This window comes from Vicia villosa, linkage group LG3 (assembly GCF_029867415.1).
Source record: "Vicia villosa cultivar HV-30 ecotype Madison, WI linkage group LG3, Vvil1.0, whole genome shotgun sequence".
Taxonomy (NCBI): domain Eukaryota; kingdom Viridiplantae; phylum Streptophyta; class Magnoliopsida; order Fabales; family Fabaceae; genus Vicia; species Vicia villosa.
In genome coordinates, this window is record NC_081182.1 from 54,699,213 (window position 1) to 54,771,301 (window position 72,089).

The 72,089-nt window shown below is 34.9% G+C and overlaps 6 protein-coding genes and 1 non-coding gene across 10 annotated transcripts; 4 read left to right on the forward strand and 3 right to left on the reverse strand.

Annotated features, from left to right (window-relative positions):
- The first annotated feature begins 22,769 nt into the window (after positions 1 to 22,769).
- On the forward strand, positions 22,770 to 28,989 carry LOC131661477 (ATP-dependent RNA helicase DEAH12, chloroplastic-like). The gene is made up of 3 exons (XM_058931031.1): positions 22,770 to 23,776; positions 24,101 to 27,236; positions 27,591 to 28,989. Exons 1-3 carry the CDS (start codon positions 22,934 to 22,936, stop codon positions 28,802 to 28,804), a joined length of 5,193 nt encoding a protein of 1,730 aa, XP_058787014.1. The 5' UTR covers positions 22,770 to 22,933; the 3' UTR covers positions 28,805 to 28,989.
- A 4-nt stretch (positions 28,990 to 28,993) lies between these two features.
- LOC131661478 (uncharacterized) lies at positions 28,994 to 29,951 on the reverse strand. The gene has a single exon (XM_058931032.1). The coding sequence runs from the start codon at positions 29,718 to 29,720 to the stop codon at positions 29,139 to 29,141; it is 582 nt and encodes a 193-aa protein (XP_058787015.1). The 5' UTR covers positions 29,721 to 29,951; the 3' UTR covers positions 28,994 to 29,138.
- A 593-nt stretch (positions 29,952 to 30,544) lies between these two features.
- Positions 30,545 to 30,956, forward strand: LOC131658077 (uncharacterized protein At4g04775-like). The gene is made up of 2 exons (XM_058927411.1): positions 30,545 to 30,691; positions 30,774 to 30,956. The coding sequence occupies exons 1-2, from the start codon at positions 30,545 to 30,547 to the stop codon at positions 30,954 to 30,956; spliced, it is 330 nt and encodes a 109-aa protein (XP_058783394.1).
- A 12,065-nt stretch (positions 30,957 to 43,021) lies between these two features.
- On the forward strand, positions 43,022 to 43,800 carry LOC131655768 (germin-like protein). Its single transcript, XM_058925572.1, has one exon. It carries the CDS (start codon positions 43,022 to 43,024, stop codon positions 43,670 to 43,672), a length of 651 nt encoding a protein of 216 aa, XP_058781555.1. The 3' UTR covers positions 43,673 to 43,800.
- A 7,884-nt stretch (positions 43,801 to 51,684) lies between these two features.
- Positions 51,685 to 56,363, reverse strand: LOC131655769 (uncharacterized). 4 transcript variants are annotated; one of them, XM_058925576.1, is made up of 8 exons: positions 56,177 to 56,363; positions 55,979 to 56,064; positions 55,764 to 55,885; positions 55,488 to 55,620; positions 55,339 to 55,394; positions 55,056 to 55,251; positions 54,744 to 54,867; positions 51,685 to 52,218 (listed from the first exon to the last, which is right to left on the reverse strand). In XM_058925576.1, coding segments are annotated over exons 2-8 (693 nt in total). In that variant the 5' UTR covers positions 56,040 to 56,064; positions 56,177 to 56,363; the 3' UTR covers positions 51,685 to 52,217. The 4 variants fall into 4 exon arrangements, with proteins under 4 accessions (XP_058781559.1, XP_058781557.1, XP_058781560.1 ...); XM_058925574.1 differs by having other exon boundaries at positions 51,685 to 52,231; positions 54,711 to 54,867; XM_058925577.1 differs by having other exon boundaries at positions 54,711 to 54,867; positions 55,979 to 56,067.
- Positions 56,364 to 56,411: 48 nt separating this feature from the next.
- TRNAR-UCU (transfer RNA arginine (anticodon UCU)) lies at positions 56,412 to 56,484 on the reverse strand. Its single transcript has one exon. It is a non-coding gene; the product is annotated as a tRNA-Arg (tRNA).
- Positions 56,485 to 67,271: 10,787 nt separating this feature from the next.
- Positions 67,272 to 72,042, forward strand: LOC131655770 (probable glucan 1,3-beta-glucosidase A). Its single transcript, XM_058925578.1, has 10 exons — positions 67,272 to 67,622; positions 67,703 to 67,818; positions 68,764 to 68,883; positions 69,228 to 69,413; positions 69,642 to 69,800; positions 69,921 to 70,090; positions 70,185 to 70,340; positions 70,456 to 70,808; positions 70,949 to 71,128; positions 71,200 to 72,042. The coding sequence occupies exons 1-10, from the start codon at positions 67,547 to 67,549 to the stop codon at positions 71,280 to 71,282; spliced, it is 1,599 nt and encodes a 532-aa protein (XP_058781561.1). The 5' UTR covers positions 67,272 to 67,546; the 3' UTR covers positions 71,283 to 72,042.
- Positions 72,043 to 72,089: the final 47 nt, after the last annotated feature.

The window sequence follows — 72,089 nt, forward strand, 5'->3', positions numbered from 1 at the left end:
GCTTTGCTTTTCTTTTTTCGTTTCCCTAACTTTTGCCTGGACAAATTCTTTTGAATTTTGATTTGGATGTCCAGCGGGATGCCCTAATTTTTGCCTAAGTCACATGTTTTCAAGTTGTTGACCTAGCGGGCTTTTTTTTTTCTTTTCTTTTTGATTTATTCTTTTTTTTTTGAACAAGTCGTGTGATCCTGAGTCTCTGATTTGTTGGAAGTGCATAGTGACTTCCTGAGTCATTGATTGATGAATAATTACCATTGAGGTATCGTCATATTTTGACCTCCTGATGTGAGGGGTAAACCACAGCGGCTTTGATATTGGTCTCGACCTCCTGATATGAGGGATAAATTTGATGTCTCGACCTCCTGAGGTGAGGGATAATCAATGTGGATTTGACATTCCTCAATCTGTTGAAAGATAGCCATTGTTGTATCTTTAGATGTATGCTCCTGATGAATTTTGAATGCTCGATCAGGTCAACTGAATACTACCCTGCCCCTGGGTTAAAATAAGGGTTTTTTCGTATAGAAAAGAAACTCCTACTTCGAAGGCTCAGAGGGGTTAACAAAGGTTTCACTCCCTTATATCTCCAGTGTTTGGGAATTTGAAACAATGCCTGTACATCATCAACAGGGTTCTACTCAAAAGCATACCATTTGAGGTTCTTGGTATTATGTTCATCATTCTCCCTACGGAGTTATCATGCTTTGTTAACGAGAGTTAGGTATCACAAAAAGCATAGAAAAACATATAAGAGCAAAAGCGAATGGATTTTCAAGACAAACATATCCAATGCATTATGATTATAGTTCAAAAATAAACAAGTTTTACATACAAACAGTATTGAACAAAACAAGAAAGCTTAAACATGAACATGCATGATGAATTAGGAATTGCCAATGTTGAGGAGATCCTCTCCGTATGGACTTATTGCTTCAGAAGATCCAGTTGAATCAAAGGAGAACTTCAATTTTGGCCCTCAAGTGCGAATGTGATAGCTTTTGAGTCAATCAGATCTTAAACCTTTTCTCTAAATGGTTGACAACCTTCAATCAGATAACCAAGTGCCCCAAAGTGGAAAGCACACCAAGCATTAGGACAAAACACTTTAGATCATTTCCTGGAAGAAGATTTCGGAAAAGTCATACAGAAGTTGCAAGTGCTCAGCTTTAGGGATTTGAGTTGTGCCAGTGGTGCACAAACTCAAGATACAAGGCGTCTTGCTTATCCCTCGGTCGGGAGCCCCAAATATATCGACTGGAGTTTGTGAATGCTTTAGGGATTTGAGCTGCCAATGATGCAAACTCAAGAACACGGAGTCTTGCTTATCCCTCGGTCGGGAGCCCTAAGTATAGTTGTTGAAATAGAAAACACCATCATTAATGGAGGAAACTTGTATTACTATCAGCGAACAACAATAACCTCTGACGCTTGGTCATCACAGTCATTACTTGGAACACACAAGAGTTGTTGGGAAGGAAGCCTCTGGCAGTACAAGTTGCAAGTGATTCTTATGAGTTACCCCTTGAGGAAGAACAAACATTCTACTTGCAGCAGATGAAATAGGATTGACCAGTAGAAACCATTACGAATAAACTCAAACATCTCTATATCGAGCAAGTCCTGGAATCTTCGTACCTTAACACCTTGTAAGACTTGACATTATGATCAGGTTCCCCGAGAATGGAAGACATCAAGTATTGTCATCGAAATCAAGAGAGTTATCTGTGGTGAGAAACACCCAAAGCACGAATCTTAACCAACTGAAATTCCATCAAGCAAGGAAGCAACTGAACACCAGGCATGTGGATTATGTCAACTTGCTTCTTACTTTCTTTTTCGTCTTTGTTGACAAGCAAAAGTTACTGAAAAGAAAACTCCAGGAAGAGGTGACTCAGGATGTTGAGCAGAACCTTGAGAATGAGAGGCGTCTTTGTAGAACACTTTTGATTACTGTCTGGCAGGAGATTAAGTTGAAGTCACACGGAATTTGTAATGCTTTAGGGATTCGAGCAATGCAAATGATGCAATGCTCAAGATAGACAACGTCTTGCTTATCCCTCGTGCGGGAGCCCCAAACAATTTCAAAGACTTGTAGATCTTGCATCACGACCAGGTGCCCCAGAATAGAACTCACACCTAGTATCATAATCATCCAGTAAAGAATTTGTAGACATCCACACAACACGGAGCTTAACCAGTTGCAAATAAAGCAAGCATGGAAGCAAATGAGCATAAGGCAAGTCTTTAAAAAGAACCCCAACTGAGCTTTCTTCTTGTTCACTCCACAAAGTTCCATGACTGATGTTTGAGCACACAACAATGGCAAGTCAAGTGTGCGAGTCTGAAGAGAGCACCAAGTCTGAATAAGAGATCCTCAATTCCTAAACACCTGTTTTGCATGAGATGTATGAGATGCATGATATGAATGCAATGCCATGTTCATTCGATTTCCAAGGAGTCCTCATGTTTTGATTTTTTTAGAAAGCAAGAGATGGAAAAGCTCAACACGCAACTTAAAGATATGATTCCTTGGAAATGAAAGGAACATGTATGCTAGTTATTTTTTGTACATCATTTTTTGGAAAGTAAATATGCAATGATGCAAAGTGGTGGGGCTTGTTGCCGCCCACCAGGCATTCTGCACTGCCGGTAACACACATAGTACAAAGCCAAAGGTTCGGCCCCAAATGATATACCACACGGAACATAGAATGTCAATCCACGGAACCAAAGCCCATAGTCAATAACACACTGGAATAGAACACAGATTACCACCCGAACAAGAACCATAGTACCCCACGAACAGGAACCAATAGTAACCCACGAACAAGAACAGCGGTAACCCACGAACGAGAACAGCGGTAACCCACGAACAAGAACAGCGGTCACCAACAATGTACCTGTTATATAATCATTGATTCCCGCCCCACTCACGGGTAAAATCTAGGCCAAGGTAAGGTCATGAAACGCAGTATACGGTCCGCCCGAAGGTAAGCATCATCACAGCGCGGATGCGGGTGACGATAATACCTCCGTTTGAAACCACTACTCTGCTCGTGGTCACATAATTCATCCCGAGACGTACACCTCGAGACAAACCATGCTCCCACTCTATCCTAGGGTTCCTATGGTTCACACATAGCCTGGGTATTGGGTCTTTTACCTCTTGAAACACCCACCCAACAGACAGATATCCAGCCAGTCCAGAATATGATGCAGAAAAGTAAAAGCGCACAAAGAATGCAATGCAAACAGGTAAATATGCAAAGCAGTAAAAACACCCAATGATAAACACACAAGCGCTAGGATCGACTCGCTAGGTCCGGACCAGCAACAGGTCAAGACGTCCCCAGCAGAGTCGCCAGCTGTCGCTACCGCGAAAATTAACAGAGTCGCCACTAACATATTTATCCTGAAAAGGAAGGGAATGCCAGCAAACCACAAAAACAAATCAACGGTCTCACGACCAGAGAGAAGGGTAAGGGAGTCGGTTACGCGAGGGGAAGGTGTTAGCACCCCTCGCGCCCATCGTACTCGATGGTATCCACGCCTGTGTCTAAAACTATGGGTGTGTAACAAATCTACGTCTAAACTGGACTAATATGCATGCAAAATGTAGGGAAAAGAAAGAGTTATGCTCGCACGGGCCCTACCCCGCTGCCTACGTATCTGTTTTGCAGAATCAGAGCTACCGTAGCTCGGCTAACTAGTTTCTGTTTGTTTTGTATTTTTTAGATGAACGAGTTACATTCACACTCCGCTGCTCGACCTTTGGAGACTTATGCTGGGAATGGAGCGGAAATAACAAGCTCTTAAGAAAAGAAAATCAAAGAGTGTGGTTTGTGTTTTAAAAGATGCATGAGGAAGACCTAAGCTAAGGGGGGAAAGCTTGCTACCTAATGTTATCATACAAAGGGTACCAGTCTAAACTAAACTAAACAACCTACGGGGGAAAAGCGAATGCAAACAATATAGCACACAAACGAGCATCCACTCGTGAAGCAAACAAACCAAAGGCACTGGCCAAGTGGTAGAAAGGCGGTCCCGCCATAGCCAAGGGGAGCAGCTCAACCCAAGTCAACCAAGCATTAGACCTCGTGAAAATGATCGGGCCATAGACAAGAGGGCGGACCCCTCTCAGCAACCAAGCCGTCACGGATCGTAAAGGAAAAAGGTGCGTGCGTACACCGAGCATCAACGTCGAGCGACGCGAGCTATAGGAAAGGCGGGGGTCCGGCTGCATGAACCCTTTTCCTGACATACTCGATAACAAGATCTTGTGCAGGTTCAGAAGCAAGCAACGCGTAGCGTGCGCATACTGAACAGACTCGATGAGACTAGGCGGGGGTTGATTGCTAACCCTTTCCGCATGCCTTCCATGAGGACTTAACGGAGTGCCATATAGGACTTATTACACCGTGACTCCCTGCCGCAAAGCACAAATGTAAACACACCAACAAAAACAGAGCCTCTTTCGAGGGCTTGGCCAGATGCATGTCTAGGTCCTACTTCTCATGTTAAAGGATGATGCGAGAAAGCGATAAGGTGCAAGAGAAATAAAATGAAACGGGGGACAATACCGAACGGATAGCAAATCCGCAATGAGTTAGCAAGCGTAAGCAGAGGAGTCCAAAATACTTCGCGTAAGCTAGTATCAAGCAAAGCAAGTCAGAAAGCGTCGTCGTGAAAATAGATCACAAGCGACATGTGGCACGCGTCGAGCATAACCACACGAGCAACCTGCAAGAGAACACAAGCCAGACAATGCAGGAATATACATCTCAATGAATGAGAGAACAGATGAATCCCGTCGGGAAAAAGTTCGTATCCCACAACTAAAGTGGAACACGACTCAAATCAATCGCATTGGAAGCGAATTCGTGTTCCACAAATAAAGTAGAACACGAAGCAAGTCGAATAGCAATCAAAGGCTCTCTCGAAGTACCTCGCCCATCTCAACAACCAAATCAGTAATAACAAGGAGGCACGCATCCGCCATAAAAAATAATAGAAATTAAATTCTAATTAAATCCTAAACAAAAGTCTAACAAGAGCAAATTGTTTTTATGACATTTTATCAAAGAATTAGAACTAGCTATGTAAGTAAACGTCTAAATTCTACAAGGAAAACATGTTTTTTATTATCTTTTTTATCATCTACAGCAAATATAGAAAACAAAAATCTAATAACTAGAAAAGAAAACATGTTTTTATTATTTTTATTATGCAAATAGCTAACAAAACTATCCGATTTTATGTCATTATCATGCCAAAATATAACAAAAATATCAAGTATTCACTATACTAAAAGAGATAGAAAATAAACTAAACTAAAATAAAAAAAAACTTATGCACACAAGGGGGTGAGAGTCTGAAACCAGGGGTATGGTTGTGAATTCAGGCGCAGGCCCATAGCTGAGGCCCAGGGTGGTTTTTATTCAGAAATTTATGCCAAAAAAAGGAGAGTGGCGCGTTGGGCTTGCCTAGGGGGGTACATCAACAGCAATTTGTGTGAGTGGCCCAATGTTGTATGATCCACATCCAGTACAATTATTCAGATTATCAGAATTTTAGACATCAACATTATTCCATTAAGATTCAATTGAAACCTAATTAAAACCAGATTATCCAATTAATGTCAATTAAGAGAAAAGATTAACAAAAGGGATTAGGGTTGAAATTACTTGTGGCTATTGGACTTTTGAAGATCAGACTCTTCCTCCTCTCTCACTCGCGGACGACGACGGATAGCTCCCTCTCTCCGGTGAACACTACGGCGGCGATTACCTCTCACTCTCCGACGATATTCTCACTCGATTCATGAAAACGGTGTCAAATCTCCTCTCCTCCGATCGGAACATCACGACGGCGCGGCGGAGGTTCTCTTCGTCTCACACTCTCATCTACTCTCATATTTATTTCTGCCGATTTGTTTTCAGACTCAACACAGAGATCAGTTACGCGTCTTCGTGTTCGTCGCTTCGTTTACTCTGATTCAACGCTTTCATTCTCGTTCTTTGCGTCTTATTCTCAATTTTCTGAAACCGTTCTCTCGATGTTGTTGTTGTTGTAGGTGAAAGCAAATCGAAGGTTTCACGATGTTGTTTGAAAATGATGAAGAACGTTGCGAGGTTTCGCGAAGATGATGACGATGCGTGGTGAATTGAAGATTCGGTGTTCGTCACGTTCAACGAAGGATAACTTCTTGATTGTTGCGCTTACGTGATGTTGATAGAATTAGCAGAAGAACTCCAAGGATTGCAAAGAGGTTACAGAGGTTTCAGAGATTCTCAGAAGATCGAAGGAGTGTTGAAGAAGATTCAGAGAGATTGAAGTTTGTTGAAGTGTGAATGGAGAGATTGAAGGAAAAACGGTTATGCTGTGATTGAGGTTTTTAAGAGAAGAAGATGAAGATTGTGAATGTTGAAGCTTTGATGAAGGAGCTCCAATTCTGTTATCAAGTTTTTGTTCAGTCTCCCCCCTGGTTTCTATTGTTGCCAGAGTTTTAGTAGTAGCCGCTTTAGAATATGGATGCCGGGCTGGGTTATCCGAAGCTGGTACAATTTGTTTGACTCAGAAATGCATATTGGGCCTGAATTTTTGTGATAAGTTTTGTATTGGACTGTATTGAATTGTATTGTAATAGAATGTGTACTTTTGGGTTCTTTGTTGTAATTTTTGTAATGAAGTGGACTCTTTTGTGTATTTTGGAATGAATATTGCAAGCAATTTGAATAAATTTGAACTTTGAGACTTGCATGTCAAAACATATGAAAGAACCTTCCACTTTTAACAAGTTTAAACAAACTCTTAGACAAATCATGGGCTTGAGAACTCGAATCCAATCAATTAATCTCGAACACAAAACTTGAATTCATGGAATCACTTAATCAACTTCAAACTCAAATCAAATCACATTATAAGCAACAAGTCATAAGCAACGGAGAGAACCAACAATCGCTTGATCGCCACTTTATTTCTTTATGCCATGATTTGCATTTGAACTTCAATTCAACATAACAATAACTCATTGAGGAATCCTCGAAGAAGAGAAAAGTTGAAACCTCTAAGAACCCCTTAACATGAAATCCAATGAATCTTAGTTGAATTAACGATCGTAGACACCACGTACAAATGGAACTCTTTATTATTTTTCTTGATTTTTGAATGACGAAATAAACGTCATTATTAACTTATAGCTCAAATAAAGAGGGCAAATTTTGGGGTGCAACACCAGTGAACTTTTTTAGACGAATTATGTTAGGCCATTGGCATTGCAATTGTGCCAGCCGTATGGGAATGGCACAAGAGTTATCCCTTAGTGTTTTGTTGTGACAGCCATTGCAAAGCTTGCTACGTATCACTGTGAATTACTACCAAGAGCACGTGTATCTTTGGCAAGGTATCTTTGTTTGTTTCAAAGAGCAAAGCATTAGAGGCATGCCCTTGCGCCAAATTATTAAACACAACTTACTCAATGTACAGAAGTAAACAGAAAGTAGAACTCAATGTAGAGCTAACAAAGTTGGCTCAAACTATTAAAGAATAATAAACTCTAATACGGGTTGTATCCCATTGTTTGATTAAATTAAGTTTTTTTATAAATGATCCAAAATAGCATATTATGTGTATAAGACCATGGTTTATGAATTTGAGACAAATTTAACTCTTTTGTATCTTAGTGAATTGTGTTTTTATTACATCATCCAAATATTTACCTTTATGACAGCATTGGTTGGAGAAAATCACTGTTAAATTGAAATTACTCCGGTTCTGCTCATTGTCATTAGGAAACAGTTTGTCCATTGTTTAATAAATTAACCTAAAATTATTAGACATAGATCTTTATTTCAATATTTTCTCTAAGCGTTTATTTCTCTGCGAGTGTTTGTAATCCGATTTATGTGTCACAGTAATGGAAAAATTGTTGGTGCATGGCTTGATCGAAATGGACTTCGACCTGCTAGGTAATAAACATACTTGATAAGTGCCAAAATGTTGCTATTTTGAGTATATAATTGTGGCACTTATCGATTCTATTCATTCCGTTTTTGTAATAAAATCCCCACTTTTGTGTATATATTCATATTATTTAGTTTCCATATGTTTTATATACCGTTTAATAGTTTTTCCTTTGTTTTTATAGGTATTCATGCTTATTGGAGCTTCGAGGAATAAAGTGTCGAAGACACGGCTCCGATTGCGCGATTTTGGATCAAATAAGCAAGATTTGTGCAGAGAGGTCCGCTTAGCGGCGTCTAAGCGCGCTTTCCAGTGGCGAACCAATTTTCCTGGCCGCTAAGCGAAGGTTCTGGCCGCTAAGCGGAGCCCTGTTTACTGTTCTAGATATTTTTGTAATACGTGTAGTCCGCTTAGCGAGGTTTGGCCGCTAAGCGACCGTAGCAAAAATTGTGTTTATATTTCTTCATTTGTAACATTTCTAGGGTATGGTTTTGGAGAGTTTTTGGTTCCAACTCCATCATTTTCATTCTTAGATCAAGATTAGCTTAGAAAACAACACCGGGTCATGCACTTGGAAGATCGGAGGTGGATTTCTCATCAATCGGAGCTAACAACCCACGAGATGTTTGGTTTATCTCTTATATTCTTTGTGTATTTCTTTGTGTTGGGTTTGTTTGTATAGTTACTTGAATCTTATGTATATTTACCGATTAGAATGTTATATTTAACTTGCTTTACATATCTGTGTTGATGTTATCCTGGATTTTTGCTCTATGCTGGGGATTTGGGGTGCTTTAGAGATAAACTTCTTGAATCCTTATCTAGGATGATTATCTGTTGGTTCTGAACTCTAGAGATAGATTTAGAGCTAGCATTCACTGTGGGTATTTGTACTTAATGCTTTCGTGTTTGAGCGGCACGCGAGAGATCACCGACGTGAGATTACGGATGTTCTCGCGACTTCGCGTTAGAGATAACCTTAGTTGTGAGATGATCTCGTTTGTGCTCCAGAGATGGACGCTTATGTGAGAGATATGTGATGACATAAATGAGTATCGTAGGTTGAGTATAACGGGTTGGTAAGTGTATGTTTGTGAAGAGTGAATATATTTACATTCCTGATAAGTTATTTCTCTTCTAAGAATGTGTTTATTCTTTTCCTGTCTATATCTTTGTTTACTTTTTGCTAATTCAAACCCAAGCTCGAAACCGTAGAAACTGTTGAATGGAATCTCTCCATCTCTGAGGACGATAATTCCCGGATCAATATTTCCAAATCAAATTTTTTCGTTGCTTGCCCTATACTGCATTCAACAAAATGGCGCCATTGTCGGGGATGGTTGTGATTGCATCGCAATAGTTTTCGTGGTTTTGAGCTTTGTATATAACGTATATATTGTATAGTTTCACTTGTATATTTTCACTTGTATATGTTTACTTGTTTTCATTCACAATTTTTTCCTTTTTATATAATAATAGTTGTTTGTGTTCCATACTTGTGCATATGTGTTTGTTTGTGTATATAGTTGTATATTTTCGTTTTTATGTTCGTATAATCGTTGTATATATTTGTACCCGTAACGTTTGTTGAGTGGTTGGTTAGGACACTTTCTTTAGGCTTGTGCGGTGAGACGTCACCATGACATAATTGGAGGAAGCTACTTTCCAAACACCGAAACAATAAAGGCATCGAGCTAACGACGTAAAACAAGCGCTTGTTGGGAGGCACCCCAACGATTGTAAAGGTTGTTTATATTTATGTTTAAGAGGTATTTAGGTGAAGTGGAAGAAAATTGTAACAACTATTTCTGTTCTGATTTTTTCTGGTTTTTCTGTCATCCGCTAAGCGAGCCTAGCTCCACTAAGCAATGACTGCAAAATTTTGTTTTCTTGCTTTGTATCAGTGGGGCTCTCATTCCACTTGGTTCACTCATTTTTTCCACTTTCACCAAGGCTAATTAGTAGTAGATACTAGTTTTATTTTTCTAATTCTTTTATTGGTTGTTTGTACTCGAATTTTGTCGGTAATTCGAAGATATTTGAGGTGATTTTCCAAAGCTTGAGTGTTTCAACTGCGGATGTATGGTAGGATATTGTTTTTGAAGTTGTATCATTCAAGGTACTCATTTATCGCTTTCTATAGCATAACATGTTTAGGAAACTTTTCATTTGTACAATTACCATACAATTCATTCTTTTGCATTACTTGCTTTTTGATTGAATCACTTTAGTTCCCAAACCATAAATGTGAGGAAGCTTTCCATTGTTCATATATGCTGGAGGCCACAATCTTTGTTTTAACTGGATTTTATTATGCTTAATCTTTTGTTTATGTTGATTTTATGAAAGCATGAAAAGGATCAAGGCATTTTATTTCATTTTGAGCACAACCACCATAACCAAATAGTCAATTCACCTTGTGAGTGTGTGATCATTTGTTAACCCTTTTGAGCCTTTTTGTCAATGTCCATGTTGTTTTTGCTAAATGCTTATCTTTGAGTGTTTAGTTCTCATTTTTGCATGGATGATTGATTCTTTGTTTTCTTGAACCCTCAACCATGATTTTTGGTATGATTTTTTTACCTTGCCTTAGAAAGTAGGGAGTATTCACATGATGATGTGGTTGAATTTAAGTTGGGGAGAAAAATGATTATGTACTTATTTGGTTGTTGCTATGAGGTTGAAAAGAAAAAGAAAAAGAAAAAAAAGGTGAAAAGAAAAGAAAAAGAAAGAAAAAAAGTGAAAAAGTTTTGAAAAGAAAAAGAAAAGAGAAGTGAATAATTGTGCTAATAAGTATTGTGATTGGTTTGAGAAACTTGTGGTTATTGAAGAAGTTTAATCGAGGTTTTGTTGTTTGAATCTTTGGTGGATTGATCACTTCCTTAGGTTTAGGCAAGTTTTTGTTTCGATTAGCCTTAGGACTTATCCCTTGTTTGTTAACCAAGCCACATTACAACCTTGAAAAGTCCTTGTGATTCTTGCTTTTGTATCTTCAATGTGATTTTTGGATGAATGCATAATTTAATCTTTTGTTTGCAAGATTGTTGGATGAGTGTTAAAAGTCCTTCACCTTTGTGTGTTCTTCATCCATTGATGAAATTTTTCTAGGTGTGATTCATGAGATAGCATGTATTATTTTAGAATATTTTGCATGATTTTTGTACTTAGGATTAGTTTCATTTACATGTTGTCGTTGTAGGATAGTGGTAAGTATTTACTTTGTTTATACGTTTTTGTGCTGAGCCATACATTTGTTTTTGGTTTTCAAAACTTGTTGGATTCTTTGGTTTATTGCTTTTGATTCTTTGATTTATTTGACATTGTTTAAGGACAAACAAAGTTTTAAGTTGGGGGGAGTTTGATAAGTGCCAAAATGTTGCTATTTTGAGTATATAATTGTGGCACTTATCGATTCTATTCATTCCGTTTTTGTAATAAAATCCCCACTTTTGTGTATATATTCACATTATTTAGTTTTCATATGTTTTATATACCGTTTAATAGTTTTTCCTTTGTTTTTATAGGTATTCATGCTTATTGGAGCTTCGGGGAATAAAGTGTCGAAGGCACGGCTCTGATTGCGCGATTTTGGATCAAATAAGCAAGATTTGTGCAGAGAGGTCCGCTTAGCGGCGTCTAAGCGCGCTTTCCAGTGGTGAACCAATTTTCCTGGCCGCTAAGCGGAGGTTCTGGCCGCTAAGCGGAGCCCTGTTTACTGTTCTAGATATTTTTGTAATACGTGTAGTCCGCTTAGCGAGGTTTGGCCGCTAAGCGACCGTAGCAGAAATTGTGTTTATATTTCTTCATTTGTAACATTTCTAGGGTATGGTTTTGGAGAGTTTTTGGTTCCAACTCCATCATTTTCATTCTTAGATCAAGATTAGCTTAGAAAACAACACCGGGTCATGCACTTGGAAGATCGGAGGTGGATTTCTCATCAATCGGAGCTGACAACCCGCGAGATGTTTGGTTTATCTCTTCTATTCTTTGTGTATTTCTTTGTGTTGGGTTTGTTTGTATAGTTACTTGAATCTTATGTATATTTACCGATTAGAATGTTATATTTAACTTGCTTTACATATCTGTGTTGATGTTATCTTGGATATTTGCTCTATGCTGGGGATTTGGGGTGCTTTAGAGATAAACTTATTGAATCCTTATCTAGGATGATTATTTGTTGGTTCTGAACTCTAGAGATAGATTTAGAGCTAGCATTCACTGTGGGTATTTGTACTTAATGCTTTCGTGTTTGAGCGGCGCGCGAGAGATCACCGACGTGAGAATACAGATGTTCTCGCGACTTCGCGTTAGAGATAACCTTAGTTGTGAGATGATCTCGTTTGTGCTCCAGAGATGGACGCTTATGTGAGAGATACGTGATGACATAGATGAGTATCGTAGGTTGAGTATAACGGGTTGGTAAGTGTATGTTTGTGAAGAGTGAATATATTTACATTCCTGATACGTTATTTCTCTTCTAAGAATGTGTTTATTCTTTTCCTGTCTATATCTTTGTTTACTTTTTGCTCATTCAAACTCAAGCTCGAAACTGTAGAAACTGTTGAATGGCATCTCTCCATCTCTGAGGACGATAATTCCCGGATCAATATTTCCAAATCAAATTTTCTCGTTGCTTGCCCTATACTGCATTCAACAATACTCAAGGACAAAATTTCAGTTTTCTGACATTTCTTCTGTCCTTTTCTCTATGCACATCTTGTTAGTGCATGTCTTTCTTTTTCCTTGCTTTTGATCTCTTTTTATATGTCTTAACTCAGAATATTTAAATCTAATTATTTAACCACCTCTGAAGCATGGGTGCTTCTAAAATGGTCACTTTAAAAAGTGATTTTGAAAGCTGCATCTTTGTTGCTAATATGTAGTAATGAGAGTCATTATTCTGAAGTCAATGATTTAGTTTGATGACTTTCAGTTACATGATTTAAGATATTATGTTTTTTTCATTCTCTTTTAGGTTGGTGTTGAACCAATGGATGAATCAAAGGTTATCTTGAAAGGCCGATTAGGTCCAGACATGATGATAACAGTTGATTTACTTGGTGGCCAGGTTCGGACTGCAATTTTTTCTTGTCTTGGTTATCACACTTTTGAACACTAACATATTTTACATTGTAATGGATATTTGTTCCGACATATGTGAGTATTATATATTTAGATATTTATCCAAGACAGCATTAATATGTTTATCTAAGATATCATTAATATGTTTCATCTGATGTCATTTTATTTCACATTGGATAATTATGTTTAGTTGATTGATAAATCATTTATATCATTTGCAAGATAGCATTAATATATGGTGCGTGTCACAATCTATTAGAGACAAGTTTCAGTCTTATATTACTCATTGTTGTATTTATTATAGTAGAACAATTATTTGTACTATGGGCATGTGATCGACGAAATCCACAACCCAGCATAGTGTCCCAGCTTTTTCATAATTCTTTTAGAGCTAGCTTATTATGGTACATATTTCTGTTATTCAATCTCAGTATAAATACTAAGATTTAGCTGTATCCCTCAGTTCAGTTCTAATGCATTCAAGGGGATAAAGTATTAAATGAGTTAAGGGGTTAAAGGTCCAGGGCTTGAATCCTGGCAAGGGAGAAAATACTAACATAATGATTAACATATTAACATTTGACATTAAAAAAGGCTCTAATGCATTCAATTTGCATTTTCTCTAACATTTTGATGACATGCAAATACATCAGAGCAGGTTCTTTATTACAGTCTTACTTTTATTTAATTGTTGTTTTCCTTGCACTCGCCTTAATTCATTTATTACCTTGCTTTCATTTATTTCCATCTCATTTACATGCTTTATTTTATTTAATCGCTTTGCCTTACATTGCTTTAATTACTTTATTTCCTGCCTCACTTTTATTTACCATGTTCAACCGCTTTTATATATTTATCTTTATTTCTATGTCTGGCTAAACTTTTAAAGGTTAGAATGTAAGGATCATTGTCATGATAGTATTCCAAATGTTGTATTAATAGAAACACTGTTGGGGATGTTTTAACTTTTAACTCAAGTTTTCTGTACTTGACTATTTTATGGATAAGATTGGAAGCCGTCCATTCTAAAGATTAAACTTGATTAGTTTTTAACCGAACAAAAAGGGCGAAAGCGTTTTGTTTAGTTAATTAGGGATCTTTAACATATTTTAGAAAACGATTTTAAAACTGTGTACGGACGCGTTTATAGGTTTGAAATCTGATTTTTGGCCTAAAGCCAAGAATCTCTTTAAGTTAATCTTTCCAAGTTAAAATCACTTTTTTACTAAGATAAGTAACTAATTTCTTAAAAATATTGCATATTTAAGGCGGCAGGCACCTTTTATAAGTGACAATAAAATGATTGGATTAAAGAGTAAAATCGGTTCTTAGTACGCGAAAGCGACAATTCCTTGTTAAATTTCCCTTTCTATAAGTAGATAATATTGCCTCACAAGTAGTTCTATCTAGATACAACTGGAACAATGTCTGATAAACGTGAATTACATTCGAGCCTGTCTTTTATCTGCATTTATTTTATCTCTTTATTTTCCTGCATTGCACACATCTCAACTAAATCGATCCACCTTAGATAAGCACCTTAACAAGAGAGTTGATAGATTGACGATTGGTCTCTGTGGAATCGATAATCTTTTATATTACTCTGACGCGATTCGTATACTTGCGAATATCATGCATCAAGTTTTCTCTCAATTTCTTCCCACTTAATTTCTAATTCAGTCTGAATGTATAATATATAATGTAAGTACTATATAATAATGAAATACTATTGATTCAAATATTTTTATATAAGGAAAAAATTTATAGACAACAATTTATTCACTTTTAAAATGGTAAACTCTTTTTCTTAAACAAGTTCATCTTTTATTTATTTCATTTTAATTATATTTAAGAGACAAATGCGTGTAACACACCAGTACTCGTGCGAACGCATGAGTATCCCACTAGTTATGTTCAATTATATATGTTTATATGCTTTCACATTTGCATGTCTACATGATAAAGAATATAAAGAGTTTATATTGATCTAACGTAAAAATAAATAGTATCAATAATCTAGTTAGTATTTTAGGATACTAATTTATTCTAGTTATTATTATATTCTAAAAGTTCATATTGATCTATTAGCTATTCAAAATGGACTACATTAGTCATTTCCATTCATTAATGACATATTTAGCGATTTGTTTTTGAATTTTTTGTCGCTAATTAGACGAAAAGGATTAACATGATATATTTCAAAGAGTTAGAGTCTCCAAAATGACTAATATTAGTCATTTCCATTTCTCGAAGTATGATTAAACATATATTGTCAGTTTAGTGTCTCCGTGCATCTCAATTCATCTATCACTTAGTATGAATTTTACTAGATGTGTAGTTCATACATTTGCATTATACATTTCCTTCGAAATATGAGTATTATACTTAAGGGAATTTTACTGTTTAAGTAAAATAAAATTGTTCATCAAATTTCCAGGTTGCTTTGCTTCATAAAAAAATAATTTTTTACAATATGATAAATATTATCATTAAAATAATTTGAATCATGCGAGACGAGAAAATTGAAACTTTAGTGTGTGATTCAGTTTGATATATAATGTTATTCAAATAATTAGTAGTAGATAATTTTCAAATGGAAAATTTTCAGTTCATGATTCTAATAAGTATATTATGTGATTTAAATTACCAATAAAGAGGGTAATAGTGAACTATGATTTTTTTGATGATGATTAAAATCATGCATATTAGATAATGACATAGATACATGTTTCATGAAAACATGACTTTAATGAATTGTATATGTTTTAAAATATCTACTTCGAAATTTTTACACGAGGGAATTATGGAAGGATGCAAATTATATAAAATCTAAACTAAATATAGTTTTAACATCAATTAAAACAAGCCTATTTCTAAAACTATACAAGCGTATCTACTAGAGATATCATTAAGGAAATTATCAACATAAAATTATCAAAGAGATATCATTAAGGAAATTATCAACATAAAATTATCAAAGAAGCTCAAGGCTACCATTAAGTTCACGCATAGTTATGGTAAAAATGAAAAAGAAACTTATTTTTGTAATGATGAGCAATAGTAAATTCCTTTCTCGAATGTCAAATAGAAGTCATTATGTCATTCATGATGAACACAAACCATTAAATTAGAAAAGATCTCATAATTTAATTGACAATAATTTACCAATAAGGAAGTGTTTTAGAATATCATTATTGAATTGTTTTGCCTCCCGCCTCCATGCAAACAACAACTCTACCTTCAAGTTCTGCAATAGTTTAAGCCTTTTATACTTTATAGACTAATTTTAGTATGGGAGATTCTTTTTATAATGTCCTCGTGTATACCAAAAAAGAAGAGAATGAGAGAGGGGGCCTAACCAAAACCCTCTCAAACACGAACTAATCTATAACTAGGCATGCCTAGTTTGTTATGATACAAGGAAATGAGGAATTGAGTCCCAACAAAGATGAGTAGAGCTTGATGTAGTCATTGAGACAAGTTTGTCTATGCATTGATTGCCTTCCAAGTAGATATGGGTGATTAAAAAAGCCATAGGCCTTGTTTTGACCATGGTATTAAGCCACCATTTTGATGTCCCAAGGCACAATTTTGGAACCTTACAAAGCAAGAATCACCATAGTTGAGTTTATTTCCAACCATAACTTCTTCCAACCAAAATGAACAGCTATGTCAATGGTCTGAATGACCCTAAAAAGCTCAGCATGAAAAGATGAATGACCATCTACTAGGTCAGAAAAACCAAAGAGGAAGTCACCTTAATCATCTCCAAACACCCCCCACAAGAAGCCATCGAGATTGAAAAAAAGATCCATATGTGTTACACTTTGTCCAAACCCAAGATGGAATGGGATATATGACTTCAATAATTTTTGGAGCATTATAGGATGCATGTTAACTTTAAAGCTTTTGATTTTTATGAAATCATGAATATAAGAATTGGCCACTTTTGTTTGAACCATGCTCAAAGCTTGCTTCCAATGTAAAGATTGTTGATCAAATATCTTTTGGTTTCGGGCAAAAAAAATGATATTGAAGATTGAAATAATTAAGGCTTGTATGATGACTTTGCATTGTTGGCTCCGATTTCTATCACATAAGTTAAAAGCTTCAAGAACATTTAATGGCCAAGAAACTTTTACCAAGCTTAAAAACCAATGCCATAACTTGTAGGAAAAATTACAAGAGAAGAAAAGATGGTTAAAAGACTATTGTTGCAAATTGTAGAGATTGCACCTAGATAGACCATAACAACCTCTTATGCACAAGTTATCATCGGTTTAGAGCTTATTGTGGCAAAACCTTCAGATTGTGAATGCTTTAGACAGAGGCATGTTAGCATTCCACAGATTGTTGCACCAAGTTTTAAGAGACATAACAACTGATTTATTGACAAAAGTATCTTTAAGTGGCAATTCCCCGTTTGTGGAGTGAGACCAAATATGAAAGTCATCCCTAAGACCCAAAGGAAGAGTGATTTGCAGGACTTGGGCTGATAGGTTAGGCATTACCTAGATGACGTATTATAGGAAATTCGAAGTACCTTAATGAAGAAAATTGGACACAATGATGATGGTGTTAATAGAAGTATGTTTGGGACACTATGGATAAGAGGTGGGCCAATCCAAGCATCTAGTAAAAAAATTGGTAGTAAGGCCATCACCAATGATGAATTTAGAGTTGTGAATCATAAACTCATACTCTCTCTTGGTGCTACTCCAGATGGAAGAGGAAATGTTATGAGATATTGGTTTATTATTCTTGAGAACTCTAGCTTTCAGCAACATGGCTCAAGGCTCTTTGGATATAAGAATGTCCCAACAAAACTTCAAATTTGAGGTTATATTGAAGGTTGAAATAAATCTCAGACTCAGACTAAGGCCACCTTGGCTTAAGGGACTACAAACCTTACCTCAAGAAACTGTGAATAGTTTCCTTTTCATGATATTCACTGACCAAATGAAGTTTCTAGTGCATTTTTCAAGGTCTTTAATTAAGGAAAGATGCCAAGAGTATATTGAGAAACCATTAACCAACATTGCTTGAATAATAGACTTCGCTAGTTGAACTCTGCCAGTAAAAGTGAGAAGAGATGACTTCCAACTAGCCATATTTGCCTTTATTCTATCCATAATAGGTTTAAGATAAGAAGCATTTGAAATGCCCTTGAAATTAGGGACCCTCAAATAAGAAAGAAAGAGATACTATCTTGAATCCAAGCATATTTGAGATATGATTTAGTCTAGACTCATACATGGAACTAGAGGATATAAAAGATTTTGATGGATTTATATGTTGACCTAAGGCTTTAGCATATCTAAGGAACAAGTCAATGAGGGCTTATATATAAGATTTGTCACCCTTGCAGAAAATCATAACATCATAAGCTTAAACTTTCTTTGAGCTACAAGGATTGAAATGCTTCTACTAAGGACTTCCTTAGCAATGCAAAAGACAGGTGAGAGAGGCATGATTGAAATCTTTTATGTCACACCTCTCTTTCTTCCATAAGCTTAAACTTTCTTTGCCTCACACCTCTCTCACAGTTGAAAAGACATTTGAGCTTTCCATTTAATGAAATTGAAATCTTAGTAGATTCAATAATGGCCAATATCCAAGTGTTAAAGTTGTCATTGAACCCAAAAGCCTTGAGTGCTTGCATAAAAAACCATTTAAGATAATCAAAGCTTTAGTGATGTCTACTTTCATAGCAGTATTGCATCCAAAAGATTTCTCGTGGAGCAAGTAAATGGCCTCAGAGGTAAGCCTAATACAGTCTTTGATGCATCTTCCCTTGACAAAAACCTTTTGCTCCTCAAAGATGATTAGAGGCATGATTGAGGCCATTCTATTAGCTAGAACCTTGAAAATAATTTTGAACTTGAAATTGGTAAGGGCTATGAGTCTGAATACCTCAATGGAGTATGCATTAGAAATTTTAGGAAGAAGGATGAAAATGTTTGCATTGTAACTAGGTGGAATCCTAGATGAGTTAAAGAAATGAACTAAAGCTTCAATGACGTCTAGGTGAATTATTTCCCAAATATGATGGAAGAAAGGAGGCACCAAAGCCATCAGGGTCAGGATCTCATTCCTTGATCTCCAAGTTACTTGTAATTCTAGTGAGCATGATGTTGGTTTCTTCATTAATGAGGCAAGGGATGCAGATATTAATTAGATTCTGATCATGCTCAATTGTATAAGGATCAATCAATACAGACTTGAAATAATAAACAACATGGTCTCCAGGCACTTCTTGGAAAGTGATGAGAGAACCTTCAATTTTGAGAGCAAAAATAGATCTGGTAGCCTGCTTAATCTTAGCCATCTTATGAAAGAACATGATGTTTCTATCATCATCTAAATGCCAATTGACTCTAGCCTTTTCCATGCAAAACAAGTTTTCCATGTGAAGGGTCATCCCCGAGTCAATCGTGCAACCTTTTTCTAGAGTTCTTAGCTATTTGGAGTGGATTTCATCCTGGATCTTTATCTGAACCTGGTTCAATTTGTATTCAAATTCTCTGACCCTTAAATGCATATTTCCAAAAATGTTATGATTTCAGCTTTTAAGATTACCCTTTAGGATTTTAAGTTTATCAGATAGGACAAACATAGGACAACCGTGAATCGTGACATTCTAACTACTTTTAATCACTTCCAAGCACATTGGATGCATGTTCTACATTTGTAAGAATTTGAAGTAGGCGGAGTACGCATCTTTGGAGAAGTTGAAGTCCATCCTTATATGGTGGTTGTCTGACCTTACTTTAGGCAAGGTGATGCAAGAAGTTTTTGTGCTAGAAGCTAGCTTGCCGATGTTGCTAATGGCCCTACTAGTCTTTTGAGGGTGTGAACTACACAAATTCTACCATTATACTAAGTGTTAAATGCTCCCATTGTTGGCAAATGAAAAAACTCATTTGAGTTTGACCAATATAAAAATTCTTTCTTAGGAGGCTTAGCAGGATTTAAGGATCCTTTATGCTCATGGGCTCTTAAGATCATATTATAGTCTTCTATGAGGCACCAATGAAATTTGTGTGTAATGAGGATGTTATTTAAATCTACCCACACATATCTTCCTCTTATGTTGTTGGTTGAAGCATATATGGCTACCAACCAAAGGACATTATTCTCTACTATGGTGGTAAATGCTATGTACCGATCTCCACATACATGATTTTTGGAGTTAAGGGACATTTGCAAAAGCACCACAAATTAGGAAGGTTTTTAGGTCTGCAGTTAAGGGAGACCAACTTAAGGCCCAATCTAAGTAACCAGGTTTGAGGGAAGTTATCATAGCTTATCCAAGGCTCAACATAAATAGGAAATCAAGTCTATTGTTAAAAATAACCCTTTTAAAAGTCAATTTTATAGGGGTGACTTGCCAAACCCCTAAAGTATCAAAAAATGTAAATTATTTCAAAGGTGTGAATTTACTCATCTTTGATCTGGTTATGTATCCATTTCCATGCCTAACTTTTTTCTTTCCATTCTTCTGGCTTGGTGGGTGTCGTTTAGTTCATTATTTTCCTGAACCTTTGACCCTCTTTGTAATAAAAAAATAAATATAAATGCTATAAAAACTAATTATAATCTTACTAGATCTAGTAGAATAAACATGAATTTAAATTAAAGACATAATTTAACAATAAACTTATAAGATGAAAATGAATCAAGATGAATAAGCACAAAATCAACCAAATAAAATAACAAATAAAGTAAATTAAAAAGATTTTAATCGCATCGAAGTAAAATCAATATAGAAAAGAAACCCTAACAATTTTTTTTTTGGAGGGCCAACAAAAATCAAGATTAAGATAATTATAGAATTCAAATAAATTAATAACATAAAATTATAACTAATATTTCATGTGTTTTTATGGACTTGTTCGGATTTGCCTATTTAAAATATAAATTTATACTTTATTTTAATATAAAATAACAAAATTATCCATATTATAAGCACGAAATAGGTATTATAAATACAATTATTTATATATGCATATTAATAAATAAAATATATATAATATATAATATAAATAAAAAGACTATAATTACAAAGATAAACATTTTTGTAAGAAAATATTTTGTTTAAAATAAATGTAGTGATTATTTTTACAAAATTAAAATTAAACTCATTTGATTGATGATAATATTTGTAATTAAGATGTAAAAATAGACTAAATCGAGCCCAACTTTAGTTAATTTACATAAAAACATATTAAAAATAAAACCCTAGTATTTACTAAAAAGTTTGTTTTGATTCTATTCAGATATTTTAATTTTTCTTTTTTGCTAAATCTACTAATTTATTTAAAATTTTATTTTTGTTTGCAGAGATAATTTTATTTATTTTAATATTTTATATTATATTAATATTATATATAGAAATAATTAATACATTTACCAGTCTACCCCTTCTTTTAATGTCCGCCTTCTAGTAACTTAAAAAAAAAAGGTAAATTCTTAGGTACCCTTGAATTTTAGTTGGGTACCGTTACCCTTAGTGTTAATTAATTTAAAATTTTAATTCTTTTAAAAATAAAATACTATTAAAAAATAATGTGGCATTGAATATGTTCATTTGATTGGAGAAAGGTACCGGTACACAATCAAATTCAAAGGTACCGGAGTGTTAAAAAAAAAATCATTGTAATAATATTTTTGTAATAATAACTTTAAATGCACTTAAAATACTCAATTTTTTTCTAATATTTGAATTTGAAATAGTACTTTTTAATTTTTGTTTAAGTTTTTTTAGAAGAAAAATCACAAATAGTACAATTCTAAACTCATGTATTCTGGAATCAGATTTAATTTTTTATATTTTTTATATCAAAGCATCTCAACATAATTGATCCAACGATTCTAATATAAAATTAATTATTTTTAAAAAATAATTTAATTATTTCAAAGATAAAGATCAAATAATTTATAATATTTTTATCGCATAAACAAGGTAAAAGTTTAACGGCAAGGTTTCGTTATAATTTTAGTTTAAGTATTTTTATTAACAATAGGCAATAAGTAATACATATTCAGCGAATTCATATAAAAATAAATAAAGTATATCTTTTTAAAAAGTAATATATAAGTATATTAATACAAAATATGGTTAATATTAGTAATTATTAATTTTGTTATAATTTTGGTTTAGGTATTTAATTTATTAACAATAGCCAATAAATGATAAATGTTCAGTGAATTCATATAAAAATAAATAAAATATTTTTTTTTAAAATAGTAAAATTGATATATAAGTATAAAAATATGGTTAATATTAGTAATTATTAACTTTGTTATAATTTTGGTTTAGGTATTTTTATTAACAATAGCCAATAAATGATAAATGTTCAGTGAATTCATATAAAAATAAATAAAATATTTTTTAAAAATAGTAAAATTAATATATAAGTATAAAAATATGGTTAATATTAGTAATTATTAATTTCATTATAATTTTATTTTAAGTATTTTTATTAACAATAGCCAATAAATGATAAATATTCAGTGAATTAATATAAAAATAAATAAAATATATTTTTTAAAAAAGTAAAATTAATATATAAGTACATTTATAAAAAATATGGTAATGTTAATCATTAATATTCTAACTTAATAAATAATACATAAAGAAATATGGCATAATAGGAGATAATCCAAATTTTGAAATCTGCGCATTTAAAAAAAATTTGAAAAGGAAAGAAAGTAATCCTACGGTCACACTACACTACCCAGTGGAAAGGAGTAGTAACCAAGAAACAGAAACGAAGCGCACACATTAATATTAAATACTATCAAACCCCTAATCACAATCAACACATTTCTCTACTTTTTCACTTCAAAATTAGGGTTTTGCTATTCTCTTTCTAATTGCTTCACCATGAAGAAGACAATTCCGTCCAACCAAAACCCCAATTTCAACCGTCTACCACCGTGTCCTGATTACCGTTACCGGAAACCTGGATTTTTCACCAACCACCGTGTTGACCGTCCTCCAGAGCGGAATCCCCCTCACCGTGAGCCCAATTTCATTCTTAAGCTCCTCCACCTTGGCCGTGGCGCTCTCCACCGCGACGATGTTGAGTGTTTGATAGGGAAATGTAAGCCGAGTCCGGATAATTATTGTTTTTACCCCTGTGATGGTGTTGCTGCGTCGCTGAATTTTATTCAGTGGACGGATGCGCGTGAAGCTGTTGTTTGGTTCTGGGAATCGAGGCTGGTTGGAGGGCATGATTTTACGCCGGAGTTGATTTCGAATGTTATGGTGCCTTCTGATAGGGTTGAGCTTGAAGGTAGGCTGAGGAGCCTTTTTGTGAGGCATGTGAATGAGTTGATGGCGGGGAAGGAAGTGAAGAAGTGGGTGGAGGAGTGGGATGGTTTGTCGAAGGAGATTGGTCGTGTTAAGGGGTTGTTGGGGAAGCCTTTTCCTGTTAGAGTGCAGCAGCAGCATGTTGAGAAAAAGAAAGGGCTTGAGGAGGAGAAGAGTTTGGTTGAGAGGAGGTTGAAGGAGTTTGAGTTTGCGATGGAGTGTATTTTGCAGCACTTGGAAGAGAGTAGCGACATGGAGAGTGGTGAAGATTTTATTCCTGTGTTTAGGTTTGATGGGAGTTTTGATTGGAAGAAGATTCACAGCTTCATTGTTCGGGAACGTCGAAGGCTTGAAGAAGGATTGCCCATTTATGCTTATAGGCAGGAAATTCTTCAGCAAATACATCATCAACAGGTATCTTCATATATATGCTTGAAAATAATGTTTTTTGTTTTTGTTTTGTTGTAATCTGTTGATGTGATCATGGGAAAAGATATACACATTTGTATTTGTTGGTTGTGCAACAATAAAAACGTTTGATTTGCCCGTGCATACTACTCCCTCTGGTCCTTATTTTAAGAAAAAGTTTGTTTTTTAGATTCATTCATTATAAACTATAGATTGGTTTTTCAATGAATTTTAAAAGCAAACTATTTCTTATATTAAGGACTGTATGGAGTATTAGTTATGTTGCTATTTAAATTTTTGTGGTTGTTCTTATTAGTAGGTTTTGTGCAGATAACTGTGTTGATCGGAGAGACTGGTTCTGGGAAGAGTACTCAAATAGTGCAGTTTCTAGCAGATTCTGGCATTGGGGCTGATGAGTCAATTGTGTGCACCCAGCCTCGCAAGATTGCAGCCAAGTCATTGGCTCAAAGGGTGCAGGAGGAAAGTAGGGGATGTTATGAAGAAAATTCAATACAGTGTGTTTCTACATTTTCATCCAGCGAGAAGTTTGATTCCAGGATATCATTCATGACGGATCATTGTTTATTGCAGCAGTACATGACTGATCGAAATTTGTCTGGGGTATCGTGCATTATAGTTGACGAGGCTCATGAAAGGAGCTTAAATACGGATCTACTTCTGGCACTGATAAAAAATTTACTTTGTAAGAGGGTTGACTTGCGCCTTATCATTATGTCTGCCACGGCTGATGCAAAACAGCTATCGGATTATTTCTACAACTGTGGAGTTTTTCATGTACACGGGAGAAACTTCCCGGTTGAGATGAGATATGTTGCTTCTGATTATGTAGACAATTCTGGCTCCGCCACTGTGGCATCCTATGTTTTTGATGTTGTCAAAATGGCAACAGAGATTCACAAGACAGAGAAGCAAGGAACTATTCTTGCTTTTCTGACTTCACAAGTAGAAGTAGAATGGGCCTGCGAAAAGTTTAAAGTCCTATCTGCTGTTGCTCTGCCTTTGCATGGAAAACTTTCATCCGAAGAGCAATTTCATGTTTTCCAGAACTATCCTGGAAAAAGAAAAGTGATTTTTTCAACGAATCTTGCAGAGACATCGATTACAATTCCTGGTGTTAAGTATGTGATAGATTCCGGGTTGGTTAAAGATTGCCGATTTGATCCTTGCACTGGAATGAATGTACTTAAGGTTTGCTTGATCAGCCAGAGCTCAGCTAATCAAAGGGCTGGTCGTGCTGGGAGGACTGAGCCTGGCAGGTGCTATAGGATGTACTCAGAAGCTGATTATCATTCTATGAAACTAAATCAAGAACCTGAGATTCGGAGAGTTCATCTTGGTGTAGCAGTTTTGAAGATCCTTGCTTTAGGGGTGAAGAATGTGCAGGATTTCGATTTTGTGGATGCTCCAAGCCCTAGTTCTATTGAGATGGCGGTCAGGAATCTAATTCAATTAGGATTCATTAAACTGAACAATAATGTTCATGAGCTAACTTATGAAGGTAAGTACTTGGCAAGAATGGGGATTGAACCTAGGCATGGTAAGCTTATTCTTGGCTGTTTCCAACTTGCTCTGGGCAGAGAAGGTGTTGTCCTTGCTGCCATGATGCCCAATGCAAGTACTATTTTCTGCAGATTTGGTAATGAAGATGATAAGCAAAGATCTGATTGTCTCAAAGTGCAATTTTGCCATTCTGACGGTGACCTTTTTACTCTTCTCTCTGTGTACAAAGAATGGGAGGCTCTGCCTCGAGAGAGGAGGAATAAATGGTGTTGGGAAAACAGCATCAATGCTAAATGTATGAGGAGATGCCAAGACACAGTTTTGGAGTATGAATCTTTCCTAGAGCGTGAACATGGCTTTGTTGTTCCAAGTTACTGGCGTTGGGATCCTCATACACCTTCTGTTCATCATAAGAATATAAAAAAGGTTATACTGGCCTCACTTTCTGATAATGTAGCTATGTTTTCTGGACGCAATCAACTTGGTTATGAAGTAGCGCAAACTGGACAACATGTTCAACTGCATCCATCTTCTTCCTTGCTCGTATTTGCTCAGAAGCCTAGTTGGGTGGTTTTCGGTGACCTTCTTTCAGTGTCTAATGAATATCTGGTCTGTGTTAGTGCTGTTGACTTTGAATCATTATACAGCCTTCAACCTCCTCCCTCGTTTGATGTATCCAAGATGGAAGATCGGAAGTTGCAAACTAAAACATTGACTGGTTTTGGCACTACTCTTCTAAAAAGATTTTGTGGGAAATTCAACAGTAATTTGCTTGGTGTTGTTTCACGCATTAGGAAAGCTTGTTTGGATGAAAGAATCTTTGTTGAAGTGAATGTTGACGAGAATATTATCCAGTTATACGCTGCTTCACACGATATGAATACAGCTACTATGTTGGTGAGTGATGTTTTAGAATACGAGAAAAAGAGATTACGCACCGAATGTATGGAAAAATGTTTGTATCACGGGTCTGGTTCCTCATCACCTATGGCTTTGTTTGGGTCTGGTGCTGAGATAAAACATCTGGAACTCGAGAAACGTTCCTTGAGTGTTGATGTGTATCACTCAAACATAAATGCAATTGATGACAAGGAGCTCCTGATGTTTTTTGAGAAGAATACCTCAGGTTCTATATGTGCTGTGTACAAGTTCCCAGGAATGGGGAAGGATCATTCAGATAGAGAAAAATGGGGCAAGATAACATTTTTGTCCCCTGATGCTACCAAAAAAGCTCTTGAGCTGGATGGAGAAGAGTTTTGTGGCTCAAACTTGAAAATACTTCCTTCACAATCAGCTATGGGAGGGGATAAAACATTTTCAGTTCCTGAAGTTAAAGCAAAAATTTTTTGGCCTCGTAGACTCAGCAGAGGATTTGGCATAGTTATATGTGATAAAAATGATGTCAGTTTCATGTTGAGAGATTTTTATAACCTTGCAATTGGAGGGAGGTATGTTCGTTGTGCACCTAGTAATAAGTCTAGGGACGGTATTATGATAACTGGGCTTGACAGAGAGCTTCCAGAAACTGAAATTTTGGATGCACTAAGAACTGCTACAACTAGAAGGATTCTGGACTTTTTCGTGGTGAGGGGAGAGGCTGTTGGAAATCCACCATGCAGTGCCTGCGAAGAGGCACTCTTTAAACTAATTTCCCCCTTAATGCCCAAAGTAGACCCTCATATTAGTTCTTTCCGTGTTCAGGTGTTTCCACCTGAGCCAAAGGATTCTTTCATGAGAGCTTTAATTAATTTTGATGGAAGATTACATTTAGAAGCAGCTAAAGCTTTGGAAAAAATTGAAGGAAAGGTATTGCCTGGATGTCTGTCATGGCAAAAGATAAAGTGTGAGCAGTTGTTTCATAGCTCCTTGATATTTCCTGCACCAGTGTATCATGTGATTGCGGAACAACTGGAAAAAATTCTTGCAAGTTTCAACAATTTAAATGGTATGTCATCATTATGCTCATTTTCTTTTATAGATGCTTGTCACTTTTCTGTTGATGTTTGTTCAAAAGCCGATCCTCTAATTTACTTGGTTGCAATTAAAATGAAAGAAGAAGCGAGTAGTAGTGTTTTTTTGTTGTTGTTGGGCCCCTTTTTTTACTTGAGGGGTCTTAACATGGTCAGTGGGTCAAGCTAATGTTTCATAGGCACTATATAGCTATTTTTGTTATATTTGTGAAGTTGAATTTTACAAACTGGAAGCTTATTTATATTGTGATTGTGAGACAAGTTTAATTGCATTTTCTTAAAAACAATCTTAAGATTTGACTGCTGACAATCAATGGTCTTTTGGTTAGGTCTTGAGTGGAACTTAAACAGAACTGCTAATGGTTCCCACCGGCTGAAGATAACAGCCAATGCCACCATGACAGTGGCAGAAGTTAGGAGACCTCTGGAAGAACTGTCGAGAGGGAAAATCATTGACCATGGCAGCCTTACCCCCGCAGCTCTACAGCTCATGTTGTCCAGAGATGGCATTAGTCTTAAATGCTCCATACAACAAGAGACAAAAACATACATTGTTTTTGACAGGCACAACTTGAATTTAAGAATTTTTGGCTCGCCAGAAACAATTGCTTTGGCTCAGCAGAAGTTAATTCAATCTCTACTCTCCCTCCATGAAGAAAAGCAGTTAGTAATCCCTCTCAGAGGGAGGGACCTACCTCCTGACTTAATGAAACAAGTGGTTAAGAATTTTGGGCCAGATCTTCATGGACTAAAAGAGAAGGTACCTGGGGCTGATCTCAAACTTAACACACGCCAACAGGCAATTTTTCTTCATGGTAACAAGGAGTTGAAACCAAGAGTAGAGGAAATAACTTTGGAGATTGCGCGCTCAAGCCTTCATTCAGTTGAGAGACTCGACGCAGGACCTAGTTGCCCAATTTGCTTGTGTGAGGTTGAGGATGGATATCAACTTGAAGGCTGTCGTCATTTGTTCTGCCGGTTGTGTCTGGTTGAGCAGTGTGAATCTGCTATAAAAAACCAAGGCAGTTTCCCAATATGTTGTGCTCACACGGGCTGTGGAGATCCTATTCTGCTTACGGATTTCAGAACTCTCCTGTCAAATGACAAGTTGGATGACCTTTTCAGGGCTTCTTTGGGAGCTTTTGTAACATCGAGTTCAGGAACTTATAGGTTTTGTCCGTCTCCCGACTGCCCCTCAATTTATCGAGTTGCAGATCCTGGCGAACGTAGTGAGCCATTTAGTTGTGGGGCATGTTATGTGGAGACTTGTACTAAATGCCACATAGAGTATCATCCATTCTACTCATGCGAGGCATACCGAGAGTTGAAAGATGACCCGAACTTATCTCTGAAGGAGTGGTGTAAAGGGAAGGAAGAAGTCAAAAGCTGCTTTGCTTGTGGGCAAATAATTGAAAAGATAGATGGGTGCAATCACATTGAATGCAAGTGCGGAAAACATGTCTGCTGGGTTTGCTTGGAAATCTTTTCAGAAAGTGATGAATGTTATGATCATTTGAGAACTATACACAAGGCCATCATATAAATTGCTATTTGTGTGGTGATTGTAAGTTTAGTATAGTGGTAAATAATATTATGTGCATAGGGGTTGGAAAATGCAAAGATGTGAACTAATGTATATATAATAGCAGTTCTGTACTCTACTCTGTACCATCTTGTACACGAGACTTATTTAATATAAGTTGCATCATCTGGGTCTTTTCGACTTTTCATATATAGTATCATGTCAAATTAAGTTTATTACAACACTTCAAATTATGTTACAGTTAATAAACAAAAACAGATAATGAAACAAAAATTTGTATATGCAGATTGTCTTTCTTTCATGTATCAACTACACATCTGTAATAGCAGCAGGACTAGGTGTAACACCAAGCAAGGGCAGTGGCAACCCCAATTCCCAATGAAAATATCAAAGCCAGAACCCATTTGACACTAGTTGTTTCTTCATTGGGTAATCCTATAGCCCCCTCTGCAGGCATCAACATTGCTGGCTTTTGCTGGAGGTTCAAAACTTCAAGCTCAAGCAATCTCACCCTTTGGCGATATGCAAACAACTGCATGGCCTCTTCCAACAAAGCAACAGAGAGACCATCCTTTTCTTTGTTTAGAATAGCAGCCATCTTTTCTGCCTCTCTAGCTCTTGTTTGAGACGCTTTCAGCGCCTTAAGAAGCTCTCTTTTATCCTTTTCTTCATCACCATTTTCGAGCAAGTAATCACCATGCTGTTTACTATCTTGCTCTTTTGCTCTGCCAGAAATGTTACAGACCCTATTCATGGATAATATGACAGTTTTATCTGAACCTAGAAAAACCTTGGAAGGTGGAGGAAGATCACAGTTCTGCATAAGGTCAAACCCTACAACAGGCTTCTGAGAAACTTTGAAACCCATAACCTGATTACTAGCTCTTTCACTAATCTTCTTTTGTTTCCCACCCATTAAATATCCAATCCTTTTATGATAAATGGTGAAATTGTAGGCTTTATAGAAAAATATACAAGTTAAGGTGTGGAAGGGAAAAAAGTGGTAGGTTTTGGAATTGGTGGTTGTGTAGGATCATTGAATTCATAGAAGAAAACGTGATGAAGAGGCAGTAATTTTTGTGATTAGGAATTAGTTTGCTCTTTAAGTAACTCTGATTTTGATGCTTCAAGAAATACCTTGCTTGCAAGTTTGGATCAATGCAATTTAGAGAGATTCCCACCTCATTATAAAACTAACACCATGCCACTTGTTTTCTTTCTTTCAACCTCATTTTTATTTCTTTTAATTCATAAAAAATGATGAAATAATTTGACTAGATATCAAGTAAATGTTGGACTTTGAAAAATTGAACCAAAATATGTTAATTGACTGACTTAGCCTTTGGTCAGCTTACAAAATAATTGTATTTATTTAATTTATCATTGAAAATTTTAATTTTTTTCTCTTACGATATCAAAAATTATAAAAATAAGGGTTAAATACATTTTTGCCCCCTGCCATTTGACCTCTTTCCGGTTTACCCCCCTGTAAATTTTTTTTTTTGCAAATGCCCCCTTGCCATTACAAGATTCTATCATTTTGGACCTTCACCAGATCTGGCACATGCCAAGTGCCTATGTGTCCAGCTGAGTGGCATTTTTTTTTTATTTTTCATTTATTTTTAATGCCACATAGATTTAATGACATGCCACATATGCATCTGAGAATTATAAGTTTCTTTCATCTTCAACCTTGCACTTCGTCTTCTTCAACCCAGCTGTGAAAATTAGGGCACGTAAATGGACTCTACAAGAAGCTCGTCAGTTGGCAATTCAATCGGTGGATCAATACCCAGATGTGGATGCAACGAATCAATGAAGATGTTTGTCTCAAACACACACGAAAACCCTCGGAGGAAGTTTTGGAGATGCAAGAATCGTGGAAAGGTGATTTCTGTACTATTTCTTCGTTCTAAATAGACTATAGTATCAATTCTGATCCATGTGAAATGTGTATTTGGCTCTGTAGAGTGATGCAGCATGCGATTTGTTTCTTTGGGATGATGAAGTCGTGGAACACAACATGAGAGATGGGAAGAAAGAAGTTTTCAGAGGTGGAGAGTTGGTTATCAAAAACAGTGAATTCACACTTGATCAAATGAAAGCTTTTGGATTACAGTTTGGGAAAGAGTTTGGAAAGGAGTTTTCCTAAGAATTTGGCCTAGATGCATCTTTAAAGAAGGTTGAAAAGTTGAAGAAGTTGCTGAATGAAGAAAGGAAAAAAAACTTCAGGTTGATGGTGGCCTTGGTAGCATCTTGGATTTTGTTGTTTGTTGTATACAAGATGTGTTAAATGTTGTCTACTTTTTTTGCAATGTAATGGTGTAATGGCCTTGGTGTAATAGAATGGATTTTGTTTGCAAATGTTGTCTACTTCTGTTTCTTTAACATGTAACTTTTCAGTTGAATGTTGTTATGATTTTGGTACTTCTGTTGTTATGATTTAACATGTAACATGTAACTTTTCTCTAAACCATATCTTATAGCATGTCAAATTCATAATCATCACTTCATAATATAAAAAGCACCATAAGTGCATATGTCATAACAGAAAACACATGATTGTTACATAAGCACCATAAGCACCATAATTGTTACATATCCAAAACACAACCAAATACATAATCAAAACAGCACAAAGTATTGTTCATCTGTTATAAACTGATCCAAAACATAAACTTAACATAGACAATACACAACCAAACAGAGTTCCTATTTTTTAGAGATATCACTCCAAGACTTCATAGCCCTTATACAAGTCCCTAGCTTTGGGTCTGAGCCAACTTCAATATGCTCCTGAGTTAATGTACCCTGTTCATCCTCTTGGATGACAAGAGGGTTATCACTAGTTCCAGGTCCCTGTTGAGTCAAAGTTTTCAGCACCCTCAGCCTGTTACTTGTTCTCTTTTGTCCAGCAAGAATCAATTTTTTCTTGATCTTGAGCTTCTTCACCACCTTTGGGGCAGCAGTAGTGATTATTTGTGGACCTTGGACTTCATTTGGCATGTCATCTTCCTCCATTTGATCAGCCATTTGATCAGCATCATTGTTGACTACAGGTTCTGCAACAGGGTCTGCAACTTCTTCATCAACAGGGTCTGCAACCTCTTCATCAACAGGGTCTGCAACTTCTTCACCAGCATCATTTTTTACTGCAGGTTTCTTCCTAGGAGCCTTCCTCTGAAAATGAAAACAGGTTAATAACAGGATTATTTCAAAAAAAATTACAAGCAAAAATTCATATGGAATGGTACCTTTCTTTTCAAGGCAGCAGGATTTTGACTTGCAGCCTTACACTTTCTTGAGTTATGACCAATTTTGTCACACTTTGTACACCTATATGTTACTCCAACTTCTTCACCAAGCTCCCTGAATCGAAGCTTCTTAGGCCTACCAGGTCCTTTCTTATACAATGGAGGAAGTAAGTCATCTGCTTCAACTTGTGGCCACATATCCATCCCATTAATGGGGATAATTGCAACACTATATGTCTCTCCATATTTCTCCCTAGAATACCAATTATCCACATCGTCTTCAGGTTTAAATTGCCTATAGGCCAATGCTGCACAAGCATGCCTGCAAGGAATACCTACTAAATCCCAAAACCTACAAGAACATGTTCTTTTACCCACATCAACAACAAATTGTTGACCATTGTAGGCATGCTTCACCTCCCATTGGTCATTCATACACCAATTTGGATTCCACTGTCCACTCATAAATACCTCCTTATCTAGTCTCTTCCTAGGAATAGGCATAATCCTATGTGCCCACTTTTCTAGCTTAGTAACAGTAGATTCAGTCCTATTCATTAGATAGCTCCTAATCCATTCACACATAGTTAAAATTGGCTTATCTCTAGCACATAATATTGTGGCATTAAAGGATTCAGAAATGTTATTCATTAACACATCACATTTAGGGTAAATGTTAAAGGCATGCTTACACCATGTCTTTGTAGGCACCTTCATCAGCCATTCATAAGCTTTTGGATCAACTTTCTTTAGCTCAGCCATCTTCTCTTCCCAAGCCTGATAATAGGTTGCCTTAGCTGCCCCCATCATTAGGTCTCTAATCAAAGTACCTCCACCAAATTTCTTCTTGAAATTTGCATACAGATGTCTAAGACATAACCTGTGTTCAATCCTTTCAAACATTTCCTCAAAAACACTTACCAAACCCTGCATATATTCAGATTTCACAAATCAAATATACAAACAGTTTTAACAAATTCATTTTAAAACAAGTATACATTTAGATTTAGAAATACCTTTTGTTGGTCAGAGATGAAGACATATCTTCTATCTGGACCAATGTCCTCCATCAACAGTTGTAGAAACCACCTCCAGCTTTCTTTGGTCTCAGTCTCAACAACCCCAAATGCCAGTGGAAAATACTGGTCATTTGGATCCCTACCCACTGCTATCAACAGCTGACCCCCAAAATTAGTTTTCAGGTGACATTCATCCACACCAATAAATGGTCTGCAGCCTTGAATGAAACCCCTTTTACAGCCATCCAAACAGAAATAGAAAGCCCCAAATCTTGGCTGAATAGATGGAATGGGTCTTTCTACATTGATCTTCACTGTGTTTCCTTCACATGCTCTTTTTAATTCTGCATCATACCTCCAAACCATTGCATATTGTCTAACAACATCCCCCTCAACAATTTCTTTTGCAATCTCCTTTGCCTTCCATGCCCTACTTGGTGTAATCCCTATTGAATATGTCTTCCTAATGTCTTGAATGATATCAGATATCTTCACTTTCTCACTTGACTGCATCTTGTTTACAACAGACTTTGCTACCCACTTGGACTTAGCACACCTATTGTTTAAAACCCTAGCACAACTGTGGGTCCCCACCCATGTTTTAATTTGATATGTCTTGCTGGAACCCACTTTGGAACATAGAGCCAAAAACCCACATTTGCCCTTACATTCTACCCTTACCCGATCCCTTTCATTCTTCACAAAGGTAATTTCCCTACCATTCAGAACTGACCATTCAATTATGGCATCTTTGAAATCAACCAATGAATTAAATTCCATTCCCAATTTAAACTCATAATCCTTCCCAAGTTGCTCCTTCATAAACTTCTCATACTTTGGCATTTTTTCATCTTCAGATGCATCTGGATCAGAGCTACCCAAATAATCACTTTCATATATGTCTTCTTCCATCTTTTCAGTTTCCTTTTTCTTAATTTCCTTGGCTAATAATTCAGGTGCTCCAGCTTTAATCTTCTTCTTTTTCTTTGGTGTCATCTTCTTTGAGGCACACCTCTTATACCTATAAGACTTCCCACCAACTTCAATTCGATTGGGGCAAATATTGGGCTTTTCTGCTTCAACACAGTCAAACCCATCATCCACTGCAGTTGTTCTCTCATCTTCTGAGTCATCAAACCTAACATGTGCTGCTTCATCTTCACTTTCAGCATCACTAGAATCCCTACCCAGGCCCATCTCAACACACTTAGGCTCTACAACATGGACTCCTATGTCTCTCACGTTATGTTCCACAAATATGTGTGCTTCAGTGTTGTGACCTACAGCAAATATAGCAACATCCATTGCTCCATCATCACTCTTAAGTTCAACAAAGTGTTCATCAATACCTTCAAGTTTGGACCAAACCCTAAATTCATCTCTCTTGTATCCCCATTCGATTACCATTTCAGTCACTTCTTCTATACCCCAATATTCTATATCTTGATTCAACACACTAGATTCAACCCCACCCTTGTAAGACACAGTATTCTCCTTAACAAACTCCCCACCATGATGAATAACAACATTGAAATTACCCAGAATCTGTAACGAGCTAACATTAGACGCAAATCCCTAAACCTAAAGAACGAAATACGAAAGGATAAAGGGAAAAAAACCACATACCTTCGGATGCGGATCCATTTCGAGACTAGGGATGACCGTCGCTTCAGTTGCTATCTCCTACTGGGTACGAAATACTTCAGTTTTGCGTGAACGAACCACTTAGCAAGCTTGAGCAACTCCAATGGTGATTTATCGTCTAGGTCAAATTGGAAGGACCAAAATATAGAACTTTAGGGTAAAACTTATAATTCTCAGATGCATATGTGGCATGTCATTAAATCTATGTGGCATTAAAAATAAATGAAAAATAAAAAAAAATGCCACTCAGCTGGACACATAGGCACTTGGCATGTGCCAGATCTGGTGAAGGTCCAAAATGATAGAATCTTGTAATGGCAAGGGGGCATTTGCAAAAAAATTTTTTACAGGGGGGTAAACCAGAAAGAGGTCAAATGGCAGGGGGCAAAAATGTATTTAATCCTAAAAATAAATATGTTGAAGTAGTATACATTTTTGACAAACCTAGTACTATAACTATTCTCTTTAATATTATTATAAATTTTGTTGAAGGTTCTGTTCAAGTCTTATCCCAAAATAAACAATTTAAAATGTCGATGTCAATTTAATGATATAATAACAAATTAAAATGTCAATGTCAATTTAAGGATATAATATTCGAATGTATAATATTTTGAAGATGGAAACCAGGGATGAGTGATTTAGATTTAGGATATAAAGGGAAAATAAAGGAAATTCTTTTTTGTTTTATAAAATTTTTACACAATCATTCGACCACATCTAAATCTAATCATTATTCCATTTGTTTGTATCTTCTTTTCCATACAATATCATTATACTATATTTATTATATTTTTTAACGGAATATTCCAATATATATATATATATATATATATATATATATATATATATATATATATATTGAGAAACTTGAAATTTATATGTACTCAATTCTAGACTACTGTTTACTGTGGGAATTGGTAAACAACTGTTAATCCTCCCAAAGTCTTAAAACTAAAAGTTACTTGCAAGATCGACCAGTTGATTTTGAGACAAGTGCTAAGGTTTTGATATTGTACCAGTTCTGTCGATGACGCTAGCCCAAGAAACGGTTTTCTAAGACCAGAAGAACAAGTACAACGGCTTTCCACACAATGAATTAGGTTCGACCGGCAGGTGACTCGTGACCGACGAAAACAGACCTAAACATAATAACTTAACAAATCTGAGTATTCACTGATCTTGACCTACTATGGTGACTCGTGACCGACATAAGGTCGTGAATTCAGGTTTGTTCTACACGAAGCAAGGCTCGAGTGACTCTTTTGTGAACTCGAGACTCGTAATCAGAAGAGTGTCAACGTACACGAAAATGTAGAATGAATGCTGATCAATGAATAAAATACATGTAAAAACTTTAAAGTAAATAACTGAAACATAAAAGTTTTGCATTGAAATAAAAGTGGTGATTCACGTACGTCAAATGCTTATTCACTCTTTTTTCTGAAGTCGGAAATTGGGCAGAGTTTTGGCAAGCAGTTTGAATATACCAGCGAACACACTTAATTCTACATAAAATGACTTATTTATAATAATTTACAAAGATAACTGCCTAAGGCAATCTACGGCTGAAGCTGAGACTAAAAACAACCGCTTCACGAGATCTTTCCACATATTTGGCGCCTACAATGCACGACCTCTCGAAGTAACTGTCTGTGACTTTGAAATTTGAAACTTCCCGCCTTTGGCTCTTTACGAATTAACCGCTCCTGGCCTCGATGCTTGCCTATGTCAAAGACATAAACATGATAATTTTTTCCAAATATGGGAAGCCTCTGTGGTTGAAAAGACTTCCTTCGACCATTACCTCTAATCCATATCATGGTTGATTCGACCTATGTACTCCTTCGACGCATCTTTACTTTGACTTTTTAATGTACATTTTCCACACAAGTCTTAATCGCCTGAGACGCCTTTATTTGTAAGAATCTTCCCTTTACCCTTAAGGCTATCAACCTGGGAATACACGTTCCTCCTTATTGCAAGGAATTTTCAGGATAACAACTGTTAGCGCAACATCGGGGGAGGATCGAGTCGGGAGCATTGTTTATTCCGGGACATTCCTTTGAGCAACACATCTTTGTGGGAGAGACACCACTTCTCCACCTAAAACCTTAAGGTGATAGGTGAGTGGGTTCTCCCACTTATATATGCTCAAGTCACCACACACATTTCCAATGTGGGACTATTAACCACACTCACACTTGATTCTCAACACTCCCCCTCAAGTGTGAGTCTTACACAATGCTCCCCCTCATGTGGAAGCTCTCTCTTCCACATACACTTGTATCCGTTGACTTCAACTACATGTATCCGTTGATTCTCTTCAACTACATGTATCCGTTTACTTTCAACTACAAGTTTTAGCCGGTCCCTTTTTTCTCGAACCAAAGGCTCATGATACCATTGTTAGCGCAACATCGGGGGAGGGTCGAGTCGGGAGCATTGTTTATTCCGGGACATTCCTTTGAGCAACACATCTTTGTGGGAGAGACACCACTTCTCCACCTAAAACCTTAAGGTGATAGGTGAGTGGGTTCTCCCACTTATATATGCTCAAGTCACCACACACATTTCCAATGTGGGACTATTAACCACACTCACACTTGATTCTCAACAACAACTACATGGTAATTATGAAATATAGTAGATTTTTGCTCATATTTTAAAGTGATAGTAATGGTTAGGTTGTAGAAGTATAGTCTTTTATGTATATTTGAGAATCATATAAAACCTCGACTACGATATAGTACATTTAATTAGAAATGTTAAATGTTCATTTCTTTAGGATTAGGATAGGGTTAATTTTTTTTATTTATAAATTAGATATTTTTTGCATGTAACTAGACAAATTATTTTTTCGAGTAAAGAAGAATTACAATAGACTATAAAATTTTCTCTCAATTATTTTTTTATGACATTGCTACGTATTTAGAGTTTGATTTGAACACCATACCTATACAATTAGAGTTAAAAAGGTAGTTTACTGTAAAAGAGTTTTATACTGTCATCCAATAGAAATATATTATTCTGTCATGTCATATTACTAATTTAAATTTACAGTATGATTTGGCGTTTAACATGATCTTGATTGGTTGATAGTGTAAAACTTTTTTACACTGTCAGTGCATCATCCATTTTTTCATGCAATTGAGCTGGTTAAGTTAGTGTTTGATACAATAAAAATAACAAGATAAAATTATTGAAGTTGGATTTTGAGCACTAGTATTTGTTTTTATCGTTTTTGTTTATTAGAGGTGTCAAAAAGAATTTTCAATCACAAATTTTTGGGCAGGGATTGAATGCCTTTAAAGGAAAAATTATCGTGACTTTACTGTATTTTATATTTTATAGTGTTTTATGAAATAAATAATAGTTAAGATGAAAGAGAATGATGTAACATTAACACGGAGATAGAGAAAAAAAGTTATGGTGACTTTTCCTTCTCAAATTCTATTTACTGAATCTCTATTTTCATTTATTTTTTTATATCCATATTGATTTAGTACTTTTTTTTTTATCCTAGTCCATATTGTTATTAGTTATTCGGACATATAAGTAAGGGGCTAAAACATGTAAGTCTTTTTTTTTTTTTAAAAACAAAACTCTAACTTTTTTTAAAGAAAACTAATGTTGGGCTTATGCCCAGTATCGATTACAAAGAAGTTTTCTACCCTATGATTTTCTTATACATCACGTGAAATTTCAAAAATATTTTTTAAAATCAAAAATATATTTGAGACGTACTCGAAATTACATTTTTGGTATGTTGATACACATATAGTGGAAAAAACTGACTAGAAATAAACCAAATTCACAAACTCAAAATACCATAATTCAAACATCGATAACATAACATAAGAAATGCATTAAGAATTTTTTTAACATAATTCAAACATTACACTTCAACGTCCAGGTGGTCGCGTAAATGTATCTTCGGTATTTACACGATCTTTCTTCAACTGAAAAACCAGATTAATGTGAACAATGAGGATTGAAATGAATAAAGTTTATCTTAAATTCCACTTTCTTGAACTCCTTTTGATATGATGAACCACAAGAATGAAGTTTTGGAGTGAAAAATCTGATTGAGAATGAAAGGATTTTTGGAGAAGTTTATGGAAGGTTTATGAAATGAGATGATCATGCTGGTTACTGTTTTAAGCATTGTGGCTTTTGAATTTCTCAGATATACACTTCCGAATTGCAGGTAAATAGTGAGGTGGCAAAAATTCCAATCTTCTTGCACTAATTTACCGGAGATGCATTTTCGTGAACAACCAGAGATATATCTCCAATTTTGTTTTCTCTTTAAAATATGATGGATAGACTTCTGGACTTGTATTGTATTGAAGGGTGCATACTTGAAATGCATTTCCGATTTATGCAAAGGCATTTTTGGAATTCCATAGTGTGTTTTTCACTCTATAGGGTGGAATAAGAAATTCCTAAGAAGTTTTTATCTCTTATGGTTCTTTGGGCTAAATGATGAGTCATTCATTATTAGATATGCTAATTTGCTCCACATTTCATATGCTAAAGTCCTTTAGGGTTTTTTCTAATTTTGTTTACTATCGCTCTAAGGTGAGATTTATCATCTTCTTTGGTATCTGTCGCTGCACCTTGCTTCTTCCAATCTTCTATATTATTTTTGTTCATCTGTTGCACCTTTGTCTCTTGAATGAAGTAAATCTTTGCCTTCTCTTTTTTCAAAATTTGGTGAATTCTTCCCTTTTAAAGGAATTACCACACCCACGAATGTTAAATATCACAATATTCATGGGATCCCAGAATCGATCTCCTCCACTGGGGCAACAATCATCTTATCCCTAGATTCAAGATCTGGAGCAATTCCTTCAAACACTTCATTGTCTTCTTTCCCTTCAATACCCAAATATTTCATTGACTTCCAACTTAGTTGGAATATTTCCATCAATTGCGTTCCAAAATCTTGAGTTCCCTTGTTGAACATCAGAATCGTTTGTTGATTCACAACATAACACCGATCCACCAAGTACCTTGACGATTGCTCCCCAGAATTCACCATATTTTCACTGGGATTAGGGTTTGAAGCAGGGATGTAACTATTACTCAAATTGACTTTACAAGGCATCAAAGCATTGAAATACGAAGGAACCGACTTATTCTTTAATGTCTCAAAACTAGCATAAATAGTTTTCCCTTCTTTTTGGGCCGAAATCTATAAAATGGGCCAACTAGGCCCATAACAAGCGGGCCAGTAGGGGAGCAAGAGCTTGGGTCCTAACATTAGACTCATGGGTTTACAACTGGATGAATGCTTTGTAGCAATGAATTTCCTCTAGTTACCAAATCCCCATGGCCCACACCGTTTGACTTTAGTTTAATCGCCTCATTGTTCCTACTATTGTCGGGTACAACAATTAATGTTGACTCCAACTTGTCTTTTCCACCAATCATAGTTTATGCATCCCTTTCCTCATGCACAAGTTATCATCCCCCTTTTCCACAAGTTCTATATCTTCCAATCCGCCGCCTGCAATAGTTGGAGCTACTGCCTCCTCAGAAGCAGAATTTACAGGTTATGTAGAAAGAAAACTCTCCTGAATCATTTCCCCATTCTTAGATTCCCACGCGCCATCGTTCTCCTCCGAGTTGATATCATTGCATCCAAAATCCTTGTTGAAGTTTGGGATAATAATTCTCTTAGGCCCATGCATATCTTCGACTAGTTTTATGCTGAAAACATTATCATTAATCTTCACATTGAAAGTTTCATTCAATACTAATGAATACTTGGTCGTAACGAGTATTCGAGCGACGTCCATCTTAGTCTATTTACTTGTCTCATAATCTAAGCATATGAGCTTACCAACCGAACTTGTTATAAAAAAACTAGTAAGACCAAGCATGACACTCCATAACAATACAACCATGTTAATCTCCCGTTATCAATAGCTTCGGGTGACTGAGGGAGAATCTCCAAGAACCAATGCCATATCTAGTGCTTAGCCTCCGAAACCAACGCTTCTATTTCACCTTCTTCAGTTTCCTCTAATAAACATAGGTTCGTCCCTAGAGGGGTAACTTTTACTCTGAAATAACCTTCAGTATTAAAAGCTTCCTGGATATTGTAGGTCATACCAACATTTTTGACCATCCCTATGAATGATTTCTTGAATCTACTCGACTTCTTGTTTCCGATATTGAAATACAAGTGAGCAAATTTTGGTTTTTGCTCCTTGCCCCCGCCGCATGAAACTTTAGCACGAGTAGCCACTCCCACACCATGATTAATTCGATGACCCCTTCCTACTACTAACTGCTTGTGCATAGGATTTGTTAATAGCAACACCTACATGGTTGGACCTACCTGCTCTACTTTACTCATTGTCTTGTTTATGGGCTCCCCCTCTATATTGGTGATGCTCTGTACTATGCTGATATTTCATATGTTTCCCACTAGACTCTCCCCCACGTTGAAATTTAGGAACATTCGCATGGAACTTCTTAGATTTGATGAAAATGTTGTCCAACTTCACCGCTAACATTCCTTCATCTCCAATCTTTCTAAACCTCACGAACGCATAATGTTTTCCTTGATTGTCTCTTCTTGGTAGAATCACCACTTCCACGACCAAGCCATATTCTTTGAATATGTCGAATATCTCCTTCGCCCCATAATCTTCTGGAAATTCTGTAAAGAAATAATTTGAGATTATTTCATCTCGGATGACACCATTATCTTTTCCAGCGTCGCCCATTCCGCCTTGTTTTGCCTTGGATTTCTCCTTCTTGTGACTGACTGTTTTCCAACCTCCCCATCACCCTCGTTGCCTCACTGTCTTCTCTCTCCTCTCATTTTATTTCTAAAGGCTCATTCTTATTGAATACATCTTTATTGTAATTTGTTATAAACAAGATATAAAACTCTTGAAAAGAATGGAAAATAAATTAAATGTTAGTTATGAATGACACATTTTGAAAATAATGAAAACAATTTTTATTTTAGCATTTTTATTGTTTTAAAAAAACAGACAAATATTAATTTCATAATTTTAATATCTTGTTATTAATTAACAACTAAGTTTAGCACAATTTTTAAAATAAAGCAAAAAACATTTTTCCAAAATAAACATAAACTTAATAATTAACACCGGTTGAGTGTAAGACATGCTATCTAACTAAAGCCATAATTTTTTCTAATATGGTCATAACCAAAACAAAAGGAATATTTTCATGCTTTTGCTTGTGAGATGGTTTTCTATTTTGTTATTAGAAAGCTCCAAATCCTCCTATCATGATTCCTATTGTTGAAATGGACTTAATCTGTATTTATACACTTCTAACCTACATAATAGCCAATATAGTGCAAATTCCCCATCTAAATTAATCTTATTTATTTGTCTTATAATATAATTTCATTTACTTCTCAAAGAAACCGTGTTAACAATAGTAGAAAAAGTGTTATCATTTATCAATAAAAAACAAGTTTGAGATCATGAAACCAGAATCAAGCTAGCATAGAAATTTAATTATTTGTTTAAAAAAGAAAAATAGAGTAATTAAATGGTTTATCTTAATATTATCATTGAAATGCTGATAAAAAAAAATCCATCCAACCCAATTATTAATAATCAACATCCAATTTTTTTAAAAATTATTACAAAGTTAGAATCCGTTTATTAATTTTTTTTTTGAAAAAAAATCATTTTTCAAAAAAAAAAAAAACTATTCACTTTTCGATATTTCTTTATCTATTTGTTCTAGATTAAAAAAATCATGTCAAATAAAAAATTGAGTTGAATTGTTTAAAAATCATTTTTAAACTAATTTTTTATTATAAATAATTTCCATTTCAATAAATTTATGTTTTGTTAAAAATTAATATATAAATTATTAAATAATAAATAAAATAAATTTTAGAATAGTTAATTATAAATGAAGTAATTATTGAAGTAATATGTTGTACAAAAAGTATTTTTTTCTAATAATTAATTACTCTAACAAATTTTTTTAATTCCCGTAATTTATTATTCGGAGTCTTATATTTAGGAACGAAAATAATAATAAACAAGTTAAATAATCATGTGACTACACGGATAAAATAAATATGTGCGACACGATTGTATTGAAACTCGCGTGTATGAATAATAATTGAATAATTTTTAGTGAAAATATTGTACAACACAACTTACTTTTTTTTCTTCTTATAAATGAAGTAATTAATGAAGAAAAAAATGACTACGGTTAAAACATATCACTATATAAATAGCAAGAGGCTATATCACATTTCCATAACAAAATTTCAGTTTCCAAAGATGAAGATGAATCTTATTATTCTTTTCTTCTTTGCTCTCTTCTCATCATATACCTCCCAATCCAATGCCTTTTATGCAAATTCTAATCCTGATTTCTGTGTAGCAGACCTAAGCACTCCATACACTACTTCAGGCTACCAATGCAAATCATCAAAAGATGTAACAGTCGACGATTTCGTATTCTCCAACTTTGTGACCGGAAAAGCAATAGATCCTTTCAATATTACCTTAACCGTTGCATCTGTCAACAACTTTCCAGGTCTCAATGGACTTGATATCTCTGCTGCAAGAGTCGAGGTCGGTGCAAACGGAACTATCGCAATGCACACTCATCCAGATGCATCTGAGTTACTAATCATGGTTAAGGGTCAATTAAGAGCTGGATTTGTAACACCTAATCATGCTTATGTGAAAGATATTAAGCCTGGTGATGTTATGGCTTTTCCTAAAGGACAGGTGCATTTTGTAGTTAACTATGGAGTTGAAGAAGCTGTTGCTTTTGCTACTTATAGTAGTTCAAACCCTAGCTTTCAGTTTCTTGATCATCTTCTCTTTGCAAACGACTTGAATAGTTCTATGATTGCACACTCTACTCTTCTTGGTTATTCAGAAATTAAGAGGCTTAAGGATGTGTTTGGTGGCAGTGGCTAGGGATGTTAATTGTTTATTATGATGCACCTCTATAATTGTTTTAATTAAGTTATGTTTGGTTTAAATTAAGTTATGTACGTGTGTTTTGTTATAATTTTAATAATAAAAGAGGTGTGATTCTTATTTGATCTTATTGTCTTTTATTTTTACAAACAATTTCTTACGTAACTTCGATTCCATGTATGAAAGTTACCTACTAAATTAATAATTGATTATAATATGTAAAAATAGTAATTCTTAATGAGTTATTGTCAATTACTATTTCCATCTTTAAATATACAATATTTCTGAGCAAATTATGAGAGTTAATAAAATTAAAATTGATTGTTATTATATTAAATTTGTTGATAATTTGAATGATTTTATAAATATTTTTTTGGGAGTGATGAGAATAAGTTAATTATATAAGAAGATTTACTAAAAGTTATACATATCTAAGTGTGTTTGGAACACTGTCTGCTCTTGGCATGACATGTTGGTGATTTTAGTATCATCAATGTATTTTGGTAGTAATGTGATTTACTATAGGCCAATGCAATTATGCGTTAAGTTTGAAACGAGTTAGGGTAGTGCGGAGTGCACGCTCGTCGAGCCAAACGTGTAATTAAATACGAATAATAGAAACGGGGTTCCAAGGGGCGTAGCCCCTGGCGGGGTCCAAGGGGCAGAGCCCCTGGCGGGGTGCGGGGCAGCGCCCTGCCGGGGTCCAAGGGGCAGCGCCCCTGGCTGGGGTCCCGCTATGTCGGTTGAATAGTTGTACCCTTTCCCAAACGACATAACCGTTTTTCTAAAAAGTTGTACCTTTTCGGTTTCTGTTATTAATCTCCTATATAAGGAGTCTTTTGGCCTCAATTTTGGTACACGAAATTATACTTCCTCTCTACATTCTGATATGTTCTCTATTGTCAGAAACAGATTTCTCTTCGAGAATTATTCCCGCAAATATTTCGTGAACCCAGACAAGAATAGGGTCGAAATACTTTGTTCGGAAAGTGAACAAACACGATTCTTCGAAAATATCTAGGATTATCATACCATATTTCTAACATGGCATTTATGAAGTTGGAGGTGGGTTTTATCGAGAACAACTTGCGGAGTTTCCAATATTGTTTGAAAGGTAAAATGAAATCTAAGTTCCATTTGTTGCTTTGAATGTTCGTTTGTTGGGCTATTTAGATACTTAGAAACTCAATTCTTTTTCGTGGAGATGTTTTGGTTGTTGCTGATCTGGTCAAGCATGCAAAACGGCAGGCGTGGGATAGGTTTACGGGTTTGCATAAGGAAATTCCTTTGTGTCAGGGATGAAAAAAATCATGAAAACTCTTAAGTACCATTAGGAGATGCAACTCCAAACGCACTACTAATTCCAAAATGCGTTTTGAAGATGAATCTTCGAACGCACCCTAAATCAAATTTTAAGGTGTTTTGGAAATGTATCTCCAAAAACACCGTGTTTACACTTGAACGTTAAATTTAAACATTCAGTGACATTTCACTTCATTTCACCCATAATTAGGGCTGGAAATGAGTCGAGTCGAGTCGAACTCGCCTCAGCTCAGTTCGACTCGTTAGGAATTGACCGAGTTCGAGTTTAAGACAAACTTTTTTCCAGCTCAAACTCGACTCGTTAAGAATTGGCCGAGTTTGAGTTCGAGTTTATCACGAACTTTTTTTCAGCTCAAACTCGACTTGTTAGAAGTTCACGAACATCTCGGTTCTGTAACACCCTTCTAAAACCCCCGCGGAAAATATAATAATAATCAGAGTAATCATACAACAAGGATGTTACAATTAATAATATAAAGAAAACACCAAGTCGTTTGTCATACTTTATTAGGATTAATCCAAAAATATCAAAACACATGTTCAGCACAGCGGAAACTCATTCAACAGTATTATAAAACATCACCAATAAAGTCAACGATACGTAATCCAAAATGGTAACATAGTGTATCACAAGTAACTCTAAGACTATCGTTCCCATTGTTACAAATCAGAGCATGACTCGACACGAACTATGGACTAGCCTACGAGCTATCCTCACCAAATCAAGATGCCGCTACTCCTTAATCTGAAATCATCAAAGTAAGGGCGAGTTTCATTCGAAATTAATAAGCATTATACAGTCATAAGTAATAAAATATTATAGCAATTATCATCCACCCAACCATACATGTATTCGGAATTACTACAAACAAGCAAGCATCAATTCACACTTATCACCTACCACATTACACAATCATTTAGTTATATCATGCTATAATGCACATGAATGAACTGACACTATGCATGTGGTACCATACATGGGCTAAACCCATCCAACTGATCTTTTCATCACCAAGATACAGTCCAACTAGCACAAATTCCTCACAATGGGAATTATGCCCACCATTTTGATCCACAACATCACCGGGATCCATCACCAAAATGTATGCGAATGAATGCAACGTATAACATGCTTACAACATCACCAATCCGATGTATTACATCGTCTCATTATCAATCACCAATTCATCACCAATAAGCATGCATATGTTTTAGCATTCATGCAAGTATATCACACGCATACATGTAAGACATCACCCAATAAATAATATAAACAAGATAAAAACTCGAACCCACGTCCATTTCACCCATTCATCATATAGGCTATTAAATCAGCTTCGCAGTGCCCCAAACGGCATATAAAACACACACTCGGATCAAAAGTTATGGGTTTTTAAAATAAAAATAATTTTTCAAAAACACACAGTAGAACCCGGTTCCTCCCTATGTGGAACCCGGTTCCTAGCTGTGTCCCAAAACTCGTCTCTGATTTTTACTATGGAGAACCGGGTTGTCTCTAGCTGGGAACCGGTTCCCAGCAACCCAGAATTCCCACGCCTCTGTTTTTATAATGGGAACCCGGTTCCTCCCATACAGGAACCGGTTCCTACGTACCTGCACAGCAAAATTCATAGTTTTGACAGCAAAATACTTTTCCCCATTCAACCAATTCGTCCACACACGAATATTACACACAAACATCACCAAATTATACATTGTAACACATTTCAAACAAGTTTTAAACATCAAATAACAACATATATCATGGTTATTATCCAAATCATGCAAAATTATGAAGGTTTATCAAAACCTAACAAAATCCCCAAACCCGACACGTTCGATTGAATAAATGACAATCCTAATCAATTCTACTTCCCATAACCGCATAAGGATTATTAACCCGGAGAATCCCCCCTTACCTCAGAGTCGAATCTTCGAAGGTTCTCTTCCTCTTTGGTTCTTCTCCTTTTCACGTACTTCTCTGTTCCTCAGACTTCTTCCCTCTTGCTTCTAACCTTCTCTTTTCCCAATTTCCTTTACTTTTAAGAAAATAGAAAATGTCTTAATAGGTTTACATAGTTAACACCCCCCCTTTTGCTAACTACTACACTAAGCCCAATAGCCAATATTTCATCATTTTCCAAATAATTCCCAATAAAATATTAATTCCAATAATTTAATTAAAAACTTAATTAAATTAATAAATAAGAATTTACGGGGTGTTACATGTTCAACTCGTTAGATTACTTTTGTTAGGTTCAACTCGCTTATTTCACGGACTTAAAAGTAATTTTTTAAAGTTTACTTATATATATATATATATATATATATATATATATATATATATATATATATATATATATATATATATATATATATATATATGATATTTTAAGTTAATATTTTTAAATAAAAAATATAGAAATAAAATAAAAGTTATAAGATTGGAATATATACGATGTTAATTTTATTTGTATAATTATTTATAGAAATATTTTTCTCACTTGAGAATATAAATTATCAATTATAACCTTTAGATTAAAATAAAATATGATACTAAGATTTAGAGCAAATCTTCAAATCGCCTCTTAAAGACAATATAATATATCTCATATATAATCGAGTTGACTCATGAACCTAACGAGTCGAACTATGTATAGTTCAAGTTCAGCTCATTTAGTTAACGAACTTAGTTATTAGCTCATACTCAGCTCATTTGGTTCATGAACCTAGTTCAACGATTTAATTTTTGAATCGAGTTTCGAACTATTTTCGAGTTAGTTTGGTTCATTGCCAGCCCTACCCATAACCAAATAGAGAGTAGTTTTAGATTTAAGCGGTGACAATTCGTTCAGTACATTTTAGAATGTAATCGAACCATTTTTTGTATGTATTGTCATGCACAATGTAAATTCTATACATTTCAATACATATATAATATATCTATTCAACATTTTATCCCTGTTTACTTTTATCGATTTAAATGTTTTTATGTTTCTATGGTACTGATTCTGCCTAAATAAATTTTGTTGTTGGTTCTGCATATTTCGGAAATTCATATCCGAAAACCCCATGTTGCGAAGCCGCCACTTCAATTTAGGTTCTCCAAGGACACGTCTCTCGCTGAGCTGATTACCATACTCAATTCTCTCCTGCTAAAGATGGATGACGATTTAAAGGTTATGTGGAGTACTTTTTGCCGATACTATATTAAGGATCCGACTGAAGTGAATACAAAGATTCAGAGATCGGGAGAAGATATTATCAAAATGTTGCAACGTTCTCAGTTACCTGTTTATAACAACATGTAATGTTAAATTTTTGTTTCAATTTCTATGTAATTTCGACTATCTGTGTTAAATTTATGTTAAGCTTCTCTTGTTTTTAGGTTTTTTTTTCTTCTGGAAATCATTATTTCGGATATGTACTTTCGAAATTCACCAATGGGTGAATTCTAAAATACATCTCCGAAAGCATCCATACAAAAATGAAATGTGGTTCTAGAGGCCTCTAAGAAGGTTATAGGGTGTACAAAGAAATTCTCTTTGCATAATGGTCTTGTCTATAGTAGTTGGGAGATATGGGCTTCTAAGCCATTTTTTAAAGGATTCTACATACCACTGATAACTCGTAAATTTACCATTATTTGACTCGATTTGTTCATGTTTTATTATTATTTTGTCTTTCTTTTCTTCCTTTATGCTGGTATTTATGTTTGTTTATGGTGACTTGCTGTTTTTGCGCCTTATGCAAAGAAAGGAACCAAAACGGGAGAAAAATGAAGGAAATTAGGAGGATTGGACTCGCGGCGACCACCATGGCGTTCACTATGATGGTAGCCACGAGTGCTCCATTCCTCCTAGGTCAAAGTCCTGCTCACTTTGAAGCCATGACGCTCGCCATGGGTGTATGGCGGTCGCCACACATCAAAGTTACCTGAAGTCAAAGATGGGCCTTACTTGGTCCCCTAGTACCCAAATCGCTCCTAAAAGCTCGCCCACGAATCCAGCAAATAGAATCAATATATTTAGGGTTTTTAGTTTATTATAAATAACGCTTTAGTTCACTATTTGGAGGTATCTAAACTTAGTACAACATTAGGCAAATATTCAGATCCAAAAAGTTTTAATTTGTTACACCGGAGGATTATCGCATTCTTGTTGTTGTCGGAATTGGAGCACCTTTATTTTAAAGTCATTTATTTTCTGCAGAAGTTTATTTCCTGTACCAGATTCAACCCTCTTCGGAGCAGGTTTTTATTTAATTCAGTTTTATTTACTTATTACTTGCCTTGTCTATCTATTTTTCACTTCTACTTTCCTCGCCTTAATTCCGCACTCTCACTTTTATCATGTTTAATTCAGCACTTAAATCAAAAGCTTCTACTTTTAGCGCAATTATGTCCAGCTAGTTTCTTAAGTGCTGGAATGTGAGGACCGTCGATTTGACGATACTCTTTATGTTTTTTCTTTAGGATTACATCTGAGGATTGTTTTGGTTTATAACACAATCTTTCTGAACTTAATTTGATCGTTTATTACGAAAGTAAAACTGTGAACATGTCGGGTAAGATAGAGAGTCGTCAAATACTAAATAATAAAATTGAATTGTTTTATATTAATAAACACCACAAAAGCATTTTATTTACTAATTAGGAAAGCTTAATATTTCTAGAAAGTGATTTTAAAACTATTAGCGGACGCGTTCATAGGTTTAGGATCCGATTGTTTGTGCATATGTCGGAAATCCTTTTAAGTTAAACTTTCCAATCAAACTACTTTTCAATTGAGTCAAAGGTTTGATTTATTAAAAAAGGATTTTCTTCTTTAACTTAAACTCAACTTGATAATGTGACAATCTCGGTAAAGATTAAAGAGTAAAATTCGGTTCTAAATATGCGAGAGCGACAATTCATGTTCATTAATTATTTTTCAAAGTAGAAAATATTACCCCGTAAGTAATCCTATTTAGAAATAATAAGAGTATTGTTTGGTCAACGAGAATCACGTTCTAGCATTATCATTCCATATTCATTAAAAAGTTATTTACTTTATTTTTCTGTCCACTACAAACATTCTAATGATTGCCTTAGATAAACACCGCAACAATAATAACAGTAGATTGACTGTTTGGTCTCTATGGATTCGACAATCTTTTATATTACTTCGATAACTACCTATACTTGCGGAAAGCACCGATAAACCTCCCTTAAGTTATATTTGACACCCCCAATCTAATGAAAAGTCCTTTATAATCCTACTCAAATTTTGCACCATTTCACAAATTCACGTCTGGAAACCAATTTTTTTAAAAGATCTTAGAGGATACTGGAAATTTTAACTACATACCGAAAATTATTTTAAAATAGTAAGAAGGATACTGGAAATTTCACCTTCATACTGGAAATTCTTTAGAAAAAATAGCTGAATATCAGAAATTTCAAATTTTCCAGAAGAATTTTCCGGAAATTTCAGAATTTCCAGAAGAATTTTCCGGAAATTTCAGAATTTCCAGTAGAATCTACTAGATATTCTGAAATTTTCGGTAGTTCAAGTTTTTTATTTTTTTGAAAAATTCAGGAAATTTCAATTTTTTTTGGTAATTTCTTCCTTACTATTTTTTTTCACTAATTTTTTATAATGTTTTTTCTATTTTTCAGTGGGCTAGAGGAAAGGACAACACCATTACATGCAGGACCACTGATACAATCTCAGCTGCCGCTAGAGCTGTTGAGGCAGAGGCTTCCCAACTACGAGCTGTACGACATGCTCCAACTAGTTCTCACCAGAAATAGATGGCTGAGCAGGCGCATGGGCAGTTCCGTGCACCCCGACGCCGAACTGCTAGAGTTTCTATTGCTGTGGAGGAGCCTGCTCCTATGGAGGCTGAGCCGATTCCTATTGCCGTGAAGGAGGTACAAGTTCCTATTGTTGTCGAGGAGGTAGCTGTTGCAAGTTAGCAGGTTCCTGATGCTGTGGAAGAGGTACCTGTTGCGGATGAGCAGGTTACTGTTCGTGATCAGGATGCTACTCCTACAAATACAGAGGCCACGACTCGTGCTTCTACGGAGGCATCTTTTCACACAGATGGAGCCTTTCTATGAGGGCCTAGTGACACCGATCTGTGCTCACAAGGTATGCTTCCCATGTCGCATACAAGAAAAATGGGGGGGGGGGGGTAATCATACCCCAAATTTGTCCTACATTTTTCAATTCATGTGGCTTATGCTTCTCATTTCATCTGCATAACTTTCCATTAGGTCATCTCATATGCATTTCAATCACCCATATTTTCTATTCATTTATAAGTAACAATTATTGGTTCAAAGGATCCATTAGGTCATCTCATATGCATTTCAATCACCCATATTTTCTATTCATTTATAAGTAACAATTATTGGTTCAAAGGATTCATAATGTTTGGATTTCAACTGTGTAATTTAATGTCTGAACACTTAGGGTATTGATGATCTAGTTAGGTGATTCTAATTGGTTTTCTCTTGGTCACTTATGGTACAAGATTACCACTCAACTAGATGCTATTGGATAAGGGATTAAGGTTTCTTGGTGTGATTGCTTGGAATAAAATTGATTCAGGGACATGTTTGACTTTCTGGTCAAAGTAAACCTTTCAGTGGACTTTTGACCAGGGCTTTGGAAATTTCTTTTTGGAATTTGATTATTCAGGCATATTTGATGAGAAAGGATAGATTTGGAAGTCATTTTGCAAAACTGACTTTTGATCAAAATCAACCATGGGAGGTTGACTTTTTGATCAAGGTCATCTTTGACCATATTATTTGGTTAAGCATCTTTTTTGTCTTAAGGTTTATTCAAGAGGCAAGACTATCATTGTTCATTTAAATTAATTACTTCAACTACAAGAAACAAGAGAGAAGTTAAACATACAAAGGTCAACATACAAGGTCAAATTCAAGGATACATTGCAAAAATGAAATTTACATTACAAAATTTGAAGTACATGAAAAAACACACTTTTTGTGAAACAGTTGACTTTTTGTGAAGCAGTTGACTTTTTAGTCAACTGTTGCCCATTGACTTTTCTAACTTCCTAAGACCTGTTCCAGCTCAGCTCCACTTCAAAGCTTCCATTTCCTTTTCACTTCCTCTTTACATCTCCACTTTGCTTCTTAATCAAGTCCTAGCTTCAAGTGCATTCACAAACCAATAGTATGCCATGTCCATAACCATGCTACCAACCTGCCAAAACATTCTATGTCAAAGCAATTTCAGTACAGCCCTGATCATTCCATTTACAAACCAACAATATGCCAGTTCAAAGCAACAAAACAATTCAATACAGTGCCATGCCAAGCTTGCTACACCATAATTCATATATACACAAATATCATGCTGCAACATATCACAAAAAATAAGAAATTCATCACATTCAATAAAAAGCCATTCAAATTCCAGCAATACACAACAACAGGGGAATGACATAAGGGAAGGTACTGCAGGTGATGGGGATCAAAGCAGACTTATCATGACAACATACATACACAAAGTTCTCACAAAATGCACTTACGCTCACGTCAAAGTAAGCACATGTTCAGTTCAGTCACAATACACATGTACGGATAAAAATCAGAATTCGTAGCCAAGTGAAGACAATTAGAAACAATGCATCATCAACACATTCAAATATCCAGTTTCAAGCTTGCATCAACACCAAATGAAAACAATTCAAAGACGAGGCATTTCATCATTCAAGTTCAAACATAACAAAGTAACTCACACATAGTCTATAGAATATGAGCCACTAAGAAATATAGGAAACACATAGCAACACTAATGTTATAGGTGTTTGTACATAGTCTTTTGGTTTATAGGACTTGTTCTTGTGGCTGGATCGTTTGCGATCGCCGTGTACTTATTGGTTTTTTGAATTAATCAAAAGCTCATTGGTTCAAAAAAAAAAACTAACTAACTCACACCTCAAGTTAGTAACTAACCTTTTAACCAACTAACTACTCTAACCATAACTTTAACTAACCATAACCACCAAACCAACTGTCTAAACAGCTTTCTTAGCTCAACAGTTATCATGTTTGTATTGAAGAGAAAAAAAGTGTAAGGTTTGAATATGGCTGAGTGAAACACTCTAGCCTTCCAACAGGCAGTTGAAACCCTCTTCCTCTGGGCCCAAAATTTGAAGGAGGACAAGAAAGCTCAAAACATAAAATTCTTCTCTAATGCTCCCAATGAGTACCCTTCTTATGAGGAACCAATTCTCGAGGTAACTCCTATAGAAGCTGAAGTGTTTCCTTTAACATTTCAAGAAACTGTAGAAATTCTTCATTTGAATATTTCTCTATCAAGGCCTGGGGACTTTATTCCTTCGCTTGCTTCAAGTGTTTCCTTTGGATATGCTTCATTTGATTGTTTTGTCTCCAAAGTTGAGTTTGAGTCCTTTTTTACAAGAGCATAAACCTTCATGGACTCAAATTGGGACAAAAGGCAATAGTACAATGGTATAATAATATAAGTTGTGTGGGACATTCCATACACTTAATACATGTCCTTCGATAGCTCAAACTCAAAAGAATGCCTCCTTCTATAATATAATCAAGATCATCTATATATATTACTCAAGACTACAAATCAAATTGCAAATTCACAAGTCATTATTTGCAATATTTGAGAAGAAATAAATTAAAAGAGAAAGTTCTCATAAACATTTAAGATCAAGTGAAACTTATTTCAAATACGTCCTTTCGAAATTTAAACATGTGTATTGAACTTATTTCATACCTCACTTTTGAGAGTTATTTTGTATGCATTCAACACTTTAATTTCAAAGATGTAATTCCTCAAAGAGTTTAGTTGAAGCATGTATCCTTGAGAAGACATGAGACTTGTTTAAGTCATATTTTTTGTGATGTAAATCTAAGGTATTGTTGATTGGACAAGTATACACCTTAATGGTCGTAATCAATTTTGACTATAGTAATACAAAGGGAAAGTGCTTAGTCGTGACAAATAGCATCAAGCATGGTTATGAACATATTAAAATACATGCAAATGTATCTCAATTCAAAAAAAAAAAAAAATTAAACATAATCAATATAAATCACTATGCATATCTTTTTTGGATAATAAATGTATGAATCCTAGTTCACTCTGGTGAACTACAACTTGCCCATAAACATTGTCTAGGCAACCACCTTTTTCATCTAGATTTATGACTTAAATTTTGAATTATTCAACATTCTATCAACTTGGGCTTTCTCCTTAGTACTATTTTTTCCTGATTTAAGCGAGTAAATCAGCACATTTCATTAATAATCAGACACAATACAGGCAAAGGGATTGATAAGCAAATACTTTATGGCCAAGATAAAAAATGACATGGAGCAACACCGTTTCTCATTTTAAAAAAGTATCACATTTTTATTGATTATATATCTTTATGGTTCATAATAAAATTCACTTCACAATTTGAAAAATATTTATTTATATTCAAAAATCTGAATGATAACCATGGTGTCAAGCATGGTGGTGGAAGTTATCAAGAAATGGCATCAATAGAAGATCTAGTAACTTCAAATTGTTAAAGCACAAACAATCCTTTAGATTTTCTGCCCTGAGGAACAAGAGCTAGAAACTTAAAGAAATGACAATGCATCAACAATACCTTCAAGATAAAATATAGACTAAATATGTATCATTGTGAATCTACAAATGCTTACATCTGAAAAAGTTATGGTATTATGTAGGATTACTATATCAATCCTCTTTGATTTTCAGGCTGATTCTCGGGCTGAGAAAAGAACTCCTTTGCTTTATGAGCTACCTCTGCTTCCAAAATTGCTTCTTGGACTATGTCAGAACCTTTCACATCAGCTCCTAATACAACAAAAGTTTGTTTCAATTCAGATATCATTCTAGAGCAAATAGAAACCCGTCAATAATACATGAGAACTGTGAGTCTAAAAAAGCTACATAAAAATCTCGGTAACATAGTACGCAAGGCAGATAACAATCAATCATGATAAGATATACCATACCAACTACACAACACAAATTATTATTACCCCCGCGATTTGGTAAGAGTCCAGCAGTTTCAGCAGAAACTGGCATGACAATAAGCTGCAGACCATCTTTAATCTTCTCAACTTCAGCGCTGCTTGCCAATGAACCATTCCTTATGGAAGGAGCCTCAGCCAACTTGGCATAAGTAGTTGCTTGGCTTTGCATATTGAACGAATTGGATGACAATGGAGTTGAATCCTATAAACAATTAGATGTGTAAGAAAACACGGTTCCTAGAGGAGTACATTCTATAGAATTATTAGTTTCTGTATCTGGTAAATAAACCTTGGTAAGAGACGATATTGAGAGATTCACCCCAGCCCCTTCCGGTTTCCTGTAGTCTGTATATGCAACAACAGACGATAACAGGGTTATACAAAATATCATCAGCAATGGTATTGGTAAAAGTTATCGTGCATCAATGTAAACAATACCATTTAAGATAGATGGCTGGTCGAGATTATCAAGGCTCCGAGTTAAAGGGCCAGGATTTATGAATGATAGACTTCGAACTTCATGTTTAATAGCATCTACTTGTGACATCAGTCCGTGAAGTTCCTTATGAAGCTAAAAGACAAAATATGTCATTAACTAGAATGCAATTTTCTCATAATGCAATGATGACTTTACTGCATTTTAGTATGGACAGACGATCCTTGATGTTATTCTAAAAATTGAAAGACAAATTTGATTGAAGAAAGAGAGAGTACCTGGTTAGCTTGAGATTGCTGCATAACAGATTGAACCTGTCCTCGGGCCAATTGTACATATGCAACAGCCCGGCCGGCTATCCTCCCAGCTGTTCTGGATATGATTGGCAAATCCTTTGGACCTATTGCGCATGGATTTTGCGGTTAATACATTTCACATCTATTAGTATTAAATTTTGGATATGATAACATAAGTATGAATAGCATGAACCAACCAATCAGAGCAGCAGTGGCTCCCAGCAATAGAAATATTTCTCCATATGAAAATCCCAGCATTGTTCAGTATTGTTGTGTAAGGTTTCTGCTGGAGTGAGTCAACAAAGTTATAGAAGTAAATTGAATGAAAGGTTGAAATAAAACTTGATTCGAATTGTTTTCGAACCTGAAAAGGGGAATTGAAATTAACGCTATACCTATGATGTCAATCAAATGGCTTTAATGCGCAATCGGGGATACTGGTTCGACGGAACTGAATCACTGGTACGTTGCTTTTTGTTGCGACGGCCGAAAATGGCATTGGGATTGAATCCGAGTGAGAATGAAAAACTCCGGTGGCTATTCCAACCGGTTTGTGACGAAAAGAGAGAAAAATATTTATTGATTAAAAAAAAATCAATGGTGAAATGCTAAAATATAAAAGTAAAAAGGCACACCTGGTGGGACTCGAACCCACAATCGCTTGATTAGAAGTCAAACGCCTTATCCATTAGGCCACAGGTGCTTTGTTGAAATTGTTGCTCTGCGAATGATAAAAAAATGTTAAATTTTTCATACCGGGATTTTAGGTGCTGAAAACGTTTTCATTTGAAGTTCGCAGCTCCCAAGTTGGTTTTAGGTCCTGATCATCCCTCTTTTAGGTTTCTGTTTTCATTTGAAGTTCGCGGCTCACAAGTTGGTTTTAAGGAGTAACATGATTGCACTTAACCTGTTTGTGAAAATACTGCAGAGAATGTGGTACTTGATAAAGAGGGAAAGTTTCCAATTGAGTAAAATGGAGAAGGAGATATGTGTCAAATGGTGGGTGTGATTGCAGCAATAATTCGAGTAGAGAATGGTTCTATTTCTGTGGAAGAGCCGTTAGAAAACATGGGTTATTGTGAATTGAATGTTGAGGTTTTTGTTGAAAAGTGTTTCAAAATGCCATGTTTAGGTTTGAGGGTTTTCAATTGGTTGGAGGTAAAGGATGGGTTCAGTCTCACAACACAGACTTTTAGTACCATGTTGTGCCTTGCTGGAGATGAATGATTGTGGAGTGCAAAAGAATGTTAATAAATGGACCATTATGGTATCTCACTATGTGAAGGCTAAGAAATTCAGTGAAGTTTTGTTGGCTTTTGAAAATATGCAAAGGTGTGGCTGAGAAACTTATGATGTTTTGTATAAAACAGTCATTTGTATTCTTTGCAGTTCTGGTAAGGGTGATATTGCTATGGAGTTTTTTCAGGACATGGTCCGGAAGGAAATTGTATTTGATGATGCAAGGTTGTATAAATGCTCATGAATTGCATGGCTAAATCAGGAGATGTTGCTGCTGTTAGTTTGCTTGGAAATAACATGATGCGTTGTGTGATTGTGTCTAATGATAGAAAGCAGTGTTCTTTGATGTATGCTTAAGGCTTTTGTATTTCTGGGAGGATTAAAGAGACTTTGGAATTGATTTGTGACCTCAAATATAAAGGACTAGCCCTCGAACCTAGATATTTTGAGACTTTGTTGATAGGGCTGATATTGCTTTATGGGCGAACAGGACTAACAGAGATGGCCATGAATTATTTCTACGAAATATAAGCTGATGGTTATAGTCCAATTAGGAGTACATACAAGTTTTGGATCATTGCCTTATCTGGGAGCAAAGGAAGAAAAAACAGTTATGCTCACAAAGTATATATTAAGATAATTAGTTTAGGACATGTCCATGACAAAGAATTGATTGAAAAACCTACCTTGGTTGTTTATGTGAAACAGGTAGGTTCTTAGAAGCTAAGATAGGATCTTAGATTCACTTCAAAATTTTGGTTACACAATTCCCCTTTAACTAATCTTTGTTTATAAGGTCTCTTAGTAGAGCTGGAAAAGTGGAACAAGCATTGAAAATAGTTGAAGAGGTTGGAGCAGAGAAATCTAGTGTAGAAAAATTAACTTATGGATGTACAATACAAAAGGGTAAATTAGAAGAAGCATTAACTAAGGTGAATGCAATGAAACAAGAGGAAATAAGACCTATGTTTGCACATCATTAATAATGCAATTCTTTAAAGAGAAACAGGTATGACTTAAGAATTTTAAGTTTGTTGATCTAAATCTTCAATTTTATTTGATTACTAGTAAGAGACTGCCGCACGGGTATTCGTCTATTTGATGTAGTATATTTTGAATAATATGAAAATCAATGTTAAATGTCATAATAAATAATTTTATTAATTATTATCTAAATTAATTAGACATGAAAAAAATATAAATTTTGATAGAATGAGGAACGTTAATTTAAGATTCACAAAACATAATATAGATGAAATGAATGTGTATATAGTAGCTATGTAAAAAAAACATGAAAATGCAATAGTGATTCATATCTTAGGTCGTTCGATAAGGCTGAGTTGTTGGTGATTTACAAATATGACTAATTACTATAAGTATTGTGGTGAAAGTGACCCGTGAAAATAGTGAGTTTAAGTGATAAAATTTAGAGGAGTTAGTAAAAGTTACATCAAGTCCATTATCTAAGAATTTGCTACAAAACATGTAATTAGTTTTCAAAAACAAAACTGATAAAAACTTAAAACTCTAGCATCTTTTATTGAGTTAAAGATTAAAAGATATGATAGTGATAGTGACTCGTGCCTCCGCACGAGAACGTTCATTTATATCTTAAATATTATTTGTTGAAATAAAAAATAAAATAGTGTAGATGAGAAATGTGTAAGTAATCATTGGCCACTTTCCACTTAGGAAGATAAAGAAAATATAATGAACTACTACATTGTCTAATATTAAATTATATTGAATGCATAAATCAAAATTTAAACGATAAAAGTCTGTGAGTTTAAATTTAAAAAGAAATTAGTTAAAATAGTAATTACGACTATTTTTTTTAAAATTTTATATTTGCTCTTTTATTTGATTTGTTAACATAAAATCACAGTTTCAATTTTTTTTTATATGATGACTTTTAAAAATGATTGATCTTAGTCACTATCGATCTTATCATACAAATCAAATCCATACACTAATTATCATAAACTGCATACAAAAGTAAATCTTTTTAAACCAAAATTTTGTTGTTTTTTTCTAATAAAACGTCATCATATCACATACACCATATATAAAAAAGCATCTTAAATGAAGGAGTATGCCTTATTACCTTATATAAGAAAGAATCTTACAGCATAATGAGCTAGTTTAATACCTTTAAGTTGTGTTGTTGGTTATTAAACGATGGAGAAAATATAACAAAAAAACTATATTTAATTTATGAAGTATATAGATCAAAGGAAATCTAAAAAAACCGTAATGATATTTTCTAGTATACTTAAGAGGATATGTTATACTTTATCTTTCACATCCTAATCATTCTTCATATCATAGTTAAAACATGATAACCCACTATGTGTTGCATATTTCTCCCACTCTCAGCATATTTATAGTTTTGCTCCAATTGCTGCTGTGTTCAATATTTATATTTTCTCTTTCACATCATAATCATTCTTCAATTGCTGGTGTGTGGCTTTATACGGTGGCGGTTGTTGCGACCATAATCGAGATGGAATTGCACTGAGGCGATGCAACCTAACACATCACATTGTTTCATCTAATGGACCAACTGATATTAGTTCACATTGTTCCAACTGATATTAATGTTATGGTTCACCCTTAAACTGCATTGCCGAAAGATTAAATTGTGGTGATTGATTTGGTTCAACCTCACATTGATGGTGCATATATGCTTGTTTTTTTAGAGATGATACTTATACACAACAAAACTTTATAGATCAACAAAACGTTATAGATGAGATACCACAAATTTAGAAGAGGCTACAGATTTCTCATGTTAAACAATAATATTGTTTTTCACAGAACAGAAGTAAACTTGCATATCATAGTAATAAATCAAGACTACTTAACTAAAGTTTATGAGAACTTACATTAGGCTTAATGTATAGAAGTACCACCTTATAACTAAATATCTAACACGGTTAAAAATAGTTATATATAACTTGACAAACTGACTAACATGACTAACATATGTTAGTCAGTTCCAAGCACTCACATGCTACAACAGGTTGTAACACTACTCTTGGTTTGAAGAGCACCACTAACAACTCATGTATTAGCGGCAATGGATGTTTGAACTAGAAAGAAAACAATCCAAAATAATAGTTATCAAAATCTGAAAGCAACATACATAAAACCTGTCATATTAAAAGTATAAATGCAGAAATATTATGGAAATATTATGGACTATCATTAACTTTTGGGTTTGAAAATTGGATGACAATATCATCCTTACAGATATTAACCTCCTCAATTTGGGATGGCATTCACCCAAATTTTCTTCAGGGTGCTCCGAAGCTTTTTGTCATCTGCAATTGTTGTGTTGAGGACAACCTTCTTCTTTCTAAGGTAAATAAAAGGAAGAACATCAAGAGATAATTCAACTTAACAAAGAAATAAAGAAGACAAAAGGCATTAGGGATCCACAACAAAATAAGCTTTTCATCAGAAATATAAATGCATTATCAAGAAATGGAGAAAGAATTGATACAAAAGGGTAAGACCTATGTTTGCACATCATTAATAAGATCTATGTTTGCACATCATTAATAATGCAATTCTTTAAAGAGAAACAGGTATGACTTAAGAATTTTAAGTTTGTTGATCTAAATCTTCAATTTTATTTGATTATACTATAGGTAAGATTTAAGGATTTTAATTTTGATAATCCATATGTTCAAATTTAATTAAAATGAGTAGAACTTAAGAATTTTAATTTAGTTGATATAGATTATTCATTTTACCAAATTAAACAAAGCAAGACTTAAAAGTTATAATTTTGATTATTTAAATACCCAATTTTTCAAGTTAGATTAAGTAAGGCTCATGGGTTTTAATTTTGATGATCAAGATGTCTAGTCTTACTTAATTGAATTAAATAGGATTTGAGAGTTCTAATTTTAAATCTTCGATGATATAATGTCTTATATTACATAGTAAACCTAAATGAGTTAAAAGAGACTAACAGTGTAAAATCGTGTAAAATCGTTTTACACTGTCATCCAATAGAAAGCCATCAATATACCATATTATTATTATTTTTTTTAAAATAAAAGAATGATTTAATTGGATACATGGTATTGATTGGTTGACAGTGTAAAAATATTTTACACTATCAGTGCATCACCCGTTTTCTCAAACTAAATACTAAATATAATATGATTCTATTTTCGATTATTCAAATGTCGAATCTTACTTAATCATACTAAATACTTACATTTTTTTTATTTAGATTATCTCAATGTTCAATTTTATTTAATTAGACTATGGGTAATTGTAATATTTATAAATTTTAATATTGGTGATATATATGTTCAATCTTATTTAATTAACCTAAATATTATTTAAAAATTATTTTTAATGATCTAAATCTTTAATCTCACATAATTATACTATGTGTGACTTAAGAGTTCTGCTACAATGTAATTTGTTATTTAATTTTTACTAGCTAACTGTAATTTGTTATTGTTATTGGGATGTATTTTAGTGAGTTCTGTTACAATATACTCTTTCTGTTTTTTTAAGTGTCGTTTTAGAAAAAAAATTGTTTCTATTTAAGTGTCGTTTTATAATTTAATGTTATAATTTGTCAATTATACTCTTATTTTCTTAATAACTCCATCTCACATTTTTCAATTAGTTATTGAAAAAATAGAGTGTATGATTGAATTTATTTAGAAAGAGAAAAATAAATAAGGATATTATAGGAAAAATAACTTTAACAATCCACTATCTTGATTGAAGAACTTTAACAATTTGTTATTTAATTTTTACTAGCTAATTGTAATTTGTTATTACCATGTATTTTAGTTTGTTCTTAGTAAGGGATTTTGGCTATTTTGCTATAGCTTTTTCTCTAACAAACTTGAGGAGACTTTATCATATAACTCTTTCACATAACACTCCCACATATTTCCATAAAATCTATATTACTTTTGTCAAAAAATTTATTAAAAATTTTGGTCGAAAAATTTACTAGAACAAGTAAAAAATCCGATACAAATAAAAAGTTCAGCAATGTAAACAAAAAATCTAGTATATCAGATCTTTCAAAAATTTGGTATGTGGAATTACATATCGGTTTCTCTTAAAAGTATCCATCGTTATCGGATTTTTTGAATACAGGTGAAAAATCTGGTGGTTTAAAATGTATCAATTTTTTCAAAATCAACCTTGAGATATCAGATTTTTAGTGGATCTATAAACAATTTGGTAGTGCAAATTGAAGGGTTGAGATTTTGCTGACAGTTTTGTGCGGCTGCGAGTGTACCGATAATTTTGTGTGGTCCAAAATGAATCCAAATTTGTATAAATATGGGTCATGTGTTGTTAAGAAAAACATCTTATAATGTCTCAAGTTATGTTTAAGACATAAGTGCATTTCAACGGGCTGAAACTCCAGTAGGGTTTCGGCTCCCCGGAGGGCACCACATGTCTCGGTCTTATGAGATTCTAGTTGAATAATATGTTTCCTGATACCGTAATTAGAAAGGTGAGTAAGATCGAGTTTCGTGCAAAACGGATTGATATTGACGGAAAGGTGAAATGCAACCTTATTGAATTGAAGATCGATGAAGATTTTAAAGTTATGTGGAAAACATATCATTGTAGGCTAACTAGGGGAACAATCGAATTTGATGTGACAATTCTTAGATCTGTCAACGATATAATCAAGATGTTGAAATGTTCATAATTATATGGTAGTGTTTGGGTTTTCCTATTTATTATTGTTTTGTTAAGTTATATAATCGTGTGCCTTAGTTATGTAACCGCTTGTCAAATGTAAAGTTATGTTTATCATGCAATAATAAAAATGTCAAAATGTTATCTGATAAACTGTATTATGCAAATGTTTGAGTACTACCACACATAATATACAAATACTACAAAAATGATAATAATGTGTAAATAGGTCCCCACAAACTAAGTGTGTTGCACGCGATGCCAAAGTATAAACCTCACCATATGGGTTCACCAAACCCCTGAGGTTATCCATAATGACTACTATCATATGCAGGCGTTGAGCATCATTCACACCATGTGGAGGCGGTGGAGACAGCGACACGTCATCAGAAGGTCTCACAACATGAGAAAGTCTAGTATCATCTCAATGGTGCCTAGGTGGGATAATGCGATGGTGTGATATAGTAAGGTACCACTCTAAGTACCTATCCACACACGACAGAGGGAATTGAACATCCAATGCAAGATCTCTAATGGCACGGGCAGAACCAAAAACGTCACCAACAAACCAACTATCAATTCCCTTAGATGGAATAGTAAAGACTGGTCATGGGATGTCCCAGACATATCCAAACCAACACTACTACAAATAATACATTTCATGACAAAATTTCCACCCACCCAATACAAAATAGAGGTATAATGGCAAGGCGTGCCATGTTTTATTTTTTTAAAAAATAAAACCACTTATTCCCTCAGTTTTTAATACAATCGGGGGGGAATAATTCAGGACATATTTTAATCAAGGGATAAAATAATCTGATTTTACTATAAAAATCACTCTTTAAACATATTTTACCCTAATTCTAACTTATATGTAGCTGCCCCAAACTCGTATGGATCATTCTTTGGGATGTATTGCAAGAGAGAAAAAATCTTCAATCTTTCGTGTTCTTCTATCTTGAATAAAACATTTTTCTGCCCATGCAATCTATCTCACATAATACTGTTGATGTTGTTGTTGTGTTTTTGAAATAATCTTCCTATGTTGTCAGTCAAAGAAAACAAGATTGCTTTTCTTGGTTGACAACATTGAGAAATTTATTTCTAAATATGGTGTAAACTGCACATAAAAAATGGTGACTGATAAAAAATTGAAATTGAAACATCACATGTTACTTTCAATTCTTTATCATTTACTATTTTTTCTTGAAACTTATTACCTCGATTTTTTAATAAAACCGAAGAGTTTCCTTATTTATTTTATTTTTATTTAAAAAGAAAATACTTTTTCCCTCGTTTTTTTAGCAAAACCGAGGGGTCTTGTTGCATAGCTACAACAACGAATCTCTATCGTATATTCATAACGGAACAACGCTAAGGATATTGCCAAGACATCAAACCACAATAAACTATTAGATCCACCACTATATATTTTGTTCTCTTTCTTGTGAAAGCATTTTCTCAAGATAATGAAATCTTTGCTTGAAGTTAGAATGTTGGAAAATTTCTCTATGATGGATTGCAAGTGCAGAAAAAACATTTTTGCTTCAAGTTAAACAAAGAAGGGAGATTAATCTTCAATAACTTATTAGAAGTTGAATGCATACAAGATATGCAACAAAATCTGGATTACAACAAAGATTTGTTGTTCTTCAAGAATAACAACGACGATGATGAATATGAATTTGTTGTAATCAATGTATTTTAATATTCTATGTAAACAATGTAATGCTTAAAAAAAAGCTTATTCACCTCTGTTTTCTACTAAAACTAAGGGGTAAACATATGTTACCTTGGTTTTTGTCAAAACCGAGAGGATAATTTAGCTTGATTATTGGGGATATTGATCACCCTCCTTAGAGAAATCTTCATCGTCCATTTCATGAGTATCAACGCTCAAGACACTTCCATTAGTGATCCGCGTGAAACATAAAAACTTCTATTATAAAAGCATGCGGAATATAAAAAATTAATAATGAAACATCATGAAGTGCTTGAAACTTTCTACATTCACCACTTAAAGGTTTGTAAGAGCATTTGCCATGAAAAGTTCTCTATGATGGATTGCAAGAATAAAAAATTATTTGGTTTAAGGTTTGTACTCTAAAATATTTATTTGAGCACAAAATCATTTATTTATCTTACGTTTTTTTATATCAGAAACAAATGCATACAAAATTCATAAAGAATATTTGTCACCCAACATTTGATCTACTCCAAAATTCAATGATTCGAAGATCTAAAATCAAATCTGCAGGAAAATTAAATTTTACTTTAATATTCTGTGTAAATAATGTAATATTTTGGGTAAAGAATGTTTTTTGTAAATAAATTAATTTATTAATATTATGTGTAAACAATGTAACGAGTTTTTTTTTAAAACAATATATCTTACCCCTCAGATTTTTTAATAAGCCGAGAGGTATAATGCGTTGCTTTTGAAAATAAAAAAAATGCAGAGGTTCGGCTTCAAACCCATGTGGAGATAACTTCAACGATCACCTCAACACTCGGGAAAAAGCCCAATTGTTAGAATGATATTGAGAAAGGGATACCCATGCCAAAATCTTCGATTGTGCCAAGATATAAGTATAAGCATTCGTTGAGTACTCTGGGCGGTCCCCGGATACAAACGTTCCCTCCTAAGACATAAGGCTCCAAAATAATATTGGCATCATAACCAGTATTGAACCACTCCAATTGATCTCTGAAGTTTTTAACCTATGGATCATTGAGGCACACCGATTTGTAACTCAGAAGTTAGAACCTCATCACTAAAAGAGCCGGCGAGAAGCTCCATGGTAATTTCTACTAAACCTAAGGAAGAACACAATGAGTCAGCATCATTATTCACAAAGCGCTATCAAATACACGCCATATACCTTTCTCTCTACAAATTCACATTCTACTTTTCTAGTAGCACGTCTAGACGCTTCCACACATTGTTGTCACATTGCATGCCTCTAAGTTACACTTTTAGGAGAAATAACTCTCCCACTCTCGTCACCCTCACAAATCAGAACCATTGATATTAATTAGGTGAAGAATAAAGGGAAATAGAAAGGAAATTAATCTTCGTACCTTGATGAAGAATGGAATGAGGAAGCCTTGAAGACAAACAACTTCGAAGCTTGTAAGGATAAAAGGAGGAAGAGGGTTGGACACATTACTAAAAAAGTTAGAGGGTTGTGCAAAGAGGAAGGCTGTTATTTAAGCAAGATTTTGGGAACGCCAAAGGTTTTTTAGATGTATGGCCAAAAAGCCTAGCAGTAGGGGAAATAATGACAACTATGATGTTACCAGTCCCTATAAAAGTAATCCCGAGGCGTTAAGGAATTTCTCGAGGCACAAAAGTCCAAGGGTCCAACGAGGGACATATATCTCCTTAGAACTGACACGTTACTCACATGATCCCCATATATAGAGAGCTAATTTGGAGGCCTTCGTGACATGCATCGATTTTGTACCTAAGCTATTTTTGGTAAGAAGGGTAAAAATATTAGAGGATGTACTCGAATGGCATTGAAGACTATATGCTGAGAAAGGTCAACAATAGAGGACTTTGAGTCAAAGCCCTAGTTGAATTTCTTTGCTACAAGATTTTCGTTGGTTTCGTCATCTGCAAATGCACAATGCCTCGTGAATCACAAGGACCACATCCATAAGATCGACAGAAGTGATTGTGGTCAAATCAGTCCAGACATTTTCACTCTTAAGCTCCTCGCCCCTCCAGACCTAATGCTCGGGGGAGTGTGTACACCATAAAAAATTGAAATGATTATAATTAAACGCATCCTTGAGTATTTTGATTGAATTAGTCCAGACACTTTTGCTCTTAAGCACTTCGCCCCTCTAGGCCTCATGATTAAGGGGAGTGAACATCTCAAAATTGTCAGTTTAACACAAAGATGGAGGGCCGCGCCTAAGCTTGAGTTGAACATAATCTACTTCCAAGCTTAGACACGATATAAACTGCTTCAAGTGCGGGATATCCTAGACTAGCATTTACGGACATTTATCATGTGACACTGGCATACCCAAACATGTCTCCTTAGCACATTAATTACCGGATAATTGGATATATGACCATTGAATAACATTTAATTGTATATGCCTCCCTTGTCTCGTATGAGGCTGAGAAAATCATTATAAAAAAACGCGTTTCAAATCAAAAAAGGACATATTCAATTGAATCGAATAATCTCACATTGTAGCTCTTTCTATATGGCTTTAGTTTCAGAGGAGTTATTCAAACTTCATTTCCATCTTAATATATATTAATATTACAAATATTAACTTATTAAAATATTATTTTATACATGTTTTAAAATTAAATAATTAATCCCACATTACATATTAACTCACTAACACATTACATATTTATATTATAAGTCCCGATTGCGATTGCGGGATTGAACCGTAATTTTCCCAACTAAACATAACGTCAATCACCAACCAGTTAAATATAAACATTTTATTAACCGAAATATTCAACACTTTTTCATAACCCCACAAGTAAAATGTAAAATTTCCCTTTTGAGACACTTTCCTTCTTATCTTTATACTCTTCCCACTCTACAAGCTTCTTTTATCTTTCATCCTCATTGGCTGCGGTTTTCAACATAACCGAAACAGTAACTGATGAATTGAGTGAACCAATTCCTAAACACAATCACCTGAGTGATAAGGAAAGAATTGCAAAGATTCACTCCATTTTTAACTCTTTTGCTTTGGAGCTCACTCTAGTACATAGGTTTTGCTTCACTTTTTCCTAAGATGGATTACGCATTTTTGCTTTCTGGGTGCTTTTGAAGCCCGCATTCTTGATGGAACTTGTTTTTACCAAATGGGCATGCACATTTTTACTGTGTTTTTGTCTCGTCACTTCTAGAGTATATTCAGGTAAGCTAAATTCTGTTCAACTTCAAAGATTTCATTACAATGTTACATGTGTTGAGTTGGTTTTTCTTGTTTCTTTCAAGTGGAGGGGTTACTTGGAGATTCTAAAGTTAGAGGAGTGAACTTAGGTGGGTGGCTGGTTATTGAAGGTTGGATTAAACCCTCATTGTTTGATGGCATTGCCAATGGAGACTTGCTTGTGAGTTAATTTACATTGGTTTCCTCATTTTTCTGTGAGATTCTTTATTACATCTTGTTCTTTTTGTTACTCTGTTTGAGCTTTGTATGTGTCTTTCGTTGGTCAATTTGATCCTCATGTGTGTCTTCTGTTAGCCATTCTGGCTCACAAAATTACTAATAGAAGACACATTCAAGGATACAACAACAACAATTAAGCCTTATAGTTATCCCACTAACTGAGATCGGCTATATGGATCAACTTGCGCCATAATGTTCTATATCCAGTATCATGCTTCTATCCAAATCATTAATCTCGAGATCTTTCTTACTAACTTCTTTTATAGTTGTTCTATAGTGACACTGTCTCACACATTGAGAGACCAAAATGACTTATCTTCTATGAAGCACAGACTCCGACACGGACACAGGGACACAACACGACACGGACACTCCGACACCGATAATGTTGAAAACATACGACACCGACACCGCTACATATAAGCTAATATTTGAGTTTCATTTATCCATATATTGATCAAAATTAATGTCTGAAATTCTCTATTGATAACATTGTTGCAATACATGTTTAACTCTTTTAGATGTGTGTGAGATTTGTCCAAAAAATATATAAATGTATGTTGAAGCAAAGAAATAAAACAAATTTTTGTTTGAAATATTTGTATGAGTTGTCGGAAATATGTGGAATGAGTGTCATACGAGTGTCGGACACTGATTAAAAGAGTGTCGAAGCAAAGAAAAAAACCATTTTTTAGGGGACACTTGTCTGATTTTTCCGACACTTGTTTGACTTTTCCGACACGTGTCGTACGGGTGTCGTACGGGTGTCATACAAGTGTCGGACACCGACGCGTGTCGGACACCGCGACACGCCTACTCCTAGAGGTGTCCGTGCTTCATAGCTTATCTTGATGATCAGTGTGTTGATGATACGTAAAAATTGTAGGATGGGACAGAGGTGCAGTTTAAGTCAGTGACATTACAGAAATATGTATCTGCAGACGATGGGGGAGGAATGAATGTGACAGTTGATAGGGATGCTCCATCTTCATGGGAAACATTCAGGGTAAGATGTCAATTGTCTTGTTATTTTCATTTTCTTTTCATCGTTGATTGCATAATCATTGTTGATTGTGAACTTGAATATCATTCTAATTGGAAGTATTGTTGTGTTTGAGTAAAACATCACTCAGTCCTTGAAATTGTAAGGGTTGGTCAGTTTAGTCCCTCAAATTTGTGAAGTAGAAATTTTCCCCCTGAAATTGAACAACCTAGGTTAACGCAGTCCTTTTTTCCAACTTACTACCACAATTTTGAAGGCTCTATGCTTGTCTTGATGCAGCAAGGAACTATTCAAGTCAATGTGTGAGTCTTTCATTCGTAAAAGATTATATATTTCTTCTGTTGCAGTTGTGGAGAGTATCACAATCAGAATTTCAATTCCGTACCGCACAAGGCCAATTCCTTACATGTGATGGTGGAGGCTGCACTGTCTCTGCAACAGCAAAATCGCCTTCAACATCAGAGACATTTGAAGTTCAGCGAAACGAGAAAAATAGGATTCACATCAAAATAAAGAACGGGCCCTATCTGCAGGTACTCGTCCTTTAGCTTTCTACTAACTTAAAATTCGATTAGGTCTATATAAAACGTGATGATGTTGTTGTGCCGAATTCTTTTGTCATAACAAGAATAAAATGAAAAAAAAAAAAGGTATAGCAATTGTGTTTTGAAACGCATGCACTGTGTTTTTATCAATCACTCCATCATGTTAGTCTCTCTACAAATCATTTCACATTAATGCTTATACCTCTATCTTTATAGGTTACAACTGGAAATCAGCTCACAGCAAACTATCATGGGGCACCGGGATGGGATGATAATTCAGCCACATTTGAAATAACAATTGTATCAAATAACCTTCATGGAGATTATCAGCTAGCAAATGGTTATGGACATGATAGCGCAGAAGATGTTCTTAGGGTAAAATTTTATATCGTCAATATTTGTCTATATAATTATGCAATATATTCTCTCTCAGTGAGAGCCATACACAATGTTATTTTGTTTACTATTTAATTGTTGAGGTTTCTGTAACTGCAGAGACATAGAAATAGCTTTATTACAATAGAGGATTTCAAATTTCTATATGAACATGGAATAAATACGGTGAGGATTCCGGTTGGGTGGTGGATTGCTTTTGATCCTGATCCTCCAAGTCCATTTATTGGAGGAAGTCTTGAAGCTCTAGATAATGCATTTTCATGGGCACAGTAGGTCTTAATTTCTCCTTATGTATCTTCATTGTTTTTGTCGCAATTGAAACTTTGTTTTTCCGTAACAGTATGCCTAAATATTATGTTTCAGAGAATATGATATAAAATGCATAATTGACCTTCACGCTGCTCCTGGTTCACAAAATGGGATGGAACATAGTGCAAGCAGGGATGGATTTACAGGATGGCCAACTTCTCCTGATTACATTTCAAAGTCATTACATGTTATCGAGTTTTTAATTTCTCGGTAAAGTTATTTCCTTTTCACAATTTTATCTGTTGAACACAATTCGTGTTAGAACATAGAATCAGTAAATATGTTGAATTCGGCTCTTTTACTGAATAGACTTTCTCATTTCCAGATATGCGAAGCATCCTGCCTTGCTTGGAATTGAACTTTTGAATGAACCATCCGCTGGCACAGTTTCGTTAGATATTTTAGTTTCCTACTACAAGCAAGGGTATCAAATTGTTCGTAAATACTCGTCGTCGGCTTATGTGATAGTGTGCCAGCGAATTGGCAACGCAGATCCTTTGGAGCTTTATCAAGCCAACATAGGATCCACCAATTTAGTTTTGGATTTGCATTTCTACAACCTTTTTGACGCATTCTTTGTTAATATGAGTGCCCGGGATAATATACAATACATATACAAAAGTAGGGAAGATATGTTGCAGGCCTTCAACAATTCAAACGGCCCACTAGTTTTTATAGGTAGGACAATTCTCCTTTCTGTTTGCCTGAAGTTGCATTAGACGCTTCACAATTTTAAACCTCAATCAACTTCATAATAGTTGTTGAATGCATTAGATGATTCACAACTTTTAACCTCAAATCGGTAACCGTGGTTTCAGGAGAGTGGGTGAATGAGTGGAATGTGGCGAGCGGATCCCAAACAGATTATCTGGAGTTTGGAAAGGCACAGTTAGATGTGTATAATGCAGTGTCGTTTGGTTGGTGTTATTGGACTATAAAGAATGATAGGGAGCACTGGGATTTTGAATGGAACATTAGGAAAAACTATCTTCAATTTGGTAAGAAGCATAAAGTTGCGGTTGCGGATATATTTATGATATTTTTAACAAAATGGCTGTTTGTTTGGCAGGTAACTCCCCCAGAAAACAAAACATATACACTCTGGGATTGTTTGGATTGGCTTTCACCTGGTTTTGTCTTCAATTTTTGTGACACAACTCTTACCTGGATTGATAGCATATTTGAGGCACCTGGTACACATTACTGGAAAATTGAAGTTGAAGAATGCAATAGTTTAGGTTATGTACCATTTTTTTATGCATACACACTCGAATAAAACTTAGAAGTTTGGTTGATATTCAAAGTCATTATTACACATGGTCTATTCAAATAGGACTACAGGATCATTCAAAATAGAAATTTATGCAACATGAGGAGTCTGAAATAACTCGTGCCATGCAAATAGATGAATGCACCATGGCGGTTTCTTTAAGAAAATCTAAAGCATACTAAAATTTATTTGTTGCATTGATATGTGTAAAAGCCAGTATGACCATACTCTTGGAAAGACACATGTGAAAGACTAATCAAGTGTGTTTAGAACGTGAAAAAGAGGAGTGCACTCGGAACAGTATAGGGACTTAGAGTATTCAAGTCATTTATATAATAGGTGTTTTCTTAAAGAGTGTTAGAAGTATATCTTACAATCTTAAGTGATGAATAGAAAAGAAATATTGCAAATACTAAAAATAAATAATCAGAAATCAGTTAGGAGATTGAGCCGGCGGCGGTGTGACAATGAGTTTGGTTTTGATTTTGGATTTCTTTGTTTTGATTCGTGGATCCATTCGTTCATGAGTTGAGTTTTGAGTTTGTCATGAATCTGTTGGGTTTTAGCCGTTATCGATATGTATCTCTTGTATTCTTGCTATCACAACTTTCAGAACTTTACAACTGAAGACAAAGGGAAAAGGTGACAATCCTAATAAGGGAAAATTTCGAGAGACAATGGTTGAAAAA

Excerpts from the sequence above, each read along its gene's own strand:
- LOC131655768 (XM_058925572.1), top strand. The coding sequence starts at position 43,022 with ATGAAGATGAATCTTATTATTCTTTTCTTCTTTGCTCTCTTCTCATCA.
- LOC131661478 (XM_058931032.1), bottom strand. The coding sequence starts at position 29,720 with ATGGGTGGGAAACAAAAGAAGATTAGTGAAAGAGCTAGTAATCAGGTT.
- LOC131655769 (XM_058925576.1), bottom strand. The coding sequence starts at position 56,039 with ATGCTGGGATTTTCATATGGAGAAATATTTCTATTGCTGGGAGCCACT. Across the intron at positions 55,621-55,763 it reads AGCAATCTCAAGCTAACCAG|CTTCATAAGGAACTTCACGG; the intron begins GTACTCTCTCTT and ends TTTGTCTTTTAG. Across the intron at positions 55,252-55,338 it reads CAATATCGTCTCTTACCAAG|GATTCAACTCCATTGTCATC; the intron begins GTTTATTTACCA and ends AATTGTTTATAG.
- LOC131658077 (XM_058927411.1), top strand. The coding sequence starts at position 30,545 with ATGGACTCTACAAGAAGCTCGTCAGTTGGCAATTCAATCGGTGGATCA. Across the intron at positions 30,692-30,773 it reads GATGCAAGAATCGTGGAAAG|AGTGATGCAGCATGCGATTT; the intron begins GTGATTTCTGTA and ends TTGGCTCTGTAG.
- LOC131655770 (XM_058925578.1), top strand. The coding sequence starts at position 67,547 with ATGGAACTTGTTTTTACCAAATGGGCATGCACATTTTTACTGTGTTTT. Across the intron at positions 70,091-70,184 it reads AATGCATTTTCATGGGCACA|AGAATATGATATAAAATGCA; the intron begins GTAGGTCTTAAT and ends ATTATGTTTCAG. Across the intron at positions 70,341-70,455 it reads ATCGAGTTTTTAATTTCTCG|ATATGCGAAGCATCCTGCCT; the intron begins GTAAAGTTATTT and ends TCTCATTTCCAG.
- LOC131661477 (XM_058931031.1), top strand. The coding sequence starts at position 22,934 with ATGAAGAAGACAATTCCGTCCAACCAAAACCCCAATTTCAACCGTCTA. Across the intron at positions 23,777-24,100 it reads AGCAAATACATCATCAACAG|ATAACTGTGTTGATCGGAGA; the intron begins GTATCTTCATAT and ends GGTTTTGTGCAG. Across the intron at positions 27,237-27,590 it reads AAGTTTCAACAATTTAAATG|GTCTTGAGTGGAACTTAAAC; the intron begins GTATGTCATCAT and ends TCTTTTGGTTAG.